Here is a 72,089-nt window from a genome sequence, read left to right as displayed (position 1 = left end):
AACCTATGGCACACATGCCACAGGTGGCACACGGAGCCATTTCTGCGGTCACATGAGCCATCCCCCTAGGTCAGATCCACCACACATGGGCGTGTGCCTCCTGCCAGCCAGCTGATTTTCAGGTCTCTGCCATGCATGCGGGAGATGCTCACGCATACCACCATACCACCATACCACTTCTCCCAGGAGTCTCCACATGGCCCGTTTTGGATGCCAGATAAATACAGGGCTTGCGTGGAGGGTCTGGGAGGGCGAAAAATGGGCCTACTGGAAATCTAAAAACGGGCCATTTCTGGCCTCTGGAGTGCCTCCGGAGGGCTGGGGGAGGCTGTTTTCTCCCTCTGGAGGCTCCAGGAAAGCCTCTGGAACCTCCAGAGCCTCTGGAGGGAGAAAAATGGGCCTACCAGAAGTCCGAAAAGGAGCCGTTTCCAGCATCTGGAGGCTTCAGGTTGGCCTGCTAGGCCCAAAACAGGGCATGAGGAGGTCACACACACATGTATGGGTATGGCGGGGTGGGCGGTGGGGCATTGCATTATGGGTGTGGGCATGCACGGGTGTGCTATTGCGCACGCGCACATGTTTTTGGCACCTGAGGAAAAAAAGGTTAGCCATCACTGAAATAGATGAAAGGATTTTTGTTTCCATCTCATTATCCACCTTTTTAAAGTCAACAGAAGTGAAGATCATCACAGATGACTTTGAAATGGTTTCTGAGTGTTTGGAGACAGACAACGGCAGCAGTAAGTAGAGTGGTTTGAATATGGCTGAGAATATGATAATAAAAGCAAAGGGTAATAAGAGGAATTTTTTTTCTCCCCCTGACTAATATTTATTTTGATAGAAGAATTTTATTAGATTTAGAGTCACTTGTCTTTGGGTAAATATTGCTTTATGATGTATAGGTACTTCAGAGATCTTTTCAGACTCCTGTAAGATATTCAAGTGTTCAATGTCAGTTCCTCCAACTGGTAGAAATATGGTACCATGTCTGGTTGAAAGTACTTACTTCACTTTCTGTAGGAAAAGAAGCAGCTGAGCTGGAAGGTGGAGTTAAACATGTCATCAGTTCAGAGTCACTGCATTGCCACAAGAGACTCAAATTCCAGCCCCATGAATTCCGCTAACCCTTATCGAGTGCCAATTTAGCTTTGACTGTTAGCTGACTAGATTCTTGTGTATAAGTAGCAATAATAAACACTTTGTGCTTTGAACTCAATGAATGTTCCTGGTTATTTGCACCTAATGCTTTCCCAACAATTATCCAACTGAACAATCACCTTTTAAATTTTATGTTTGTGTGTGTGCCTTCAAGTCACTGTTGATGACTAATATATGTCTGGATCAGTCAGTGAAGTTTTCTGTCATGAATTTTAGAAGTTATTGGCCTTCTAGAGAATGAATTTTTATGCAATGCCAGGTCCGTTGTAAATAAAGCCCCCCTCATCTCTGATCTTATACAGGAGGGGGGCACGGACCTGATTGGCATTTTGGAGACCTGGTTGGGCACGGAAGGGGCGGTTCCCCTGTAGAAATGTGCCCACCGGGTTTCCGTGCATTCCATTAGGCAAGGGCCCAGGGTAGGGGCGGGGGGGTGGCGGTTGTTATCAACGAGAGTCTAGAACCGAGGGAGACCACTGTGCCACAGATAGCCGGATGCGAGTCCCTCCTTGTGAAGTGGGGCCAGGGAATGCAGGTGGGTTTACTGATCACGTACCTGGCTCCTTGCTGCGTGACAGAAGCCGTGCCCGAGCTGCTGGATGTGATCGCCGGGACGGTGGTGGAGACCCCCAGACTTATGGTCATGGGGGACTTCAATCTACCGTCGGTGGGGGTGGCATCCACGTCAGCTCGGGAGTTCATGGCCTCCATGATGGCCTTGGACCTGACCCAGTTAGTTGGCGATCCCACTCACATCGAGGAAAACACTCTGGACTTGATTTTCATCTCTGGCCAGTGGTTGAATGATCTGGAGTTAGGGGAGTTAGTTATTAGACCCTTGTCATGGTCAGATCATTCGCTCCTTCAGCTGGACTTTCGAACCGCCGACCCCCGCCGCAGGGAGACGGAACCGACTCGTTGGTTCCGTCCCAGGTGCCTGATGGACACTGAGAGGTTCCAGATGGAGCTTGGGCCATTCCCTGAGGATTTGGCCCACGACTCAGCTGGGGATCTAGTTGCTGCCTGGGATCGGGCGGCGGCTGGTGCTCTAGACCGAGTTGTGCCTTTGCGGCCTCTGACCCGGTGCCGATCTCGTTTAGCCCCTTGGTACTCCGAGGGGCTGAGGGAGATGAAGTGCCGGAGAAGACGCCTAGAGAGTATCTGGAGGTCCAGCCGCTCCGAATCTGACCGGACACTAGTTAGGTCTTATATTCGGACCTATCTAGTGGCAACGAGGGTGGCGAAACGGGAATATTTTTCCACTCTCATTGCATCAGCAGATAACTGCCCAGCCGCCCTGTTTAGGGTGACCCACTCACTCCTTCAACAGGGAGCGGTGGATGATCCCTTACAGGGTCGAGCTGAAGAGTTTGGACAGTATCTGTTTGATAAAATCGCTCAGATTCGGGAAGGGTTGGATACTGATTGGGTAGATCCAGGCGGGGTGGGAGAGGCAGGTCTTGGGGTTACTATCTGGGACGAGTTTGATTCTGTGGCTCCTGAGGACATGGACAGGATACTGGGGGGACTGAATGCGACCACATGTTTACTGGACCCGTGTCCCTCCTGATTGGTACTGGCGGGAGGTGACACGAGGCTGGCTCCAGGGAATTGTGAAAGCTTCTTTGATGGAGGGTGTTTTCCCTACCGCCTTGAAAGAGGCGGTGGTGCGGCCCCTCCTCAAGAAGCCCTCCCTGGATCCAGCTATTTTAGGAAACTACCGTCCTGTCTCCAACCTTCGTTTTGTGGCGAAGGTTGTTGAGAGTGTGGTTGCACGTCAGTTGCCCCAGTACCTGGATGAAACTGTCTATCTAGATCCGTTCCAGTCCGGTTTCCGGCCTGGTTACAGCACGGAAAAGCCTTGGTCGCATTGGTTGATGATCTCTGGAGGGCTCGGGACAGAGATTGTTCCTCTGTTTTGGTCCTACTAGATCTCTCAGCGGCTTTTGATACCATCGATCATGGTATCCTGCTGTGCCAGCTCGGGGGACTTGGATTGGGAGGCACCGTTCATCAGTGGTTCTCCTCCTACCTCTCCGACCGGTCGCAGACGGTGTTGACAGGAGGGCAGAGATCGGCCCCGAGGCGCCTCTTATGTGGGGTGCTGCAAGGGTCGGTTCTCTCGCCTCTTCTGTTCAACATCTAATGAAGCCGCTGTGTGAGATCATCCGTGGTTTGGGGGTGAGTTGTCACCTATACGCTGACGATACTCAGCTGTATATTTCCACCCCTAACCACCCCAACTGTTGTGCTGTGTTGTGTTGAGGCTGTTGAAGTGATGTCCCAGTGCCTGGAGGCCATATGGATCTGGATGGGGAGAAACAGACTCAGACTCAATCCCACCAAGACCGAGTGGCTGTGGATGCCGGCGGCCCGGTACAGTCAGCTAGTTCCATCGCTGACCGTTGGGGGCGAGTCATTGGCTCCCACGGAAAGGGCTCGCAATCTGGGCGTCCTCCTGGATGCACGGCTGTCTTTAGAAGAACATATGACGGCCGTCGCCAGGGGGGCTTTTTATCAGGTTCGCCTGATACGCCAGTTGCGCCCCTTTCTGGATCGGGCTTCCTTATGCACAGTCACCCATGCCCTTGTTACATCCCGCCTGGACTACTGCAACGCTCTCTACATGGGGCTCCCCTTGAAGGGGACCTGGAGGCTTCAACTGGTCCAGAATGCGGCTGCGCGGGTGATAGAGGGAGCACCTCGTGGCTCCCGTGTGACACCTCTCCTGCGCAGTCTGCACTGGCTCCCAGTGATCTTCCGGGTCCAATTCAAGGTGCTTGTTATCACTTTCAAAGCACTCCATGGCTTAGGACCGGGGTATCTACGGGACCGCCTACTGCCACCAGTAGCCTCACACCGACCAGTGCGCTCTCACAGAGAGGGCCTCCTCCAGATACTGTCAGCCAAACAATGTCAGCTGGCGACCTCCAGGGAGAGGGCCTTCTCTGTGGAGGCTCCCGCCCTCTGGAATGAGCTGCCTCCGGGGCTTCGTCAACTCCCCGACCTCCGGACTTTCCGCCGCGAGCTGAAGATGCTGTTGTTTCGACGTGCAGGACTAGCTTGAACATAGTTTTAATTTCAGGGTTTTAATCAGGGTTTTAAACGGGGTTTTAAATTGTATTTAAATTTTTAAGCCGTTATTGAATCAGTTTTTTATATAGTGTTTTAAATTTGTATTGTATGTACTGTGTTTTTACTGGCTGTGAACCGCCCTGAGTCCTTCAGGAGAAGGGCGGTATACAAATATAATAAATAAATAAATAAATAAATAAATAAATAAATAAATAAATAAATAAATAAATAAATAAATAAATAAATAAATAAATAGTTCAGGGTCACACAGCTGGCTTCATGCTTAAGGTGGCACTAGAACTCATGGTATCCTGGTGTTGGGCCTGTGTCCAAACCAGTTCTTCAGTAAAATGCCCTCTTGGTTATATCTCCTTCAATATCACTCATCTCTGGGGACCAACAGAGCAGTGAAGATGACAGTAGGGAGTTCGTTTCTTAAATAAGTTTTTTTTATTTATAACACAACACAACACAACAACCACAAAACACATAACTTACATTCCCTTTTTACAACTGTTTCGTAGCGGTGATCTAATATTTTCATTTTCTCCCATTTCCTTTTATAATATTTATATCCTTCTTGTCCCATTATCCCTTATTAATCTATAATTCCTATCACTTATAACATAGATTTGTACATTTTATACCCTATCTTACATACATCTTGACAGTGGGGAGATTTTAATTGGGTGGGAAGCATCTGTTCCTCTTGCCACTATTAAAAGTAGAGAGTCCAAACCAGGGTGAAATCCAATTTTTTTTTACTACCGTTTCTGTGGGCGTGGCTTGGTGGGCATGGCAGGGGAAGGATATTGCAAAATCCCCATTCCCTTCCCACTCCAGGGGAAGGATACTGCAAAATCTCCATTCCCTCTCCATTCCTGGGAGAAGGATATTGCAAAATCTCCATTCCCACCACATTATGGGGCCAGCCAGAAGTGGTATTTGCTGGTTTTCTGAACTACTCAAAATTTCCACTACTGATTCTCCAGAACCTGTCAGAACCTGCTGGATTTCACCCCTGGTCCAAACTCCTTTCCCATGTCCTTCAAGTTGTTCTAAAAGCCATAGATCAGGGTTTATCATCTGCCCGATCCTAACCTACTTCATATGGGTTAGGGCCTCTGGTGGCTCAACAGACTAAGCAGTCTGTTATTAACACAATTACTGCAAGTTCAAGTCCCACCAGGCCCAAGGTTGACTCAGCCTTCCATCCTTTATAAGGTAGATAAAATGAGGACCCAGATTGTTGGGGGCAATAAAAGTTGACTTTGCATATAATATACAAATGGATGAAGACTATTGCTTAACACAATGTAAGCTGCCCTGAGTCTTCGGAGAAGGGCGGGATATAAATTAAAAAAAATAAAATCCTCCAACATGTGCTTTGTTCAGATGCTATGTCTACTCACAGCTTCATTTCATCTGTCAACCTGCCAAATGGGGCTTCTCCAGGGCTGGAAAAATGTCTATTGCTTCTTACCAATAAATGAGAATATTTGTAGCTCAGGGTTGAAATGCCGGTCACTGATGATGTTACCTGGTTTGGGTAATGAAACGTCGACGAGAAAAAAAACCAAGCTCAGAGAGCAGCAAGGGCCCCTATTTTTCTTGTCCCTTAGGCTGTATCCACGTTGGAGAATAAAATTAACCTGATTAGAGAAATATATAAGATCAGAGGATACACTGCAAATCAAAGGAAAGAAGGGGGCAGGGAAGAAGTAATTTAAGCATTCCACCTAATTAAATTGAATGAGTGCAATCCTCCAGGTGTCAGCAACCTGCGGCTCCAGAGCCGCATGAGGCTCTTTGGACCCTCTGCTGTGGCTCCCTGTTGGGTAATCCCATCACTGTTGGGTGATCCTACCACTGGCTGGCCCCGCCCCTCAACATCCCCTCCCAGTCACTCCTCGCCTGGCCTGAGAAGGTAAGGGCGACGGCAGGGGATGGAGAAGCGGCCAGGGCAGAGACAGAGATACAGAGAGAGTGGGGAGAGAGAGAGATGTCAAAAGGATTTTGTGGTTCCCAGTGTTTTTTAACAACCAGTTCTCTGCCCTAATGACCAGCTGGATAGGCGTGGCTAGGAGGGGTCATGTGACTGGTGGAAGTGAGTGACATTGAGTTGGCCACGCCCACCCAGGTTTTGTGGCTCCTGGTGTTTTCTTTTCTGTGGGAAATGGGTCCAAATGGCTCTTTTGAGCGTTTAAGGTTGCAGACCCCTGCTCTAGATGTTTATTCAGAAGTAAATACAGGTAATCCTCAACATGTGACCACAACTGAGCCCAGAGTTTATGTTGCTAAGTGAGACATTTGTTAAGTGAGTTTTGCCCCATTTGACAACTTTTCTTGCCACCGTTGTTAAGTGAATCCCTGCAGCTGTTAAATTAGTTACACGTTTGTTAAGTGAATCTGGCTTCCCCACAGACTTTGCTTGTCAGAAGCTCTCAGAAAATGAACACATGATCCCGGGACCCTGCAACCGTCGTAAATATGAACCAGCTGTCAAGCATCCGGATGTAAATCATGTGACCATGGGAATGCTGCAAAGGTCGTAAGTGTGAAAAATGGTCATAATAAGGGCCGGTGAATAGCGCAGGCTGGTAATGCCTGTTATTAAGAACACAAAGCCTGTTATTAAGAACACAAAGCCTGCAATTACTGCAGGTTCGAGCCCGGCCCAAGGTTGACTCAGCCTTCCATCCTTTATAAGGTAGGTAAAATGAGGACCCAGATTGTTGGGGGGGCAATAAGTTGACTTTGTAAAAATATACAAATAGAATGAGACTATTGCCTTATACACTGTAAGCCGCCCTGAGTCTTCGGAGAAGGGCGGGGTATAAATGTAAACCAAAAAAAAAAAAAAAGTCCCTTTTTTCTCCAGTGCCGTTGAAATGCCATTTGAATGGTCACTAAATGAACTGTTGTAAGTCAAGGACTACCTGTAAACAAACCAAACCAAACCAAACCAAAGCAAAGCAAAGCAAAAAAATAAAATAAAATAAAATAATAAAATAAAATAAAATAAAATAAAATAATAAAATAAAATAAAATAATAAAATAAAATAATAAAATAAAATAAAATAAAATAAAATAAAATAAAATAAAATAAAATAAAATAAAATAATAAAAAAAAATAAAATAAAATAAAATAAAATAAAATAAAATAAATAAGGAAGGAAGGAAGGAAAGAAAGAAGGGAGGGAAGGAAAGAAAGAGAGAGAGAGAGAGAAAGAAAGAAAGAAAGAAAGAAGGAAGGAAGGAAAGAAAGAAAGAAAGAAAGAAAGAAAAGAAAAGAAAAGAAAAGAAAAGAAAAGAAAAGAAAAGAAAGAAGGAGAGAAGCATTCGATTCCCATATCCTACACGCTGTATTTCAAGTTTGTGTACTTGTTCCTCAATGAATTTTGGACCAGCTTGGGGGGGCTGAAGACCCACTTCCTTGCCAAAGCCCATTCTTCCTCTTAATAGCCCCCTTTCTCCATTATCAACCCAGCTATTTTCTAACTTCCTGTCATCCTCTTATCTGGCTTTGCTTTCCTGATAGGGGCAAAATGCGGATATCCACACACTGCTTGGACACCAGCGGGATTTACGGCATGATAAAACAAGGTGGATTTATGGCGGGCAAAATTGTCTATCATTTGTGTCTCTGGCAAGAACTGGATGTTATGACCTCTTATTTATTCTCCGGGATGGGGAGGGGGCAAGGGCGGTGCGTGCTGGTGATTGGTGATTGTTTCCTTTCGATTCCTGACATTTATATATTTAAGTCATTTCTCTGTTTCTTTGCACTGCATTCACACACACACACACACACACACACACACACACACACACACACACCTCATTCCAATAAAATTTAGCCTATTTTTAGAACAGTGTGTGTTAGGGCACTATCTGGCTAGGAAACCCCAGCAGAGCAGATGAAGGTGGTAGACGAATAGAAACTTTATTCAGGATGCATTGATTCCGAATAAAAATTATATAGTTTGAAAAATGTCATAGCGGACATGAAGTTCAAACTCCCGCTTAGAGCAGGGATTTCAGCTGAGTTTTAGGGAATGATTAAGTTCTAACAAGAAGAACAAAAGTGCAAGAAATGTTAATGAGTGATCCAATCTAGGACTAAAGAACAACGAGAACAATTAATCAGGGGAATGGCTTCCCACCGGAAGTTGTGGGTGCTCAATCACTGGAGCTTTTTAAGAAGAGACTGGACAGCCACGTATGTCCAGAATGGTATTGAGTCTCCTGCTGGAGCAGGAGGTTGGACTGGAAGACCTCTAACCAACATGAAAGACACAGACTTCAGAGGATAATTAGAACTGCAGAAAAAACAATGGCTACCAACCTGCCTTCCATTGAGGACATGTATACTGCATGAGTCAAGAAGAGGGCCATGAAAATATTTACAGATCCCTCACATCCAGGACAAAAACTGTTTCAACTCCTACCCTCAAAATGATGCTATAGAGCACTGCACACCAGAACAACTAGACACAAGAACAGTTTTTTCCCGAAGGCCATCACTCTGCTAAACAAATAATTCCCTCAACACTGTCAAACTATTGACTAAATCTGCACTACTATTAATCTTCTCATCGTTTCCATCACAAATCTCTTTTCACTTATGACTGTGTGATTGTAACTTTGTTGCTGGCAATCCTTATGATTTATATTGATATATTGACCATCATTTGTTTTGTAAATGTTGTACCTTGATGAAGATATCTTTTCTTTTATGTACACTGAGAGCATATGCACCGAGACAAATTCCTTGTGTGTCCAATCACACTTGGCCAATAAAAAAATTCTATTCTATTCTATTCTATTCTATTCTAATCATGGGTGGGCTGCTGGGGATCCACAGGGGTTCAGGAGAACCTCTAGCTAAGATTCTGTGCAGTTCGGAGAACCCCCAAATCCCACACCTGGCTGGCTCCACCTATCCCACCCTGCTCCTCTCAGGAGTCCCCACACAGCCCGTTTTGGATGCAGGTAAGTGCAGGGTGTGCTCAGAGGCTCGGGCCTACTGGAAGTTCGGGAAGAGGGCCTTCAGAGCCTCGGGTGGCCGTTTTCACCCTCCCGGAGGCTGAGAAAAGCCTCCGGAGCCTGGGGAGGGCAAAAGCACACACCCACACCCACCATGGTGCAGGAGGCCAACTAGGCCACGCCCACCATGGCCACCCCCACTCAGCAACTGGTCAGAGAACCCCTTGCTAAATTTTTGCAGCCCACGCCCCTGCCTCTAATGTCACTTCCAGTCCTATTATTTTACATTCTAAGAACTCAATGAGAGTTGTAATGGAAAGACCTTGGGAGATGAAAGTTGAAGACGATCATCCCTAGGGAACAGTCAGATAAGTGACAACATAGCCCACAACTGCATAATGGGAGGAGAAAGAGGCTCGGAAGGGGACCCTCCCTAGGTGACATTATGTGAATTGTACTTTCAGGCTTGCAAGATTCTGTTAATATAACGTTGCAATGCAATACAATTAGTTTATCTAGTTGCGTCTCCTGTCTGGTCAACCTGGTAAGGCTGACAGCTTCAATGAGAGACCAAGGAGAAGGAAAAAAGATTCATTTTAGCATAGTTAAGGTTGTCCATAGCACTTTTTCTATTGGACAGAGAAAAACATGGGTTGTGAAGGTCTTGTCAGCTGATATTTTAAAGCCCCATCTGCTGGAGATGTTTGCGTCCATGATGACTTCTGACCTTCTATCTAGGTCAGAAAGTCTGGGGAATTGGCTTTGTTTTAATTTTATTTGTTTATTAGCTTTTGTATCCCATTTTTATTTATTTATAAGTAACTCAAGGCCGTGAATATACATAATATTCCTATCTCCTCTTTTTCCCCACAACAGGCTCTAAAAGTTGTAAACCTAATTTTGCGTAGCTTCTTTTCCAAAAACTCTACACCACTAACCAGAGCATACAAAACATTTGCTAGACCTATTCTTGAATACAACTCACCTGTCTGGAACCCATACCACATCTCTGACATTAATACAATTGAATGAGTCCAGAAATATTTTACAAGAAGAGTTCTCCACTCCTCTGTAAACAACAAAATACCTTGTGCCACCAGACTTGAAATCTTGGGTTTAGAAAACTTAGAACTCCGCCGACTCCGACAAGACCTGTGTTTAACACACAGAATCATCTATTGCAATGTCCTTCCTGTTAAAGACTATTTCAGCTTCAATCGCAATAATACAAGAGCAAACAATAGATTCAAACTTAATGTTAACCGCTTCAATCTTGATTGTAGAAAATATGACTTTTGTAACAGAGTTGTTAATGCTTGATATACACTACCTGACTCTGTGGTCTCTTCTCAAACTCCCAAAAGCTTCAACCAAAAACTGTCTACCATTGACCTCACCCCATTCCTAAGAGGACTATAAGGGGCGTGCATAAGTGCACAAAAGTGCCTACCGTTCCTGTCCTTTTGTTTTCTTTCATTGTATGTGTTTGTATATAATGTTGTGACAAATAATAAAAAAAACAATAAGTCTGTGAGGTGGTTTGAGCTGAGAGACAGTAAATACTCCAAGGTCACCTAGTCAGCTTTCATGCCTAAAGTGGGACTAGAACTCACTGTCCTTTGGTGATTAGCCCAAAGTCAACCAACAAGCTTTCATGCCTAAGGCAGGACTAGAACTCACTGTTCCTTGGTGATTGGCCCAAAGTCAACCAACAGGCTTTCATGTCTAAGGTGGTACTAGAACTCACTCTTCCTTGGTGATTGGCCCAAAGTCAACCAACAGGCTTTAATGTCTAAAGTGGGACTAGGACTCACGGTTCCTTGGTGATTGGCCCAGAGTCAACCAACAGGCTTTCATGTCTAAGGCGGGACTAGAACTCCCAGTCTCCTGGACTCTAGCCTACCCTGGACGTGTTTTTTGTTGTTGTTTTAAGATTGCTAAATTAAAGCTGGAGCTAAGGATATCTATCCTTAGAAATCTTATAGACACTGGAAATTCCCTCAACTACCTTTTTGTTTTTGTGAGCTTGCAATGTTTCACTGTGTCTGGGACAGGTGTCAGCAACCTGTGGCTCCGGAGTTTTATGCGGCTTTTTGAGCCCTGTGCTGTGGCTCCCTGTTGGGTGATTCCACCACTGGCTGGCCCCACCCCTTGCCCTCCCCTCCTAGTCATTCCTCGCCTGGCCTGAGAAGGTAAGAGCGACGGCAGGGGATGGAGAAGCAGGGCAGAGACAGAGATACAGAGAGAAGGGGGAGAGAGAGACATAGAGACATAGAGAAATACAGAGAGAGGGAGGGAGGGAGAGGGGGGAGAGAGAGATGTCAAAAGGATTTTGTGGTTCCTGTTTTTTTTAAACAAATGGTTCTCTGCCCTAATGACCAGCTGGGAAGGGGGTCTAGGGGGTCATGTGACTGGTGGAAGTGAGTGACATCGAGTTGGCCACGCCCACCCAGATTTTGTGGCTCCCGGTGTTTTCTTTTTTGTGGGAAATGGGTCCATATGGCTCTTTGAGTGTTTAAGGTTGCAGACCCCTGGTCTGGGAGCTGCCTTAGATATAGGGTGGTGGTGTAATGGTTAAGGCAATGTTGCTGCTTGTTTTTGGAATCTGCACAACTAGATTTTGGCAGCAAAGTCATGGACTCTTGCAAAAGTTCCAAAAAGGGGTGTCTGACTCCACTTAGAACTTTAGCCCTGCAGGTTGCGTAGATCCAGTCTGCAGATATTTTTTTGCCACAGCATCCAATCCAGATGGCTGTCCATCCATTGCCCCAAACAATTTCAGTCAAAATATATGCTATTGGCTTCCATAGGAGAAAGAAAACTTCCCCCTATTGCCAAGGAAGACGATTCTACCATCAAACAACTTGTATTTTTTGGAAACTGCCCTCTAAGGCTAAGCCAAATCCTTTTGACTGGATTAGAATTGGCTGGTTCAAGCTTTGCAACCAGAGAGAACAAATCTTCTTGTGCATCTCTGTGACAGACCTGTGATTTGAAATTTTATGTACCTTATATACTTGTGTATAAGCCCGTTCACAGATAAGCCAACCCTTCCAATGCTGAACTAAGATGCCATGAAAAATGCACCACCTGCGGATAAGCGAACCCACATTTTTCATGGTGTTTTTCTAAAAATTCAAAGGTCTGCTTATCGGCGGATGGGCTTAGATGTAAATATATACTGGAAATAGGGGTACTTTGAAAAAAAGTATTACCATATATACTTGTGGAGGAGCCCATCTGAAGATAATCTAAGACCAATATTTAGGGTGTGTTTTGGCTAAAATTCTTAGCTTATCTACAAGTATATAGGGAGTTAGTTAATTAGTTAGTTAGTTTTATATAGCCACCCATCTCACATATACCTTGATGAACGTATCTTTTCTTTTATGTACACTGAGAGCATATGCACCAAGACAAATTCCTTGTGTGTCCAATCACACTTGGCCAATAAAATTCTATTCTTCTATTCTATATATGACTCTGGGTAGCTTATAGAGTTTAAAACTCCCCCCCCCCTCTCTCTCCCTCTCCCTCCCTCCTTCCCTCTCTCTCTCAATGATAACAACAAAAGGCCATTAAAATAATAAAAATGTGGTGGTCCTGTCCTGAGTCCCGTAAATATTGGCTTAAAATTACAGATTGGCTACAAGAAATTACTAATGAACAAATAGACTTAGAACTGTGGGCCAAAGCCCACTGCAACTACATAGCAGAAAAAGCTCTAAGAGTTGTAAACCTAATCTTGCGTAGCTTCTTTTCCAAAAACACCACACTACTAACCAGAGCATATAAAACATTTGCTAGACCAATTCTAGAATACAGCTCGCCTGTTTGGAACCCTCACCACATCTCTGACATCAATACAATTGAATGTGTCCAGAAATATTTTACAAAAAGAGTTCTCCACTCCTCTGAATACAACAAAATTCCTTATCCCACCAGACTTGAAATCCTGGGCTTGGAAAACTTGGAACTCCGTCGCCTTTGACAAGACCTAAGCTTAACTCACAGAATCATCTACTGTAATGTCCTTCCGGTTAAAGACTGCTTCAGCTTTAATTGCAATAATACTAGAGCAACTAATAGATTTAAACTTAATGTCAACCGCTTTAATCTAGATTGCAGAAAATATGACTTCTGTAACAGAATCATCAGTGCTTGGAATACTTTACCTGACTCTGTGGTCTCTTCCCATAATCCTAAAAGTTTTATCCAAAAACTTTCTACTATTGACCTCACCCCATTCCTAAGAGGACCATAAGGGGCGTGCATAAGCGCACAAACGTGCCTACCGTTCCTGTCCTATTGTTTTTTTTCTTTTCTTCTTCCTATATATATGCTTATACCTCCTTATCTTTACTCATATATGTGTTTATATACTATATAATCTTTTGTATGATACCTACATATATTGTTGTGACAAAATAAAATAAATAAATAAAATAAACTGGAACTCTTGGTATTGGGGAATCTTCCAAAAAAAAAAATATGTGAAGAGCACAAAATACCTAATACTACACATATTAACTGCCGCCAGGATGGCCTTCGCTCAATGTTGGAAAAAGCCATGCATACCTACAGAGAAACTTGTTATACAAAAGGTCATGAACTTTGCAGAAATGGACAAATTAACACTGAGTTTAAAAGATAAAGAGACATCCATATTTTATTTTATTTTTTTTATTCAAAAAGTTTTACAAAAGCATATTTTATAATGTATGGGAACAGTGGCATAAATGAATAGAACAGAAACAGATTAAAAATAGTTAATTATTAAATATAAGCAAAAGATAAAACAAGAATGTAAAGAGACACAATTTGATTTTTGTAAATAATGCACGGAGTATTGTTATAAGAAAAACACCACAAATAGCTGTTAAGTGATACAATTTTTTATGTTTTTAATGTAATAAAAGTTCAATAAAGTATTAAAAAAAAAAAAAACTATTAAAACCATAACAACCATAATCTGCAGGAGAGCACTGTTCATTTTCCTAACAGTACAAACGCTTAGCAGGCTCTCCACCAATGTCATAGTTTTCCCAGGTCACATGGCAAAGCTATATCCTCAGCCTCTTCTGGAGGACCAACAAATTTGGGTCCCATCTAAACCTCAAGGGGGATGATTTTCCAGAAGGAGGACAGCAACATAGGTAGCTGACAGTTCAAAACGCCCCTTTATTGCTCCAACCTTCCCCCAAATGTTTTTTTTTTGTTTACATTTATATCCCGCCCTTCTCCAAAGACTCAGGGCGGCTTACAGTGTATAAGGCAATATAAGGCAAATGTTCCCATGTTTATGGCAAGTCCTGGAGCAAAATGCTCTCTCTCTCTCTCTCTGTCTCTCTCTCTCTCTCTCTCTCTCTCTCTCACACACACACACACACACATACACCCAGCAGCCTCTGGCTGCAAGTAGTCCAGCAAAACACTGTCAACAGAATGGCTTCAAAGCAAGAAGTCCAGCGGGGCAAGGGAATAAGTCAATGAGTCCAGGAAGCAAAGGAACAAGGCAAGATGTCCAGCAAACTTCAAACATTGGCAACGGCACAGAAAACTCCAAGAATTCAGCGTTTGTTCCCAGTAAATGCCCCTCCCCACAGCATGTACTTAAGTCTCAGTCCCCAGGTATGCCTTCTGAAGGGCGCTCTCCTCCTGAGTCGTTGGGTCACCTGCGTTGTTCCCGCTTCCTCTCTACTCTCCGTGCTCGGGGATCAGGAGTGGGCGGTCTTTGCTTATCACCTGAGCTCTGTCGCTCTTCAGCTCCACTGCCTGCTCAAGCAGGAGGCTCTATATCAGTGGTTCTCAACCTTTATAGTGCTGCGACTCCTTTAATACAATTCCCCATGATGGGCGACCCCCAACCGTAAAATTATTTTTGTTTTGAATTTATCGCGCCTGAAGCCGTATTAGCTAGCGATCTGAACTGCTTGTGATTGCCTTGAGGACGGAGGCATTAAAGCGGAGATTCCTCCCCTATTAAGTTTATCGCGCCTGAAGCCAGAATTAGGCTAGCGATTGGGAGTGATTGCAGCTGGCTTGAGAGGGAGACATCAGAGCAAAGATTTCTCTCTTTTTTAATTGATCACGCCTGAAGCCGAATTCGGCTAGCGATTTGAAGAGCCTGCAGCTGGCTTGTGAAGTCAACCATTGGAGCGTGATTCTTCAACTCGCAAGTATACTTCCCATATTTCTGATGGTCTTAGGTGACCCCTGGCAAATCGTCATTCGACCCCAATGGGGTCCCAACCCACAGGTTGAGAACCGCTGCTCTATATGATTCCAAACATATGGCTGTCCAATCTCATCTTAAAAGCCTTCAGAGATGGAGCACCTGCAACTTCTGAAGGCAAGCCGTTTCACTGATTGATTGTTCTCACTGTCAGGAAATTCCTCCTTAGTTCTAGGTTGCTTCTCTCCTTGATTAGTTTCCATCCATTGCTTCTTGTCCTGCCTTCAGGTTCTCTGGAAAGCACACTGACCCCTTCTTCTTTATGGCAACCCCTGAGATATTGAAAGACCGATGTATGACATTCCTTAGTGGATAAGATCTACAATATGACTTTCCTGCTGGACCGGATAAGACAAGTAGATGCGATTGAGGAGTCTTTCAGATAACTTGGTCACATGCCACTGAATTACTTCAGAGTACCCTTGAGTCTTTCATTTGTACCCAAGATCATCAAGACAACTAAAGTATTCGCCACTCCTCTGCTCGCAACAAAATATCTTATGCCACCAGACTCCAAATTTTGGGCTTAGACAACTTAGAACTTTGCCGTCTTCAGTCTGACCTAAGCATAGCACATAAAATAATCTGCTACAATGTCCTACCAGCCAACCAGAACAACACAAGAGCACACAATAAATACAAACTCACGGTAAACCGATCCAAACTAGACTGCAGAAAATACGACTTCAGTAACAGAATTGTCAACGCCTGGAATGCACTACCTGACTCTGTGGTTTCTTTCCCAAATCCCCAAAACTTTAACCTTAGACTGTCTACTGTTGACCTCACCCCATTCCTAAGAGGTCTGTAAGGGGCGTGCATAAGCGCACCAGCGCGCCTACCATCCCTGTCCGAATGTTTTCTTTTATTCGTACCCTTTTCATGTATTTATAATTATGTTTACACTTGTATCTGTCATAAAATACATGCTTGATGAAAATAAAATAATAAATTAATTAATTAATTAATTAAAAAAAATAAAGAATCCATCATCAGATTAGCAGAATTTAAGACTTGAAAAAGTCCTTTCCATCACAAAGACATGTTCCTAAAATGCTCTCACTCCAGGCTGTTTTCCTTGTACCAACTTTCTTTAGTTTTGGGCCTCCGCAACACATTTTTGTTGTTGTTTATACTGGTTAATACCTAAGTAATTGATGTATCTGTGTTTGTTCTTCTGAAAAAGAATCACAGGGTTTTGTTTGATTTTGCTTTGAAAGCTTCCTCGTTCAGTAGTTGCAGAACAATTGAAAGCTTTGATGGATATTCTATAGACTTTCGCATTCCAGCAAGTTGATTTCTCAATTTGCTAGCAAAAGGCAGGAAGTTAATAATAGCAAAAACTTCATGACACTAACCAGATTGGCTTCTATGCTACCTGTCCAAGCGTTGTGTGGAAAATACCTTTTAGAATACTCATCAGCTGAGTTTCTCATAAGCAAAAGTTCTTCAATTTTAAAGATAATTTTTCAAGGCTGATGAGGTGAAGTTTGAATTTGGACAAGATTCAGATTCATCTCGTCTGGGGGGCTACAAGTCATCAAGATGGAGGAGATTTGTCTTTTTGAATATTCAGTCACCAATTGCTTTACCATTACACCATTATCTCAGGAAATATTTTAGTGATTGCTCTGCTATCGATTTTTTTGTTGTTTTATGGAGGAGGAAGAGGAGGAGGAGGAGGAGGAGGAGGAGGAGGAGGAGGAGGAGGAGGAGGAGAAGAAGGGGAAGGGGAAGAAGAAGAAGAAGAAGAAGAAGAAGAAGAAGAAGAAGAAGAAGAAGAAGAAGAAGAAGAAGAAGAAGAAGAAGAAGAAGAGATAAAAGTTGCCACCTTTTAAAATTCTCAAATTTATCTTTGTTTGGATAAAAAATTAAAATAGGTTTCAATCCATATTCTCTTACCCTGCTCTGATATCCTAATATTGAAACTATTCTTCATACTGGTTTTCCATCTAATCAACGCTTGTTTATTCTTGTCTTCTCCAGCCTGGTCCCTTCCAGATGTCTTGGCCTTCAGCTTTCATGGTCTTCCAACTAGCATGACCAAAGGCTAGGTGGATGGGGGATTCTGGAAAATAAAGGTCACTCCACTAGGAGACACAAGATGGAGAAGTCTTTTCTAAGTCCTACTGCTATCATCATTTTAATTGGATGCTCCGCCTTCTGTAGCATCTCTCTTTTCCCTCTAACTTGACTATCTTGATGTTTGAATTGTTATCTGTCTATCATTGTTGCTCAAGTTCCCCCAAGATATCTAGGAAGTGATTTATCTCTCAATTCTTTGAGACAATCTCCTCTCCCCCTTGTCCCTTCCCCTCTTCCCTCTCCTTATGGCATACCATGCCATGCCATGCCATCCCCTCTTCTCTCCTCTCCTCCCTCTCCCTTCCCCTCTTCCCTCTCCTTATGCCATGCCATCCTCTCCTCTCCTTCCCTCCTCTCCTCTCCTCCCTCTCCCTTCCCCTCTTCTCTCTCCTTATACCATGCCATCCTCTCCTTCTCTCCTCTCCTCCCTCTCCCTTCCCCTCTTCCCTCTCCTTATGCCATGTATTCCTCTCCTCTCCTTCTCTCCTCTCCTCCCTCTCCCTTCCCCTCTTCCCTCTCCTTATGCCGTGTCATCCTCTCTTCTCTCCTCTCCTCCCTCTCCCCTCCCCTCTTCCCTCTCCTTATGCGATGTATTCCACTCCTCTCCTTCTCTCCTCTCCTCCCTCTCCCTCTCCCTTCCCCTCTTCCCTCTCCTTATGCCATGTATTCCTCTCCTCTCCTTCTCTCCTCTCCTCCCTCTCCCTCTCCCTCTCCCTTCCCCTCTTCCCTCTCCTTATGCCATGCCTTCCTCTCCTCTCCTTCTCTCCTCTCCTCCCTCTCCCTTCCCCTCTTCCCTCTCATTATGCCATGCCATGCCATGCCATGCCATGCCATGCCATCCTCTCCTCTCCTCTCCTGATTTGTTGAAGTTGATGTGAACTATCTCCTTCTTTTGCTTTGTACATTAAGGAGGTCGTGCAAGCACTCCATTTAATGGACACCAGCAATTCTGAAGCATGCTGCTCCTTTAAGAATTAAAAACAGAGTAATAGCCTAACAGAAGTTCTGAGCACCAAGCTCAGAAGGGAAAGCAGAAACATCACAATGACCTTTCCTGGCTTAATTTTGCTGACTAGCACACACAGTGATAGCTAGTGTTGCCTTGCTAATTAAGCCCTGAACCGTCTGGAATTTTTTTCTTTTTAGAACATAACAATGGTTTAAACCAGGAAGGCTTTTCTCTGAGGGTTTATGAGTCACTTCTGAGATTGGTATGAAAGATGACAAGGAACATTTTTGGTACCTTAAAGACTAATACATTCATTAGAGCAAAAGCTTTTGCAGACAGCACTCTATAGAAGATGTGGGAAGTGTTATTTTCAGAGAAGAACATATACAGGTAGTCCTTGACTTACAGCCATTTGTTTAATGACCGTTTGAAGTTACAATGGCACTGAAAAAAGTGGCTTAGTTGCGACCGTTTCTCACACTTATGACCATTGCAGCATCCCCATGGTCACGTGATCAAAATTCAGATGCTTGGCAACTGGTTCTTATTCATGGCAGTTGCAGTGTCTCGGGGCCATGTATATGTATACATCTGAACTAGACTGTGTCATATAGTATGTGTGGGTATATGCATAATTTAGTATTTATTTATTTACCGTATTTATTTATTCATTTATTTATTTATTTTGTCATATTTATGTAGTATACATTGTATGCCGATTAGTGTACATTCAAAATGACAATAAAGTTATTCTAAGCTTAAGTCTAAGCCTAAACCAAGTCTAAGTCTAAGTCTAAATCTAGGTTTAGGTCTAGGTCTGTCTGTCTGTCCATCCATCTGTCCATCCATCCATCCATCCATCCATCCATCAATCCATTCATTCATTTTGTCATGTTCACATAGTGTATATTGGAGGTGGTGACCCTTTGACAGCTGCATGCAACGAAATTTCATTTTAATGTATGCTGATCAGTGTAGGTTCACAGTGACAATAAAGTTAGCCTAAGTCAGAATTATTAGAATTAAAATTGAGCTGGAAGGGACCTTGGAGGTCTTCTAGTCCATCCCCCTGCTCAAGCAGGAGAACCTATACAATCTCAGAGTCATATGATAGTCATATGATCATCTTTTTTTTTTTTGACCTTCTGACAAACAAAACCAATGGGGAAACCAAATTCACTTAACAATCATGCCACTCACTTAGCAACTCCAGAAATTCCCCTAACAGCTGTGGGCAAGAAAGGTCACCAAATGGGATAAAACTCACTTAACAACTGTCTCACTCAGCCATAGAAACGTTGCTCTCATTTGTAGTCAACATCGAGAACTACCTGCACACGCTCATGTTTGCAAGAAGGAGATGAACCATAAGATATCAAAGCAACAACACTCACTACCCAGGCCAAACCATTCATCAGTTCTGCGAGATCTGTGTTGAAACGTCGCAATTGTTTTGTAAATGGTGGCTGTCAAGGAAACACGGTTGGAATGTTTTGTCTTTGTTTAATCCATGGGGGAGAGACCTAAAGGTCTTCATGACCTCCCCATCAGCTGTTTTGCAATGGCTGGGTGCCCTTCCTTTGCTCAAAGACAGCCACTGAAGTTAGTTTCATGGCTTAAGGATCAATTAGTCATCACCGGTTAGCCAAGTGCAGAAGAAAAAATAGCTCAGAACATCAAAAGGTGGAGACATCCGAGAAGATAAAGAGTTGGATACATTTAGTTGTGGAAACTGAGGAGCATCAGATTAAGAGAGTCGGAAGGTACCTTGTAGATCATCTAGTCCAATCCCCCAACCCCCCAAGCAGGAGACCGTACACCATTTTTGACAGATGGCAGTCCAGTCTCTTCTTGAAAGTCTCCAGTGATGAAGCTCCCACAACCACTGAAGGCAAGGTGCTCCATTGGTTGACTGTTCTCACTACCAGAAAATTTCTCCTTATTTCAGCTTCAGTATCTATCCTTCCAAAGAGCAGCCAGGATTGATTTCCTTTAGGAATGACTGATTGGATCTCCTTACAGTCCAAGGAACTCTCAAGGCTCTTCTTTAATACCACAACCCAAAAGCATCCATTCTTCAGCACTCAACCTTGCTTATGGTCCAACCCTCATAACCATACATTACTGCTGGGAAAACCCTAGCTTTGATTATACAGAGAATAGAATAGAATAGAATAGAATAGAATAGAATAGAATAGAATAGAATAGAATAGAATAGAATAGAATAGAATAGGAAAGTCCTTGTAGATCATCTAGTCCAACCCACCCACCACCCAAGCAAGAGATCCTGCACCATTTCTGAGTTGGAAGGCACCTTGGAGGTCTTCTAGTCCAATCCCCTGCTTAGGCAGGAAACCCTACACTGCTTCAGACAAATGGTCTCTTTTTAAAAACTTCCAGTGTTGGAGCATTTACAACTTCTGGAGGCAAGTTGTTCCACTGATTAATTGTTCTAACTGTCAGAATTTTCTTCTTAGTTCTAATTGCTTCTCTCCTTGATTAGTTTCCACCCATTGCTTCTTGTCCTACCCTCAGGTGCTTTGGAGAATAGCTTGACTACTTCTTCTTTGTGGCAGCCCCTTAAATACTGAAACACTGCTATCATGTCTCCCCTAGTCTTTCTTTTCATTAAACTAGACATACCCAGTTCCTGCAACCGTTCTTCATATGTTTTATTCTCCAGTCCCCTAATTATCTTTGCTGCTCTTCTCTGCACTCTTTCTAGAGTCTCCACATCTTTTTTACATCATGGCGACCAAAACTGGATGCACCTTTGTTGGCAAGGTGATGTCTAGGTTTGCCATTGCTAGGGACGGGATGGGTAAGCAAAATTACAAACATAGTCCATGCTGTTGACTGCCATGTGTTTTGTGTCCTGGTTTGCATGCAGTGCATGAACCTCTTTGGTGCAGGATTATTATGGGATGGTTGATGATTACGCTATCAGTGCAGAAATCCAATACACTTGGAAGGAGCTAGGTTAAGAGGCTGGGCTTTATAGGAAGCTGTTTTCCTAGGTCAAACTGTTTGCCTGTCTAACAATTCTATGTTTCCTTGTATTGGCCCCCCATAGGGTAAAAGAAATTGCAAGCTGACTGTGGCACACCATTAGCTGTAAAGGAAAAACTCTGCTAGTTCCTGCAGGCTATCATTTAATTCCTTCATTTATTGTTCTAGCAGCAAATTGGTGTTCAATAATTGGCTTAACCATAAATGGTCCCAGGTCAGAGTCTGGCCTTTTCTGAGCAACTGAATCATTTGGTATTATCCATCTGTCTTCCTAAACTCTGCCTTCTTCCCATCTGCCACTGCAAATATCCCTCTTATAGTTATTCTCTCCCAGCAGTTCACTCCTTCAGAGAAACATTTTGGATTAGTCTCTGCTGAGTGAATGATTTTGTTTGGAGAACAAAGACCTTTTTTAAAATAAAAAAAGTTCCCACCAATCTATCTGGAGTTCCCTGGCATTGCCATCTTTTGATCCCTGCAGATTCTCAAATGTGGTCACAGCTTGAATTCTGGATCTCAATTAGATTGCCAACATTGTGCACAAAGTGGGCTGTAGATGTTAATAGGACTGAGCTGCATGAATTCGGACCAGACCAGAATACAGCAGCAAATGTCTGCTCCTTATCAAGGAGTTCAACAGAGTCAGAATTAAGCATGCTGATTTGATATCTCCATCTAAGGTATGGGAAATCAGACTGGATATGTCTCTGTCTAGTTCTTAAATTGATGAAATCTGATTTAATCTCTAATCGTCCCATGTCTAGCTTGATGCAGTGACTACATTTATGCAGAGGAGTCATTCGAACTGCATACAGTAGTTGGAAACATCTCAGATTGGAGATGGTCTGTAGCTCAACGATGCAACTTCTGCTTTATGGGTAGAAGGTCTGTCTTCTCAGCATCTCCAGATAAATGGGCTGAAACTATGGGATTTTTTTTGTGGGGGAAATGATAGGATTGTTTAAAAGCTTGGGACAGCTATTTTCTGGCAGAGTAGCCTCAACTATGACAAATCCAGGAAGTTCTTTGAAGCCTCCACAGAACCTGCTGCCACAAATTTGAAGCAAGTTGTAGCTCCAAGCAAAGCATCTGATCCTGAGAGGAGATCTGTGCTCTCTACTTATAGTAGTATTGAGCAAACCAACTAAAACAGATTAGAAGCACCTCTAGTCATAACAATTTCAATGTCTCCAATGACCAATCAAATGTAGGAACATTTCCAAACACTGTAGCTGCCCTTTTAGAAAGAATGCAACAGAATCAAGACCAACTGAATACTACCAAACAGACTGGTAGATTTCCTAATTCCAATTTGCTACAGTACATGTCCATGGATGTTTATTTTTATCCATTCAAACCATCACGAATCCTTTCAACTCCTTTGTCTCAAAGATGTGTTTTCAAAAAGCAACTGGACTTTCTTTGTTTTGTTTGAAGACATTTTGCTTCTTGTTGTGGCCTGCCAGCGTCCAGCGGAGCTGGCAGCAGATTCGGACAGTGAGGAGGTTGGGAAGGAACATGGGCCAGTCCTAGAATCTGGAGAAGGCTCTGATGAGTGCATTGGAGGCAGAGTGGGGGGCCAGGGCCAGATGCCAGTTATCAGCTGCCTTTCAGAGCCAGACATCCAGGAGGATCCAGTGAGGCAGATGAACAGCTGGAGTCTGTTCCCAGTGTGCGCATGCACAGAGTTGCCAGACGAAAGGAACAGCTAAAGAACAAGGGTCGACTTGGGAGTAAGGCCACAGGTTGACAATGAATGGCCCTTCCCAGAGGAAATAAAAGAAGAGCAAAAGAGGAGTGGAGTTTTCAGGAGACAATTAGTTCACTTAATTGGTTTGTGACTCTCTGAGACTTTTTGCCAAGTTTTGAAGGTATCGGCCTGGCAGCTCTCCAAGCTAGATAAGGTTGTGACTGTAAATTCTTCCTTGAAAGAATTTGCTGAAGGTGAATGAGAGGAATTCACAGTTTGTTTAATAAAAGGGGTTTTGTTGGGACCAGAATTCTGTTTCATGTTTTTTGAAGAAGCCTAGGTCAGAACACTTCTCATCCAAGAAGCTCCTTGAAAAAGCATCTTTGGGACAACCATGACCTGGATGACTGAGAAACTCCACAGACACTTTCAACTCCTTTGGAACTTTTACTCAGTAACAATAAACTTTAGAAAAACCCAATCAACTTGCTCAAATTTGGGCTGTTTCTGCCCACTGATTTGAAGTTTGATTTTTTTTTTTAAAGAAGGACAAGATGCAGCCCTGAGCCATCTCAAAGGCAATGACAAAGAAAGGGAATTATAGTTTTCTAATCCTTGCATTTCCATGTAGATACTTTGTCTTCAAACCACAAGCTAGAGAGAAAACTACCCAAAAATCTCATGGTTGTTGGTACTAGAAGCTACTAAGGATTTAACAGAACAACAGGATTGGAAGTGATCTTGACAGGAGTGGTATTCAGCCAGTTCATATCAATTCGGGCAAAGTGTTAGTGGAGATCGTGGGTGGGCCTGTCCACCTGCCCATCCGCCCTGGCACTATGCTGTCCTGTTTAGCCACGTTTTCGAGGGCCGGTGCATGTGTGGAAGGCACCCGTGTGAACAAAGCGCATGCACAGAAGGCCGGGCACATGCACGGAAGGTGCATGCATGCACAAAGCGAGTGTGCAAGCATGCAGTGAACCGGTGGTAAAAATATGCGAAACCTACCTCTGGACTTTGGAAGTCTTCTAGTCCAGCCCATTGTTCAACAGGAGACCCTATACCAGTGATGGCTAACCTTTTTGCCATTGCGTGCCAGGATGGGGTGGGGGTGGGGGTTAGGTTCGCGCACACGCATGCCCACACCCATAATTCGCCCATGCATGCGCAACCGCCCTCCCGCCCCACCGCTCCTGCCCCCGGGATGGCCCGGTAGGCCCGTTTTTCTTTCTCACCTGGCTCCAGGTCCTCTCTATGCATCTGGGGAGGGTGAAAACAGCCTTCCCCACCCCCTTGGAGGCCCTCTGTAGGCCCAAAATGGCCCATTTCCCAACTTCCGGTTGGACAGGAGGTGAAGTTTTTTGCTGCCCCAGCCTCCAGAGCCTCTCTAGGAGTCTCTGGAGGCTGGGGACAGCAAAAAACGTACTTCCTGTCCAACCGAAAGTTGGGAAAAGGGCCGTTTTGGGCCTCCAGAGGGCCTGGGGAAGGCTATTTTCGCCCTCCCTAGATGCATAGAGAGGATCTGGAGCCATGTGAGAAAGAAAAACGGGTGTTTCCCACCCCCCGCAGGCCTCCAGAAGCAGGAAACAGCCTGTTTCCCTACTTCTGGTGGGCCCAGAAGGCCCGAAAATCAACTGGCTGGCATACACATGCACACTGGAGCTGAGCTGGCATGCCCACTGATATAGCTACGCGTGCCATCTGTGGCACATGTGCCATAGGTTCGTCATCACGGCCCTATACCATCTCAGACAAATGATTGTCCAATCTCTTTTTAAAAACCTCCAATGTTGGAGCATCCACAACATCTGGAAGCACGTTGTTCCACTGATTAATTGTTCTCACTGACAGTATTTATAATTGTTCTGTCAGGATTTATAAGAGGGGCAGTGCAAAGAAGACACTTTAAAAGCCCCTCCTTTTTCACCAAACCAGATGAGAATTGGTAGAAATCTACAAATCCGTTATTTAACACAATTGAGAATAGTCATCTACCCAAAGTTATTGAATCATAAAATGGTTGGCTTTCATGATGCTACAACGAGGGAATTTAATGAATTAGCTGAAGAAGGAATCGTGAAAGAACACATTTTTTTTTAAATTTGCATTTATATCCTGCCCTTCTCCGGAGACTCAGGGCGGCTTACACTATGTTAGCAATAGTCTTCATCCTATTTGTATATTTATATACAAAGTCAACTTATTGCCCCCAACAATCTGGGTCCTCATTTTACCTACCTTATAAAGGATGGAAGGCTGAGTCAACCTTGGGCATGGTGTCTTGTTTTGTGATTCTTTGGAGCAGAAAATACAGGCAGTCCTTGACTTACGACCACAATTGAGCCCAAATTTTCTGTTTTTAAGCAAGACAGTTGTTAAGTGACTTTCACCCCATTTTATGACCTTTCCTGCCACAGCAGTTAAGTGAATCATTGCAGTTGTTAAGCTACTAACACGGTTATTAAGTGAATCTGGCTTCCCCATTGATTTTGCTTGTCAGAAGTTTGCTAAAGTTGATCACATGTCGCCAGGACACTGCAACCAACCATTATAAATATGAGTCACCTGCCAAACGTGACTGTGGGAATTTTGCATGGTAAGTGTGAAAAAGTCACTTTTTTCAGAGCTTCGTATTTTGTACTTCTTACTTTTTTCTTTAATTCGGAACGGTCACTAAACAAAGTTCTGTAAGTCAAGGACCACCTGTATGCAGACTGACATAACAGATCTCACATGGAAGAGTAGGGCATCCAGAGGGATCTATTTCATAACTTGTGCATGTGGTGAGAGCTGCGGTGGCGCAGTGATTAGAGTGCAGGCTACTTCTGCTGACTGCCGGCTGCCTGCAATTTGGCAGTTCGAATCTCACCAGGCTCAAGGTTGACTCAGCCTTTCATCCTTCTGAGGTCGGTAAAATGAGGAGCCAGATTGTTGGGGACAATAAGTTGACTCTGTAAACAACTTACAGAGGGCTGTAAAAGGACCGTGAAGTGATATATAAGTCTAAGTGCTATTGCTATTGTGTGTTGAACCTGTGCTCTTCAGAATGGGGCTGGGGCCATAAGAGGAGTTGAATCTGAGCAAATCATTTCAAGGGAAGGGAAAAATGTTTTGTCATTCTGACTAAGCCAGTGGCTCTCAGAAAAAACAAACAAAAAAAACCTGTCATCCATGGAGACAGGTTCCAAAAGAAGATGTGTGTTAATTTGTTCTCCTGTCACGAGAGGCCTGAGGTAAATATGATGAAAGAAGACAAAAACCAGCTGGAACGCATCGCTGAGGGAGAGCAGATGGGTTTAATATAAACACAAAAATAGTGAAAGCAAGGCAAGTGACTGATTTCTGCTTCCCATATTGAGCACAGACCACACACGATAAATAGTAAACAGTAAACAAATAGATGTGAGTCATGCAGGAGGAAAGAGCTCAGAGTTGTCCTATCCACTATCCACTTTGTCTCCTAAACCAGGGGTCTCCAATCTTGGCAACTTTAAGCCTGGTGGACTTCAACTGCCAGAATTCCCCAGCCAGCAAAGCTGGCTGGGCAATTCTGGGAGTTGAAGTCCTCCAGGGTTAAAGTTGTCAAGGTTGGAGACCCCTGTCCTAAACAATGAAGCAGGAAAACACCCTGACTAGATGGCTCAGTGGCTAAGAAACTGAGCTTGTGGATCGGAAAGGTCGGCAGTTCGTTGGTTCAAATCCCTAGTACAGGTCTCCTGCGTGAGCAAGGGGTTGGACTAGATGACCTCCAAGGTACCTTCCAACTGTGTTACTGTTAGGATGGGATTTGCCTAGGTCCACATTTTATTTTATTTTAAAAAAATATTCTGGAGAAGAATGGCTGTTCAGAAACAGAACCATGAAAGTTTCTTGTCTCCTTGGAAGTAGCAATCTATCCAGGGTGGGCTGCTCTAGGTTTGCCTGGGTTTGGGCGATCCTCTAGCAAAGATTCTGCACAGTTTGGCGAACCCCCAAATCCCCCACTGCTGGCTAGGCTTGCCCACTTCCAGGAGTCTCCACCTGGCCCATTTTGGATGCCAGGTAAGTGCAGGGCCTGTGCGGAGGCTCGGGGAGGGTGAAAAATGGGTTTCCCGCAGGCTCCAGAAGGCCAGAAACAGGCCCATTTCTGGCTTCTGGAGGGCCTCCGGAGGGCCTCAGGGAGGGTGAAAATACCCCCCCTGTGGTGCAGGAGGCCGACTAGGCCACGCCCACCATGGCCACACCCACCCATCAATCAGGCAGAGAACCCATTGCTAAAATTTTTGAAGCCCACCCCTGAATCTATCCTCTGGTATCTGGCTGGTGACAAGGGACAATCTATAGGCTTGCTCTCCAAATATTCAGGCTGTTTGCTGGAGTCTCAGTACTCCAGAAGGAAAGCCCATTACGGGGACCAATGGTGAGTGGGGAGGGGACATTATTCTCTGCAAAGGATTTTCCCATAGCTTGAATTGACCCTGGTTCCTGGTTCCTGAATTCCCAACCAGTAACCAAAGCCAAAGTGAGGTTTGTCATCTTTCTGCGTGAAGTCTTCTGCAACGTCTGGCCATAGCGACTTCTTCCAAGGTATATTGGGGTTCTCTTATTTATTTTATTTATTTATTTATTTGATTTTTATACCGCCCTTCTCCCGAAGGACTCAGGGCGGTGTACAGGCAAAAATAAAACAGATAGTACAATATACAATTTAAAATGCAATTAAAAAACTTATTTTAAAATTGGCCTGAAAAGTATACAATGAACTAAAAACCCCATTTAAAATTAGTTAATAAAATTTAAAATTTAATAAAATTCAATTTAAGCCAGCCCCGCGCGAATAAAAAGATGTGTCTTCAGTTCGCGACGGAATGTCCGAAGGTCAGGTATTTGGCGTAAACCCGGGGGAAGTTTGTTCCAGAGTGTGGGAGCCCCCACAGAGAAGGACCTTCCCCTGGGGGCCACCAGCCGACATTGCTTGGCGGACGGCACCCTGAGAAGTCCCTCTCTGTGAGAGCGTATGGGTCGGTGGGAGGCATGTGGTAACAGCAGGCGGTCCCGTAAGTAGACTCTTAATAGACTTGAACACTGGGCCCTATCTAACAAAACGAAAGTCAGTGTAGATGAAAAGTAAGGTTGTACACTTAGGCAAGAAAAACCAATTGTATAGGTACAGATTAGGTGAAACGTGGCTTAATGCCAGTAACTGTGAGAGGGATCTTGGAGTCCTCACTTAAATATTTATTTGTTTGTTTGTTTGTTTGTTTGTTTGTTTGTTTGTTTGTTCATTCATTTACCGACAAGTATAAGGAAACAAGTAATGGTATAGACATAGACATGGACACCTGAAAAAAAAATTGGCACAAAAAAAGGGATAGAAATAGGCAAAACAAAGCCATAAACACATAGAATGATTACATGTAAATGGGGACAATAGGACAGGGACGGTAGGCATGCTGGTGTGCTTATGCACACCCCCTTAGGGGCTTCTTCAGAAACACGAAAGGTCCACGGTAGAGAGTTTAAGGTGAAAGGTATGGGGATTAGAGAGACAAACAACAGGATCAGGTAGAGTGTTCCAGACATTTACTACTCTATATTGCAGAAGTCAAATATGAGCCAACAGTGTGCAGCAGCAGCCCAAAGAGCCAAGGCAATCCTAGGCTGCATTAATAGATGGATAGAATCAAGATCACGTGATGTTCTAGCACCACTTTACAAAGCCTTAGTGCAGCCACACTTGCAATACTGCATCCAGGTCTGGTCACCACCATATGAAAAAGATGTTGAGATCTCTGGAAAGAGTGCAGAGAAGACCGACAAGAATGATTAAGGGGCTGGAGGCTAAAACATATGAAGACACTTACAGGAATTGGGTATGTCTAGTTTGATGAAAAGCAGGACTAGAGGAAACTTGATAGTAGTGTTCAATATATGAGAGGCTTCTATAAAGATGATGGGGTTAAACTATTTTCCAAAGTACCTGAAGACAAGACAAGAAACAATGGAAGGAAACTAACCAAGGAGAGATCCAACCTAGAACTAAAGAGAAATTTCCTAATGGTGAGAGTAATTAACCAATTGTCTGTCATCTGCACCTCTATAACTGTCTGGTTTGGTTCTGCAACCCAACAAGAGACAGACAGACTTCAGAGGATAATTAGAACTGCAGAAAAAAACAATGGCTACCAACCTGCCTTCCATTGAAGACCTGTATACTGCATGAATCAAGAAGAGGGCCTTGAAAATATTTACAGATCCCTCACATCCAGGACATAAACTGTTGCAACTCCTACCCTCAAAACGACGCTATAGAGCACTGCACACCAGAACAACTAGACACAAGAACAGTTTTTTCCTGGACGCCATCATTCTGCTAAACAAATAATTCCCTCAACACTATCAAACTATTTACTAAATCTGCACTACTATTAATCTTCTCATTGTTCCTATCACCCATCACCCATCTCCTCCCAATTATGACTGTATGACTGTAACCTTGTTGCTGGTATCCTTAAGATTTATATTGTTTCCCTATGACTATCATTAAATGTTGTACCTTATGATTCTTGACAAATGTATCTTTTTTTTAATGTACACTGAGACCGTATGCACCAAGAAAAATTCCTTGCGTGTCCAATCACACTTAGCCAATAAAGAATTCTATTCTATTATTCTATTCTATTCTATTCTATTCTATTCTATTCTATTCTATTCTATTCTATTCTATTCTATTCTATGGAATGCTGTCAGCAGTTGTGGATGCTCCATCATTAGAGGGTTTCAACAAGAGACTGGACAACCATTTATCTGATATGGTAGAGGGTCTCCTGCTCAAGCCGGGTGGTGGTGGACTAGATGACCTCCAAGGTCCCTTCCAGTTCTATTCTATGTTTTAAGAAAGGCATAAAAGAAAAGAGAAAGTGGTTCTATCTACTTTTGGCTCTGGCCTTCCTTACTGTTTGTTTCAACTTCATCTACAACATTGTAATCTATGGGAAATTAATCTTAAGGAAATGAGAACTCTCTTTAAAAAGAAAAGGAAGGAAGGAAGGAAGGAAGGAAGGAAGGATGGAAGGAAGGAAGGAAGGAAGGAAGGAAGGAAGGAAGGAAGGAAGGAAGGAAGGAAGGAAGGAAGGAAGGAAAGCTTGCAGTACATGGTTTCTGGAACTTTTTCCAGGCACTAAATAAATCTATTATAATTGGATTGCTTTTTCTCTGGAGATCCCAGCCAGATCCAGCCCATTTTCTAACTTGCTATTTCTTTCACATTGTTCTCTACTACACATCAACTCTGAGATATTGTGCTGATGGCCAGACTTACAGAACCTCAATCTTCTTCAGATAATTGGCTGAATTAAATTAAATTGGGCTGGAAGGAATAACGAGGTAGACCGAATGTCAATGAAGATTCTCAGTCATCGAGGTAGAGTTGTTTGGCGGTTGAGTCATGGCAACTGAACCTCTTTTCTTTTTTTCAGTTTGAAAGGTTTCACTGCTTACCCATGTAGATAAGGCTGAAGAAGCTACTCGGATAAGCAGTGGAATGTTTCGAACCAAAAAAGAAGAGAAAACAGTTGCCCTGACTCCACTGCTGGGCAAGGTAGACAAAGTTTGCAGTAATTCTGGAATTCTATCCAACCCCTTTACCAGCAATGAAGGACATAACGGAGTTACTGTCATTCATTGCAAAGATGCAATGAAATAGCATCTTTGTGTATCTTTCTCTTCTCCCTTCTGTATGTGTTTGTATGTATATGTATATGTGCAGTACGAAGTTGTGGGTCACAAGCTTCCTAACAAACAGGAAGCAGCAGGTGAAGCTAAGCAAGATCACACCAAATACCTGTACAATTAGCACAGGGCCCCCCAGGGCTGTGTGCTCTCCCCACTTCTCTCTGTATACCAATGACTGCATCTCCAACGATCCGTCTGTCAAGCTATTGAAGTTCGCAGATGACACAACAGTGATTGGTCTCATTCGAGACAATGACGAATCCGCATATAGACGAGAGGTCGAACGACTAGCCTTGTGGTGCAGCCAAAACAATCTGGAACTGAACACACTCAAAACCGTAGAAATGGTGGTAGACTTTAGGAGAAACCCTTCCATACTTCCACCTCTCACAATACTAGACAACACAGTATCAACAGAAGAAACCTTTCAATTTCTAGGTTATATCATATCGCAAGATCTAAAATGGACAGCTAACATCAAAACATCATCAAAAAAGGACAACAAAGAATGTTCTTTCTGCGCCAACTCAGTAATTGGCGGTTTTATTAATAATAATTATTCAATAATTCAGAGGAATTATTGAGTCTGTCATTTGCACCTCTATAACTGTCTGGTTCGGTTCTGCAACCCAACAAGAAAGACACAGACTTCAGAGGGTAATTAGAACTGCAGAAAAAATAATTGCTACCAACCTGCCTTCCATTGAGGACCTGTATACTGCACGAATCAAGAAGAGAGCCGTGAAAATATTTACAGATCCCTCACATCCAGGACATAAACTGTTTCAACTCCTACCCTCAAAATGATGCTATAGAGCACTGCACACCAGAACAACTAGACACAAGAACAGTTTTTTCCCGAAGGCCATCACTCTGCCAAACAAATAATACCCTCAACACTGTCAAACTATTTACTAAATCTGCACTACTATTAATCTTCTCATTGTTCCCATCACCAATCTCTTTCCACTTATGACTGTATGACTGTAACTTTGTTGCTGGCAATCCTTATGATTTATATTGATATATTGACCATCAATTGTGTTGTAAATGTTGTACCTTGATGGACGTATCTTTTCTTTTATGTAAACTGAGAGCATATGCACCAAGGCAAATTCCTTGTGTGTCCAATCACAATTGGCCAATAAAAAATTCTGTTCTGTTCTATTCTATTCTATTCTATTCTATTCTATTCTATTCTATTCTATTCTATTCTATTCTATTCTATTCTACATGATCTGGAGATAAGGAAGCTCAGAATGGTGCAGTCACTAAGATTCTGAGCAGGGGTAGGCTTCAAAAATTTTAGCAAGGGGTTCTCTGCTCGGTTGCTGGGTGGGTGTGGCTTACTCAGCCTCCTACACCATGGCGAGGGGCACGTTTTTGCTCTCCCCGGGCTCTGGAGGCTTCCTCGAGCCTCCAGAAGGAAGAAAACAGTCTCCCCAGTCTCCAGAGGCCCTCTGGAGGCTGGAAATGGGCCCATTTCTGGCCTTCTCGAACTTCCAGTAGGCCTGTTTTTTTGCCTTCCCCAAGCCTCCGCAGGCACCCTGCACTTACCTGCATCCAAAATGGGCCGTGTGGGGACTCCTGAGAGGGGCGGGATGGGCGGGGCCAGCCAAAAGTGGGATTTGGGGGGTTCAAAGAACTGGTAACAAAAAAACCTGCCCCCTCCCCCACCCATGCCCAGCTGAGGCACATGATTATCAGAGCCTTTTTTTAACTTTTAAAAGCCTTTTTTATAACCTATTCAGCCGAAGAGGTTGTAAAAAATGCTTTTAAAAGGCTCTGGCAATCCCAGCTGAGTTGCCTGATCGTCAGAGGCTATTAAAAGCATTTTTTTACAACCTCTTCAGCTGAAGAGGTTATAGAAAAAATGCTTTTAAAAGTTTTTTTAAAAAAGTTGGCCATAGCCACCCAGTCACATTACCCCACCCACCCACCCACCAAGCCACGCCCACAGAACCAGTAGTAACAAATTCTACATTTCACCACTGTGTTATTCTGCTCTGTTCTGAAAAGTGCAGAGGGGAAAACTCTCTGCAATAAAAAGAGGTTCGATCCCCACTGCATTTAAGAAAGATCTCTTTTGGGAGTGAGAAATAAAATTCCCACCATGTGACCAATTTGTTCACACATATAATAAATAAAGCAAGCCGGTTGCCTAGATTGCACATGCACATGTACATGTGGATTGATTGATGGATCATGAGCCATAAAGTCATTGTCAACCATTAGATAACACTTAATACTCTCTCAGCTTGGTTGTTTGCTTAGAAACATTTATGGTGTTGTGACCCAGGCCCAAGTAGGAAGTAATAAACTTAGTCCATGGAAAAACAAACTTTATTGGAACAGCCGGGAATTACTTCATTCCCAGCATCGTTCAACTCAAAGTAAAACAAATGCCTCCCAACACAAATTCCTCAGTTATCTCACAAACCTTAGTCCAATTAGGCAAACTGCCAAAGGCCCTTCCCGGGAAACGTCCAGAAGCCACAAAAACAAAGATGTACACTGTTGTGGCTCCCGCCCCTGAACCTGGCCCCATGCCCGAAAGTGCCTTGGAGCCGGGCCTGCTGCCAGAAAGTGACTTGGACAGTGAGGGGGAAGGGCCATCAGGACTTACCTCGGAAGCACCGGCCTCCCTGGATCAGCTCCAGGAGCCAGAAGCAGCCCAAGCGAAAGAGATAACGAGGCCTCCTTCTCCTAACTCTTTCCCCCCCACCCCAGGCCATGCCTGCAGACCCAGCTGACAGCAATCAGGCTTGGCTCAATCCCAGGTTTCATAGGCAGGAGAGAAGAGAACAACAGAAGCAGGGGAGGGGCAGGCCTAGGAAGTGCTGAGTCATGGAGCCACACCCCACAGGATATAAAAGGCAGCAAGAGCTGGTGTGTCTCTTTGTATCAAGCAAATCCACGGATTGACTAAAGCTGAAGGTTGTGACTCACCAGCGTCTTGGCAGACGCTGGCTCTTTTGCTGCCAGAGCTGATAAGAGCCGGCTAATTAAGCCATCGTTCGGACAGAGGTGAGGAGGACATAACATACACAAAGCAGAGGACGAAGCAGAAGACGCAGCTACAACGTTGTTTTCCAGCAAAGCTCAAATGCCATTGCTGGTCTGTTTTAAGCCTTATGGGAGGGGCCAGTCATCTCTTGACCTTACTCCCAAGTTGTCCTCTCTGCTTGAGCTGCTCTTGCCTTCTGGCAGCTCTTCTCATGCATGCATTAGGAACAGGTTCTCTTGTTCCTCTGCCTCACTACTATCAGTCCCTGGAGGCTCTGGAGTCCGCACCTCACTTCCCAATGGCCCTGGCCTCACCTCAGCCTCATCGCTGTCTGACTCTGTTGCCAGCTCCGTAGGCTGCTGACGGACCACAACATCTAGTCCCCGACTTACAACCATTCATCTAGTGAATTTTCTAGTACTGAAAAAAAGTGGCTTACAACCAGTTCTTGACTTTGGAACCATTGCAGCCTCCCCATGGTCATGTGGTCAAAATTCAGGGGTTTGGTGACTGATATGTTGCCCTTTATGACATTGGCAGCATCCTGGGGTCATGTGATTGTTATTTGTTACCTTCCCAGCTGGTTACCGGCAAGCCAAGTCAAAGGGGAAGCCAGATTCGCTTAATGGCCACATGATTCACTTCAAATTCTGAATCCCAGTTGTGATTGTAAGTGGACAACTACCTGTAATATCATCATGCAAGTGAGTGTGAGGTTTGGTGCCTGTTTATCCTGTAGCTTGCCCTTCCAGTTATGGTGGGGGTGTGGTTTTTCTCCTTGGTAGTTCCTTCACTAAGGTATTGCTTTCTGCTTGCTTACCTAGTGTTAATCCCTACTTATCTGTTGGCTGCTGGAGAGGATGTGTTCTGGTTTTTTTGTTTCCTTCTTTTTTTTGAATGACATGTAACTGTGTTGTTTTCCCATGCATTTATTGATGGCATATTTGCCAAACTTCCAGGAATTCCCTGGTGTTTTGGATTTAGCTTGGTTTAGGAAACTCCCAGTTCCCCAGCGGTGGTTAAGTCTATCCATGTGTTGTGAGATTAAAGAGTTTTTATCCCATCCTCTGACTGCTTGTTGGTGTTCATGGATAAACTCAGCTAGTTTTCTACTTGTTTGTACTCCATAGTGGCTGTAGCAGTCCTTATTCTGATGCTGCAGATGACTCCACAGTGGCCTTTCTATGAAGCAGCTAAACAGACGTTAATCCAAAGCAGAAGATTCATGAAAGAAAAAGTACTTTTACAGAATAAAGAACAACAGATCAACAGATAACAGATTAACAGAGTTGGAAGGGATTTATAGGTCATCTAATCCAACACCCACCCACCCCGCTCAAGCAGGAGACCCTACACCATTTCTGACAAATGGCTGTCCAATCTTTTCTTGAAAGTCTCAAGTGATGAAGCTCCCACAACTTGAGAAGGCAACTTCTGTTCCATCAGTTGATTGCTCTCACTGTCAGAAAGTTCCTCCTTATTTCTAGGTTGACTCTCTCCTTGGTCTGTTTTCATCCATTATTCCAGACAAGGTGCTTTGGAAAACAGCTTGACCCCTCCTCTCTGTGGCAGCCCCTCAAGTATTGAAAGACTGCTATCACGTCTTCCCTGGTCCTTCTCTTCACTAGACTAGCCATGCCCCGTTCCTGCAACAGTTCTTCATATGTTTTAGTCTTCAGTCTCCTAATCATCCTGGTTTTGTTCTCCTCTGCACTTTTTCTAGAGTCCCAACAGGGAGGGTGACTAGAAGACCAAGGGACCTTGGAGGTCTTCTAGTCCAACCCTCTGCTCAAGCAAAAGACCCTGTACCATTCTTAACAAATGGCTGTCCAATCTCTTAAAATCTTCTAGTGACAGAGCAGTCACAACTTCTGGAAATCAACCATTCCATTGATTAATTGTTCTCACTGTCATTTAGACTTAAATTGTTTCTCCTGAACTACTTTTGTCCCTCTAAAAATGAGAGCAATAACCTCTGAATTTCACAGCTGTGATCCCATCTGATAGCAGTAAGCAAGATGTTTTGTTTTCCCAGCTCCAGAGGCAAAATAATGCTTATCATCATGTATATAGAAATCTGCTATCTAAACCATGATGATAATGACAGCATCTCAGGAATGTCCTCAGGGAGGTTAAAATTGCCACCAGAGCTACACAATTGAAACCTGAGTCCCCTTTCTATGACTAGGAACCAGGCTTTGATTGAGGCCTGCCATCTTGACTAATTTGTCCCTGAAGAGATTGGACAGTCATTTGTCCAGATTGGTATAGATCAGTGATGGCTAACCTTTTTGCCATTGCGTGCCAGGACCAGGAGGGATGAGGGGTCACGCGCATACGTGCCCACAGCCATAATTCTATGCGCCCTGCACATGAGTGTGCGACCCCCCACTGCCCCCCCACTCCTGGCACATGATGGCCCGGTGGGCCCGGTGGACCTGTTTTTCTCTTTCTCCAGAGCCTTTCTAGGATCTTGGGGAGGGCAAAAACAGCCTTCCCCACCTCCTGAGGCCCTCCAGAGGCAGGAAACAGCCTGTTTCCCTACTTCTGGTGGGCCCAGCTCGCGTGCCCACTGATATGGCTACACGTGCCACCTGTGGCACACATGCCATAGGTTCGCCATCACGGGTATAGATCCTGCAGAATATTTTGAAAAAGAAGATTAAGTTTACCCCGCAGTTCTTTCTACTAGGAATAATTATGGATTGTACAGCTATAGAGACTAAATTGATTTTGAACTTAATAACAGCCGCAAGACTTTTGATTGCTCAATATTGGAAGAAAGAAGAATTATCTACAATTGAAGAATGGACACTCAAAGTATCAAATCTGGCAGAAATGGCAAAAATCTCTGCTTACTTGAAAGACTATACACAAGAAAAATATATTTTAGAATGGAAAATGTGGATTGATTATATTCAAAATAAGTATCAGATAAAAAAATATCGAATAGCATATGAGTAAATTTAGGAAATATTTTGTATTAGATATATTTCTGAAGGAGAGGGGAATTGAGAGTGTGATTAAGTGTGAAGTGACTAGAGATTATAATTTAGGAATTATTTTAGATTATGATTGTTAGTTTTGATACCCTGCATTTTGTTCTGGGAAGTCGGGGTGGGGGGGTGGGGGGTAAGGGGGAGGAGAATTGTGGGGTTGAGGCTAGAGATGGAGTGATGGTTAATGTACAGGGATTATTGAAGATGTATAAATATAATTAATGTAGGGTCGGGTCTGCCCAGTTACCATTTTAGAATGGTGGGGAGGAAGAAAAGAGAGAGTAGGAGGTAGGAAAGAGGAGAAGAGGAAGGAAGAGGGGTAGAAGAGGGAGAAGGTAGGTGGAGGGTGGAGGGAGGAGAGGATGTAGATAAGAGAAGGAGAGGAAGGTTAGGAAAGTAAAAGAAGGTGGAAGAAGGAAGAGTGTTAAAAAGGGGGGGGGTGACAAGGCAAGCCCGACTAATTGTATATAACTGTACATTGAATGAGTTGTTTGACATGATTGTAAAAATAAAACTTTTTTATGAAAAAAAAAAGAGAGAGGGAAAGGAGTAGAGAGAGAGAGGGAGAGAGAAGAGAAGCAAGGAAAGGAGATGGAGAGATAGAAGAGAGGGAAAAGGAGAGGGAAAAAAGGGAGGAGAAAGCGGAGTAGGGGAGAGGGTTAGAAAGAGAGGAAGAAGAGAGGAGTGAGGGAAGGGAAGGGGAAGTAGCAAAGAGAAGGAGAGGAAGAATGAAGAAAGTAGGAAGAGATGGAGGAAGGAAGAGAAGGGGAGGAGAAGAGGATAGGTTATTGTAAAATAAAGGGGGGTAAATGGTAAAAGAGCAGCCCCGAACAACTAAAAATGAAAGTTAAAATGATGGATAAAAGATTGTACATTAAATATGTTTATGAGAAATAAAAATAAAAACTCTTTGGAAGAAAAACAAAAAAGCCAATGCGATCCTAGGCTGCATTAACAGACGGATAGAATCAAGATCAAGGGACGTGGTGGCTCAGGACTAAGATGCTGAGCTTGTCAATCAAAAGGTTGGCAGTGTAGCGGTTCGAATCCCTAGTGCTGTGTAATGGGGTGAGCTCCCATTACTTGTCCCAGCTTCTGCTAACCTAGCAGTTTGAAAGCACATAAAAAATGCAAGTAGAAAAATAGGAACCACCTTTGGTGGGAAGGTAACAGCGTTCCGTGCACCTTTGGCGTTTAGTCATGCTGGCCACGTGACCATGGAGACATCTTCGGACAGCGCTGGCTATTTCAGCTTTGAAACAGAGATGAGCACCGCCCCCTAGAGTCGGGAACAACCAGCACATATGTGCGAGGGGAACCTTTACCTTTAGAATCAAGATCGCCTGAAGTACAAATACCTCTTTATAAAGCCTTAGTAAGACCACACTTAGAATTCTGCATTGAGTTTTGGTCACCATATTACAAAAAAGATGCTAAGACTCTGGAAAGGGTGCAGAGAAGAGCAACAAGAATAATTAGGGGGCTGGAGGCTAAAATTGCAGGAATTGGGTATATCTGGTCTAGAGAAAAATAGGACTAGGTTGACATGATAGTGGTGTTCCAGTAGTTGAGCAGTTGCCACAAAGAAGAGGAGAGAAGCAACCTAGGCCTAAGAAGAAATTTCCTAACAGTGAGAACAATTAATCAATGGAATGGCTTTCCCTCAGAAGTTGTGGGTGCTCCATCACTGGAGGCTTTTAGAAAAAGACTAGACAGCCACTTGAAGACCTCCAGAATCCCTTCCAACTTTCTTATTCTGTTATTCATTCATTTACCTGCCCAACACTTTTTTTTAGAATTTTAGAATTTTATTGGCCAAGTGTGATTGGACACACAAGGAATTTGTCTTGGTGCATATGCTCTCAGTGTACATAAAAGAAAATATACCTTCATCAAGGTACGACATTTATAACACAATTGATGGTCAATATATCAATATAAATCATAAGGATTCCAGCAACAAGTTACAGTCATACAGTCATAAGTGGAAAGAGATTGGTGATGGGAACTATGAAACGATTAATAGTAGTGCAGATTCAGTAAATAGTCTGACAGTGTTGATGGAATTATTTGTTTAGCAGAGTGATGGCCTTCGGGAAAAAACTGTTCTTGTGTCTAGTTGTTCTGATGTGCAGTGTTCTATAGCGTTGTTTTGAGGGTAGGGGTTGAAACAGTTTATGTCCAGGATGTGAGGGATCTGTAAATATTTTCACGGCCCTCTTCTTGATTCGTGCTGTATACAGGTCCTCAATGGAAGGCAGGTTGGTAGCAATTGTTTTTTCTGCAGTTCTAATTATCCTCTGAAGTCTGTGTTTTTCTTGTTGGGTTGCAGAACCGAACCAGACAGTTCTAGAGGTACAAATGACAGAACTTTGGTCTAATGCTGCATCCATCACTTTTTGGGGAAAACGAAAGCCATAAGCCACTAAGAGAGAAACCTACAGTTGCTCCCACTTAGCATATTAGTAGAACCATATTAAAATAGACCAGGGGTCTCCAACCTTGGCAACTTTAAGCCTGGAGGACTTCAACTCCCAGCTGGCTGGGGAACTCTGGGAGTTGAAGTCCGCCAGGCTTAAAGTTGCCAAGGTTGGAGTTTCCTGAAATAGACCATCTCAAAATAGACTATTAGCCCTGCTGGATGTAAACCTTACCCAACTGGCAGTGAATGCCTTAGATCAGAGGTGAAAAAAAATGCGATTTATCTTCCTTCCTGCTTGCCTGCATACATGGAGATATTCACATGAATATTCATTGCTGGCATTCTAATTTATTTTATTTATTTATTTATTTTGTCACAACAATATATATAGGAATCATACAAAAGATTATATAGTATATAAACATATATGGGTAAATATAAGGAGGTATAAGCATATATATAGAAAGAAGAAAAGAAAAACAATAGGACAGGAACGGTAGGCACGTTTGTGCGCTTATGCACACCCCTTATGGTCCTCTTAGGAATGGGGTGAGGTCAATAGTAGAAAGTTTTTGGATAAAACTTTTAGGATTATGGGAAGAGACCACAGAGTCAGGTAAAGTGTTCCAAGCACTGATGATTCTGTTACAGAAGTCATATTTTCTGCAATCTAGATTAAAGCAGTTGACATTAAGTTTAAATCTATTAGTTGCTCTAGTATTATTGCAATTAAAGCTGAAGTAGTCTTTGACAGGAAGGACATTACAATAGATGATTCTGTGAGTTAAACTTAGGTCTTGTTGAAGGCGACGGAGTTCCAAGTTTTCTAAGCCTAGGATTTCAAGTCTGGTGGGATAGGGTATTCTATTGTTTTCAGAGGAATGGAGAACTCTTCTTGTAAAATATTTCTGGACACGTTCAATTGTATTGATGTAATTATGAACATTTTTGGCTGATTGCCATCCGCACACACATTTCAAGTTATGATTAATATTTCAGGTCAACATGCCCAGTTTATTTCTGAAAAGACATATGTCCATAAACCGAAGCGTTTGCGTTCCTTTATAGGAGTGGTAAACTATTCACCTGACGATTAGTAGTAGGCTATTAAGAGCAGTCTACTAATAGCAGAATATTTTCTCCAGCGGAGGAGAAGAGTATGGTTTCCTCAAACAAAGGTTATCTTTTAATCAAGTCCCTTCTCCTGCTCCATTGACTTGGAGGAATTAAGAACAGGTGAAGGAAGGACTGAAAGATTACTGATAATATCAAAACACACCAACAAATGCAAAAAAATATATTTAGTTGTCGGTTTCTTTAACAACAGCTCTGTTTCCATTTAATTTGGTCAGAGAGTCAAAACACAGGACTTGCCAAGTGTAGCAACCTGCCCCAGTTCAAACAGTCATTAAAATGACTCTGTTTGAATTGCAAACTGGAACGTGGAGAGACGACGGTGCCCTAGAATTATCTCTTTATCAATTTCGGCTTGTCCCCTGTCATGGTATTTTAACAGCATACAGTAAAATCTCTGTAGTCAATTTACTGTATGAAATTTGATCCCCATTTTTGGACTGCTCCGGAGATCTCTGTAAATGGCATTCTGCAGCTTCTGCAAATGGTTGGAGATGGGACACATGGAAGGGTATACGTAGAAAAAAAATATTGCTCTTGTTAGTTTAGTGCCGTTGTTACAGTCTTTGCATTCATCTTCACTCGGGACCAGGGGTGGGTTCTACTTACCTTTACTACAGGTTCGCATTGTGCTCGCGCATGTTCTTCTGCGCATGCACAGAAGAATTTTGATGACGTTTGGGTCAATGGGCGGAGCCTCTCGCCGGTTTTACTACCGCTTCTATAGAACCGGTCCGAACCAGGGGAAACCCATCACTGCTCGGGACACTGATGGTATGAAGTAGAATAGAATGACTAATATTCAACAACATTTGGGAAAAAAATGGGTTTACCAGCAGAAGCACGCAAAGACATTTTGGTATCGTGGTTAAAGCATCAGGTTAGAAGTTAAGCGATCCTGAGTTTTGATCCTACTTTAGTCCCAAAGATGTTTTTTTCAGGAGGCAACTGGACTTTCTTGGTTTTTCTTTTGAAGCTTCTCATCCAAGAAGCTTCTTCAGCATTGAAAGGATAGTGGGGGAATGGAAGGATTTATATTCCTTGCAGACAGCTGGTCATTTGCATCCTTTTTAGAGGGTCGTTGAAGCACTTGGAGGTTCGTCTGTCTCCTCAGGGTCATCTGAGTAGTACTAATGGTTCCTGTAGTCTGCATTTTTCCCCCCTGGTATCCTTATTCCCATACCGTTCAAAGGGTGTTCATCCCAAACTGTATAGTTAAAAGTCTGTAGAGATTCTCAGTCATCCAGGTTGTCCCAAAGGTGCTTTTTCAGGAGGTAACTGGACTTTCTTGGTTTTTTTTTTCTTTTGAAGATGTGTCGCTTCTCATCCAAGAAGCTTCTTTGGGACAACCATTTATTTATTTATTTATAATTACATTTTTATACCGCACCATCTCCCGAAGGACTCAGGGCGGTGTACAGCCAATATTAAAATACACATAACACTATGATATAAATATAATAAATAAACACTATTTAAAAAACAATTTAAAAACAAATATTTAGTGGCCGAATCACTAAAACGGTCGAAGACCGATTAAAAACCCATTAAAATTTCGTTAAAATACATTCTTAGGCTAGTCCCGCTCGGTGAAATAACCATGACCTGGATGACTGAGATCCCACCTTAGACACAAAGCCAGTTGGCTGACCTTGGGCTACTCACTGTTCCTCTCAGTCTTAGGAAGATGGTAATGGCAAAACACTTCCAAAATTATGAAATGTTTTCTTGTACATTGTAAACCTTATTGGAATGCTGTTGCTGTTGTTACAGTGACTTCTTGTCTCCTGATCGTTTCCTGATCTTGATGACAGTAATTCTAATCACCGTATCTAGAATTTGGCAGGCCGATTATTACAGGAAACTCTTGAAGTTTATAGCATGCATTGCTTTACCAAAGTGTTCCTCAAACTTGGCATTTTAAAGATGCATGGACTTCAAAAAGAATTCCCCAACCAGCACGCTGCCTCTTAAAATTGCCAAGGTTGGGAAACACTGTTTTACCAAATAGTAATCTTGACTTATATGGTAATGCTTAAATATTATAGCCTGTTTTTTTTCTGGAGGACTAGCAGGATATTTATTTATGTAATTTACAAGATGTTTAATTTGGAAAGGCTAGTATCAGCTACCTGTATCATATTATGGCTGTTGAGTTAACTACTTGCATCTTAGTAAAAAAACAATAAATAAATCTTACAGGTAAAATCCATTCATCATGGAATTAATCCCTATTTGACAGCGGCATTAAACAGAGGCTAGACTATCATCTATTGGGCATGTAATATTGGGCATGTACTTGACAGACTTGAACATTGGGCGGTAACTAACAAAATGAAATTCAACAGTGAAAAAAGTAAGGCAAAAAAAACAAAAAAAAATGCACAGGTACCGTATATGTGGTACCTTGCTCAATAGTAGTAACTGTGAGAGGGAACTTGGAGTCCTAGTGGACAACCATTTAGATATGAGCCAGCAGTGTGCAGCAGCTGCCAAAAAAGCCAACACAGTTCTGGGCTGCATAAACAGAGGGACAGAATCAAGATAATGTGAAGTGTTAATACCACTTTATAATGCCTTGGTAAGGCCACACTTGGAATATTGCATTCAGTTTTGGTTGCCACGATGTAAAAAGATGTTGAGACTCTAGAAAGAGTGCAGAGAAGAGCAACAAAGATGATTAGGGGACTGGAGGCTAAAACATATGAAGAACGGTTGCAGGAACTGGGTCTGCCTAGTTTAATGAAAGGAAGGACTAGGGGACTAGGGGAGACATGATAGCAGTGTTCTAATATCTCAGGGGTTGCCACAAAGAAGAGGGAGTCAAACTATTCTCCAAAGCACCTGAGGGTAGAACAAGAAGCAATGGGTGGAAGCTAATCAAGGAGAGAAACAACTTAGAACTAAGGAGAAATTTCCTGACAGTTAGAATACTTAATCAGTGGAACAACTTGCCTGCAGAAGTTGTGAATGCACCAACACTGGAAATTTTTAAGAAATGTTGGATAGCCATTTGTCTGAAGCGGTGTAGGGTTTCCTGCCTCAGCAGGGGGTTGGACTAGAAGACCTCCAAGGTCCCTTTTAATTCTGTTATTATGCTATGTTAATACGATAGTATTGATTTCCTGTGTTGGGCAGGAGTTAGACTAGAAGATGCCTACAATTCCTTCCATTCTATGAAGTTTCCATTGATTGGATAACAATAATTTTACAATTTTATAATTTATTGTATTGCAATAATTGAACCTCTGTGTTACCAAGACGTGCACCACAGTTCTATGGAAAGTCATCCGGCAGAAAAATCACTGGAAATGTTGAATCTGTCCGAATAACACACATACATGAATAATTTCTCTCTAAATTTCTCTTTTCAAAGGCCATTATTAAAAACCAATATAAAATGGCAGCCAGTACAATAGAGAACAATATTTTCTTTGGAATAGCGGGGTGGGGGGGAGATGGCTAAAGGCAACACCAGCTATTAAGAAAATTCTGATCAGTTTCAGAAATCATCCAAAATTCAGAGCGCCTGCCTCCCAAAATGACTTTCTCGTAAACCCTAATTTCTATCAGTATTTTTAGACCTTTTACAGTGACTCAATCTTTACAAACTGACACAAATGAAGATTTCGGGGAAGGTCATAACTGGCTTAATATTACTTAATTCATATATTTACTTTTAGAAATAAAACTGGGAGGAACCTCGCTGCGGATGAGGAAAACAGAGGAAATAGCTTGAATGATATCCTGCCTTATCTTAAGTACATGATTGCTAAAACCAGGAAATACTTCTTGTTCCACAGCTTCAGTTTTTTTTATATAGAGTCTGTCCACTCATTAAGGGGTCATTTATTGTCTTCTTGAGGACAGAGTTTAATTTTTAAAATAATAGTAAAAACTTTGGCAATGAAATCCGGTTTACTGTGCTATACAATGTGCTGCAGTGAACATAGAATAATAATAGAGTTGGAATTAACCAGTGGAACGGCTTGCCTTCAGACCTTGTGGGTGCTCCAACATTGGAGGCTTTTAAGAAAAGACTGGACAGCTACTTGTATGTTGACCAAGCTGAGGCATGGAGAATGATACAGGGTCTCCTCCCTGAGCAGGAGGTTGGACTAGAAGATCTCTAAGGACCCTTCCAACGTGGTTATTCTGTTAATATATTTTTATATATATATACATTGCAAAAGTCAACTTTGGAATGTGTGCTACCATGAGATATGATGCCTGTGGCCGTCTTGACTGGCTTCAAAAAGGGGTTGGAACAATTCATGGAAGTCAAGGGGATTAATGGCTATTAGCCTTGATGGTGAGGTCATTGCCTCTGTGGCCATCTGTTGGAAGACTAGTGGGCTTCTTTGTGAAGATGGTTGGGCATTGTGAGAATGACTGCTGGACTAGATGTGCCAGGAATCCAATCCAGCAAGACAGTGCTTATATTTTTATTAGAGAACCTTGGAAAGCATTGGTCTATACTCCCTTAATGGCATACCACATCGGGATATATGCAGTGGTAGGATTCAGCCGGTTCGGACCAGTTCGGACAAACCGGTTGTTAAATTGCTGGCTGGCCCTGCCCCTCCCACCCTTCCATGCCCCATTTTGGCTCCCAGTTAAGTGCAGAGAGGACTATTATGCCCAAAACAGGGTGCAGGAGGGTGTGGCACGGGCCCCCCGCAGCCCGTTTTTGCTCCCAGGAGGCTGCAGGGAGGCCTACTAGGCCCAAAAAAAGGTGTGGTGCAGGCCCCCTGCAGCCTGTTTTTGCTCCCAGGGGGGTGCAGGAGGCCAAGTGCTGCTGTCACACACCCCTGGCCATGCCCACCACTTTACTGAGAAATGGTAATAGATGAATTTAGGACTTTCCACCCAAACTTTATTTATTTATCAAACTTGTATGCCACCTATCATGCCAAAGTCAGCTCTTATTAATGAGGTGCAGTTCTACTCACTATGCCCGTGATGACGAACCTATGGAATGCATGCCACAGATGGCACACATAGTCATATCAGTGGGCACGCAAGCTTAGCTCCACCAGCTGATTTTCAGGCCTTCTGGGCCCACTAGAAGTAGGGAAACAGGCTGTTTCCTGCCTCCGAGGGCCTGGGGGGTGGTGGGGAAGGCCTGTTTTTCTATCTCACCTGGCTCCAGAGCCTCTCTTTGAATCTCTGGAGGCTGGGGACAGCAACAAATGTCACTTCCTGTCCAACCAGAAGTTGGCAAATGGGCAGTTTCTGGTCTCCGGAGGGCGGGGAGGCTGTTTTTGCCCTCCCCAGACTCATAGAGATGCTCTGGAGCCAGGTGAGAGAGAAAAATGATGACCCCCACCCAGTTAAAGACCTTGGAGTTTTTCTATCTAACAATCTAAGTGCCAAAGCCCACTGTCACTATATAGCAAAAAAGGCTCTAAAAGTTGTTAACTTAATTCTACGTAGCTTCTTTTCCAAAAACACCACGCTACTGACCAGAGCACATAGAACTTTTGCTAGGCCAATTCTTGATTACTGCTCGCCTGTCTGGAACCCATACCATATATCTGATATCAATACAGTTGAGCGTGTCCAAAGGTATTTTACGAGAAGAGTTCTTCACTCCTCCGAAACCAATAAAATACCTTATTCCACCAGACTTGATATCCTGGATCTAGAAAACTTGGAACTTCGTCGCCTTCGACAGGACCTGAGTTTAGCTTATAGAATCATCCGTTGTAATGTCCTTCCTGCCAATGACTACTTCAGTTTCAACTACAACAACACAAGAGCTACCAACAGATTTAAACTTAATGTCAACCGCACCAGTTTAGATTGCAGAAAACACGATTTCTGTAACAGAATTATCTATGCTTGGAATGCATTACTTGACTTTATGGTCTCTTCTCAGAACCCCAAAAGTTTTATTAAAAATCTATCTACTGTTGACCTCACCACATTTCTAAGAGGACTCTAAGGGGCGTGCATAAGAGCACAAATGTGCCTACCGTTCCTGTCCTATTGTTTCTTCCCCTATATATATATATATATATATATGCTTATACTACCTTGTTTCTCCCCATATATATGTTTATATATTATATAATCTTTTGTGTTATGCTTGTCATCCTTGTGTATATTGTTATGACAAAATTAAATTAAATAAAAATAAAAATAAATAAAAAAATAAAAAAACCCGCCCTACTGGGCCATCATGTGCCAGGAGCAGGGAGGGGAGGGGGGTTCGCATGTGCATACGTGGAGGTGGGGCACATAGAATTATGGGTGTGGTCATGCACACGTGTGACACACACACCCCTGCCTCCTGGCACTCAGTGGCAAAAAGATTAGCCATCACTGCACTATGCGCTCTCTCCTAATCAAAAATGACTTCACCAAACTAAATACCTCATGGATATTCTCACCCATGATGAAAGAAGCGATGGAAGAAACAAGAAACATTGGATGGAAACTAATCAAGGAGAGAAGCAACCTGGAATTAAAGAGAAACTCCCCAACAGTGATAACAATCAACCTGTAGAACAGCTTTGCTTTCAGAAGTTGTGGATGCTTTATCACTGGTGGGGTTTTAAGAAGAGACTGGACAGCCATTTGTCCTATTCTATTCTATTCTATTCTATTCTATTCTATTCTATTCCATTCCATTCCATTCCATTCCATTCCATTCCATTCCATTCCATTCTATTCTATTCTATTCTATTCTATTCCGTATGATGGATATATAAATATGATGGATTATAAGGTATACTGAGGAATAATTTTTGATATTACAACATTGGAAGATGAGATATTGTTTATTACAGAAGATTGGACTTTAAATTTAATGGACTTAGATGAGAAGGTAGAATTATCACCATAATTGAAAGATTATTTTTGAAAGATATATATAATGGAGATTGAAATAACAAATACTAAATAGCTTTTAAATGAATAGAAGGTAATTGTATTAGTATTAATATTTTTTTTTCTTCCTTTTTTATGGAAAAGGGGAGTTGAGATTCAAGAAGAGGGATGGGAGTTTATGTTAATTAGCATATTTTAGTTTATGATTGTTAGATACAATACCCTGTATTTGCTCTGGGAAATCAGGGGAGGATGGGAAGGAGGGAGGAGGGAGGGAAGGGTTAGGGTTGGGGGAGGGGATGTATGGGGGAAAAAATCTTGTAAAACTTTTTCAATAAAAAAAAAAGAAGAGACTAGACAGCCATTTGTCTATTCTATTCTGTTCTGTTCTGTTCTGTTCTATTCTATTCTATTCTATTCTCAAATCTAGCATATGGGATAAGTAACATGGGCCCTTGGTCTAATCATCCAGGAATTGTTCTTTTATGCTTAAATTGACTGTTCTGCTCAATTGAATGGTTATGTAGATATATTCAAGGCAGTATGGAAGAACTGATGATTTAACACTGCTGTAGATAAATAGATGTCAACCTTTCTATCAGCAGAAAGGTTGATTTTTAATATATGCTGAAGACAGCTGACATTGTATAGGCAACATTTCTCGGATCATAGTCATCACATTGATTGAGAAGCCTAGTAAAATGTTATACATCACTGGGTTATGAGAATGTGCATTAAACAGATATAAAAAAAACCACACACACACACAATGAAGCCCCACAATTTCCACATGTCAGAAAAGTGTGCGGACCGGTTATTATTCTTTCTATCTACAGTTTCAAACAAAAGGAGGATAAATTAGTGTTGAAAGAAAATGCAATGGATGCAGTTCTACTTTGGGTCAAAAGTATGATAGCACTAAGGTGTAAAATTCTCTCCTTCCAACCTATTGTATGTACTCAAAGTACATAAATATTTAAGGGGCTGCTGCAAAGAAGAGGGAGTGAAACTATTCTCCAAAGCACCTGAAGGCAGAACAAGAAGCAATGGGTGGAAACTAATCAAGGAGAGAAGCAACCTAGAACTAAGGAGAAATTTCCTGAAAGTTACAACAATTAATCAGTGGAACAACTTGTACCCAGAAGTTGTGAATGCTCCAGTACTGGAAGTTTTTGAGAAGAGATTGGACAGCTATTTGTCTGAAATGGTATATGAGCAGGGGGTTGGACTAGAAGACCTCCAATGTCCCTTCTAACTCTGTTATTTTGTAATTTTAATGCTACTCTGTTGGTCTGTTATTAGATATTCATGTATATGGACAAAACATCTTTCGTGTGCTCCTTTTAAAATAATTGATAAATAATAATAATAATAATATTAAAAAATAAATTCTCCAATAGTCCTAAACAAAACAATGAGGAATTGGCTTTGATCTTTGCACAGAGCACAATTCAGATTAAAGATCTTCCAAACCAGTCTCCTATATAAAATGTTTCAAATCCAGTTTAGAGATCCCTCAGGTAAGACGTGATCTGTTTAGCATATAAATAAACTGTCTAGCCTGGGAATGACAAACATGAAATTTTAACAAGTGTATAAAAGCCAAATATCTATGGTGGATCTTGAAGTGTGTGCTTTGAAGTGTGTACATGCACAATCACACACGCACACACAGGCACACTAACACACACAAGTGATTTGGAGAAAGAGAAAAGAGAACAAACTTTGGGAAGGAATCAAAGCGAAGGAATGTTTTTTATGGACCAAAAGCAGGAAGTTCCTATCCAGACTTTTAATTACTTACGAGCCCCTTTACAAGCATGAATGGATTTTATGGTCTTTGAAATATAACAGACAGAGGGGGGGGGGGAAATAAAAATCTGTTGGTGTTAAATAGCTGTTGCGTCAAATATCTGAAAAGCATGTTTGCCGTGGTTACTTGCTCAGCCCCAATTTCTCTCGAAATATAATTCATATCACAGCAAGAAGAAGTTTTTTCTTCAGATGTAACTTTCAAGTAATTCCATGGGATTGCCAAAAGCTTAGACAGAATTATCAACGTTTCCTTTATACCTATACTTTAAAGAGGACAAATATCTGGGGGAGGGGATTATCAAGCAGGGTGAAATGCGTGAGGAACTTGGGGAAGCTGAAAGGGACAAGATAGGAAGATGGTAATAGAATAGGCTTAAATGGAGCCCCGATGGGAGAAAACTCAGTTGATGGCTGGGATCCTTGGAACATTTCTCAGACGAAGAAACCCTGGCATTTCCTTCACTGGTTTTTGACGTTTCTGTTCCCCCCCCCCTCTTTTTGTTTCTTATTTTTATTTTATCCTTTCATTTATTCTATTTTCTTCTCAATTGCTTTGTCCCTTTTCTCTTTTTTATGGTCACTTTTTTTAAAGTCATGCTATCCATTTCTCTTTCTCTTCCCCTTCCCCTTTTCATATATTTTCCTTCCTTCCTCCCTCCCTCCCTCCCTCCCTCCCTCCCCTCCTCCCTCCCTCCCTCCCCCTCCTCCCTCTTTTCCTTCCTTCCTTCCTTCCTTCCTTCCTTCCTTCCTCCCTCCTCCCTCCCTCCCTCCTGCCCTCCTTCTTTCCTTCCTCCCTCCCTCACCCTCCTCCCTCTTTTTTTCTCTCCCTCCCTCCCCTCCTTCCTTCTTCCGTCCCTCCCCCTCCTCCCTCTTTTTCTTCCTCCCTCCCTCCCTCCCTCCCTGCCCTCCTCCCTCCACTCCTTCCTTCCTCCCTCCCCCTCCTCCCTCTTTTCCTTCCTTCCTTCCTTCCTCCCTCCCTGCTCCCCTCCCCTCCCCTTCCCAAGCATCTGAATTTTGATCACATGACCATGGGTGTGTTGCAACAGTTGTATGAAAAACAGTTATAAGTCACTATTTTCAGTGCCATTGTCATCACTAAATGAACTCTCGAGGACTACTTTTAAATGCCTATTTTCGTACCTTAAGTTATTCACGGAGACACCTAGTTTCTGGAGATGCTTTCTAGAGGTTGCAGACCACAGTGGAGATGAAAAATATCTACTTGGGGACCTTTTTTTTTTAAAGATGTCCAAGCCCACAAACATAGCACACCCTTCAATATATTTTAAACCAAAGTACTTTAAAAGGTCGGCAGCTCAGCGGTTCGAATCCCTGGTGCTGCTTTGTAACGGAGTGAGCTCCCATTACTTGTCCCAGCTTCTGCCAACCTAGCAGTTTCAAAAGCACGTAAAAATGCAAGTAGAAAAAATAGGGACCACCTTTGGTGGGAAGGTAACAGCGTTCCGTGCACCTTTGGCATTGAGTCATGCTGGCCACATGACCACGGAGACGTCTTCGGACAGCGCTGTCTCTTTGGCTTTGAAACGGAGATGAGCACCTCCCCCTAGAGTCGAGAATGACTAGCACGTATGTGCGACGGGAAACTTTACCTTTACCTTTACTTTAAAAGGAGAGTTCGACCTAAGAAGAAAGATCACCACCCAAATACCTTCAAACATGCCGATTAAATGGGTTTGACACTTTGCTTAAGTCAACTCAGCTATCTTTCCTTTCGTTTCTTTTCCAAAGTCTGCTGATAATAATATAAACAGATAATAAAGAATGTTAAAATGTGGCTAAACTTTATCGGGCTTAGAACTAGACTACACACATACTTCCTCCGATCTATTGCAGATACTATCTCTATTACACTCCCCCTCCTCCCCAAATCCTAATTTTTTATTTATTTATTTATTTTTTATCAAAGGAATCTGAAGTTATCAGGCAACAAGCAAATGATTTTAGGTGAGTTTGAGCATTCTCCTAAATATGAGGGCGTGGAACCGATCGATCCAGTTTCCAAACTGGTTCTTCTGCTTATCGGCAGGGTTTGAAATAAAAACCCAAAATGGCAAACTCTCCTGCCCGCTATCACTCCCACAAAATAAATAAATAAAAGGCAAATCCTGACATTTTGGAACAGCACACATTTTTTCTGTTCTACTAAAGATAACAGACCAGACACCGTCAGAATGTTTCTGTTTATTATATGGCAGAACCTGGCTTGGTTGAGCCTATAGTAAACAAATTACTTCAGCAAGCGAAGGTTTCTTTGTTTGTTGTAGTAGTGAATCTGGTTTTATTATTGCTCAGTGACGTATTGCTGAACTCTGGAAAACTACAGTTCTCTGTACTGTTATTTGTTTTAATGTACTTAATGATGTTTGTGGACAGCAAACTGTAACGTTTAAACCCAAAACAGTGGAACTTGTTTTTAAAAATAAAAATGTACTATATCTCTTCACCCCTCCCTGAGGTTAACTCATTTTTGGTAATCTCCTGACCTAAACCACATTTCGCCCTAGGGAATAAATCTACTCAGCTCATCCTTGTATGCACATTTACCCAGGGGTGAAATGCTCCCGGTTCTGACCGGATCGCACGAGCTGGTAGTGATGGGGGTGGGTAGTTCGGAGAACCAGTAGCAAAAATTCCTGCCCCCCCACCGCCCACACCTCGCTGTTCCTGTTCTCTGTCCCTGAAGTGCTCGGTGGTGATATAGCTGCAAACGGTCTTAAATGATTGCTGCGGCTCTTCAAAGGGTCGCACTACAGCTGATCAGCGCTGTAGGCAGCTAGTAGACTGGTGCCTCTATTTTTAAAGAAGGTAGACCGGTGCCTGCCAAAAAAAGGCACTTGGTAGACTGGGGCCTCTCAGTAAAACGCAATTGGTAGACCGGGGCCTCTATTTTTAAAGAAGGTAGACTGGGGCCTCCCAAGTTTTGTATACTTTATTATTTTTATTATTTATTATTATTGACCATGCCCATTCAGTCACCTGACCACCAAGCCACACCCACCAATTAAGCCATGCCCACAGAACCGGTAGGGAAATTTTTTAGATTTCACCCCTGCACTTACCCATGGTTAACCTAATCATAGTTAAGTTAATCATAGTTAGGTTAACTGCTATCATGTCATGAGGGGTGACATGATAGCAGTGTTCCAATATCTCAGGGGCTGCCACAAAGAAGAGGGAGTCAAGCTATTCTCCAAAGCACCTGAAGGCAGGACAAGAAGCAATGGATGGAAACTAATCAAGGAGAGAAGCAACTTAGAACTAAGGAGAAATTTCCTGACAGTGAGAACAATTAATCAGTGGAAAGATTTGCTTTCAGAAGTTGTGAGTGCTCCAACACTGGAGGCTTTTAAGATGAGACAGGACAACTATTTGTCTAGAATAGAATATGGTCTCCTGCTTGAGCAGGGGGTTGGGCTAGAAGACCTCCAAGGTCCCTTCCAGTTCTGTTATTCTGTAGTCTGTATAGTTTAGGTCAATCTACTTTTCTGGGTTTATGTAGCACATTACACCCCAATGAACAACAAAAGGTTATTTGGTGGCAGATCCTATACAATCTCAGAGACTATAAATATAACACTCTATCTTTAATTGCCATTTCAATCAATAAATTGCAACTGAGAAACCTGTAATTGGAGTTATGTTTTATTGAATGATCATTTATTATATTAACACAGTTGGCAGAATTGTAGAGGATGGGTTGAATGTCAGGCACCCAGGAGTCAGAACAGTGGTGGGTTGCTACCGGTTCGCCCCGCCTGCGCAGAACCATCGTGTATGCGCGCCCATGAGTGAACCAGTAGCAACGGGTTTTGAAACCCGCCCCTGTGTCAGAAAGCCCAAAGGCTGGGAAGACAACACACCAAGTCAAAACCAAGCTAAACATCTTTAAATAACAACAAAAGATAATCTACAGCATCTGAATCTATTTTCCAGAGAACTAGAAGTCAAGACAAGAAAAAAATGAATGGAAACTAATCATGGAGAGAAGTAACCTGGAATTAAGGAGAAATTTCCTGACATTTCCTATGAGAACCAGTGCCTCCAGAAGTTGTGAGTGCACCATTACTGGAGGTTTTAAAGAAGAGATTGGATAACCATTTGTCTGAAATGGTACAGGTTCTCCTGCTTGAGCAGGGGGTTGGGCTAGAAGACCTCCAAGGTCCCTTCCAACCCTGTTATTCTGTGAAGCGCTTAAGGAAATATGTAACATGCTCCATCTATCCTGGTGTGGGTAAATTATTGTATTAAACAGGATTAAATAGGCATGCCTTTTCAATCTTGCCGTTTATTTGAGCTGTGAACACAAATCACTCACATTAGTTATTAATTGCTTTAGAATATTTATTAGATATATAATCAGAACCATTTGCTAGTGGTGGTATAGATGTTCAAGGCACTGAGAACTATGCTTCTTGGAAATGGAAGCTGGACCACATAGTATGAATATTGTGGAAAACAGTGTAGGTATACAAGTGAAACCTAGTTACCATATCTGTTAGTAAAGAAGGCTTATTTAACTTAAATCTGGGAAATGAGGAATTTTGCAAAAGTGAGTTTCTTATACAACAAGTCTATTAAGAAGACCATTAAACCAACTTCATATATTGATGAGCAGCTTTCTGTCAGGTTCAATGTACTAGATACTATAATATACTAGATACTAAATTCGGCTGAGCTGAACGTTTGCTAGCACTCTGAGAGTTGAGTGCTATACAAACTCAGCTTATTTGTTTAGTAATGAGTAAATGCAGAACACAAGTTAATTCAGAAACTGAGTTAAGCTTGATTGGGCAGCTAATAAATTCAGAATAACAAATAGTAATAACATTCAACAATTTTCAGAACAAAGTTGAGTGCTTATGGAAAGAGAAATCCACAGTTATATCAATCGTGATTGGAATTCTTGGAACTGAGCTCTTGATCTGGCCCTCAAAGAAATCCAGTTTGACAACCCTGCAGTACAGTATCCAGATCTTACGTTGCGTAGGGTTTTATATTCCCTTACAAATACCAGTATTACAGCAATGCTATATGGATCATTACATTCTAAACCCCAATTAGATAAGACATCAGAACTTTCTAAAGGGATCAAATGAAATCACCTTTTTAACATAACATAACATAACATAACATAACATAACATAACATAACATAACATAACATAACATAACATAACATAACATAACATAACATAACATAACATAACATAACATAATAACAGAGTTGGAAGGGACCTTGGAGGTCTTCTAGTCCAACCCCCTGCTAAGGCAGGAAACCCTACACCATTTCAGACAAATGGCTATCCAACATTTTCTTAAAAATTTCCAGTGTTGGAACATTCACAACTTCTGCAGGCAAGTTGCTCCACTGATTAATTCTTCTAACTGTCAGGAAATTTCTCCTTAGTTCTAAGTTGCTTCTCTCCTTGTTTAGTTTCCACCCATTGCTTCTTGTTCTACCCTTTTTATCGAGCTCAGCCTCCTACAGAGTCAAGATATCATCTAATGAAGCCACTCAAACTTGCAGCAGCTCAGCTGTCATTTTCAGAGCCTCCTTCTCATCCTCAAGTTGCTGAAACCAAAAGAAAAATGGTGCCCAGGTAATCCTCAACTCTACAAGCCTTCGTTTAGTGACCATTCAAAGTTACAATGAAGACATGACTTTTGACCAATTTTCACATGCAACCACTGGCATGGAATTCAAGGAGAATTATGACTATTAGCTTTAATGGCAGTGAGGCCATCTGCTGGTTGACTAATGGGTTTCCTAATGGAGCTGGTCGAAAGAGCAGACCGCTAGATTGGATGGGTCAGAGGGCCAAACTAGTAGCCCTGCTTATTGTTGTCTTCCTCCATCTTTCCCTTAATACGTGGAAAATTCAAATTTATTGATCTTGAATGCCTTAATTTTACACACACACACACACACCAAAAAAAAATTGCTTGGAAACTGCCTATATCTAAGATGTTATCTTAATTATTCTTAGGTTCTTGGTGAGGACTTGAATTATTAAACTTTTAGCAGTCTTTGACTATGAATTTAACAGTAGGTTACCCATACAATAATAAATGATGTTACACCTAGACAATTTTGCCTTGCTAGTCCTCCAGGAAAAAGAGTTGATGAGAGAGAACAGCTAAAAAGTCAACCCTCTCCATTTTAGATCATTGCCAGCTTTGGGAGATTAGAATATGGATCCTAGACATTGATTGTCCTAACCAATGCTCCCAAGAAGCAACGGACGGAAGCTAATCAAGGAGAGAAGCAACCTAGAACTAAGGAGAAATTTCCTGTCAGTGAGAACAATTAATCTATGGAATGGCTTGCCTCCAGAAGATAGAAACTTTCATCACTGGAAGTTCTTTTTAGAGGAGACTGGGCAACCATTTGCCTGAAATGGTGTAGGGTCTCCTGCTTGAGCAGGAGGTTAGACTAGACAGACTCAAATCTGTCATTCTGTAATTCTAATGCTATCATGACATCTTGTCATTGCTTGGTACGACGGCTAATGCAGTACTAGATGATTTTCATTTCATGAGAGTGAATATGTGTTGCCAGAATGATTGGTAAATTCTGCATGATTAGCAGATGACAAAGCTAAGCATCTTGTAAGGACAGAGTCTGTTACTACAGCTTGAAGCATACTCCCGATGATTGCAGGAGGATTTACTCTTTGGTAAGCTACGAATTGCATGATTTCTAAGTCAACAACAATAATAGTAATAATAAAAAACCTCAGGACTGCCTCTTTTTTAATCCATTGGAAAATTGATTTCAATCCCTAACCCTTTCATCATACCTCTCTTGTGTTCCCAGTGTGTCTCTTGTAAATCCAGCCCTTTATAACCTCTGTGGCTAAGCTATGTACTAATTCTGGTTTAATTGCACTGAACTCGCAAGGAAGCCATAAAGAAGCTACCGCACATTTCCTAACGGAGCAAAAGAATTTTTAAAAAAAAATGACAAGAAGCTACACAAATCATGCCACCACAAAGGATATTTCCCTTGCTACTTGTAACATGCACACTTGCTAGCAAGCTTATTTGATTCTGGAGCAGAAAAAGCAATGAGCGTCTAATTGTCCCAACTCCATGGACTAATTTCTACAGGCAGAAGAAAGGAATTTCTCCATGACATCCGTTCAACAAATTAAATGAGAAATTTAACCTTTCTGCATGTGTTGCAAAGTTGTACCTAGATGTCTGAGGGTTGGTTATGTGTATTTTAGTCTTCTGTGGTGTCTTCCAGAGATGGGTTTCAGCAGGTTCTGACCAGTTCTGGAGAACCAGTAGCAGAAATTTGGAGTAGTTCGGGGAACCGGTAGTAAAAATTCTGACTGGCCCCGCCCCCATTTATTCTTTGCCTCCCAAGTTCCAGCTGATCAGAAGGAAATGGGGATTTTGCAGTAACCTTCCCCTGCCACGTCCACCAAGCCACGCCCACCAAGCCATGACATGCCCACCAAGCCACGCCCACAGAACAGGTAGTAAATTTTTTTGAAACCCACCACTGGTGTCTTCTCAATGTTATCTTGCTAACTAGGATAGCTTGGAATTATAGTAATAAATTCAGGTCATAGAGAGATGGTCTGTTATCGTAAAGCTTGACTAAAAAGGATGCTATGCTCCCAAATCATGAGCCATTATTATAGCTCATTCTACTTCAACAGTGGAGCTGTCTATCTATAAAATGAGATACAACCTAGAAGTAAGAAGAAATTTTCTAACAGTGAGAACAATTTATCAATGGAATAGCTTGACTCCCAGAGTTGTGGGTGTTCCATCACTGGAGGTTTTCAAAAATAGACTGGACAGCCATTTGACTGGAATGGAATAAGGTATGGTATAAGGTATACAGTTGGGGTGTTAAACTTGCATTGTCATGACATCATCACATAATGTATCGCAACTTTTTTTCCCTTTTGCTAAACAGGGCGTGGGTGTGGCCAGCACGTGACGCATCCAGACTGCAGGCCGCGAGTTTGAGAGCCCTGGTATATGGTATAAATAGCATGATATAATTCAAGCAGACTTCCAGCTCTATGATTCTAGCTCAGGGTCTGCAATCTTAAACACTCAAAGAGCCATTTGGACCCGTTTCCCACAGAAAAGAAAACACCGGGAGCCACAAAACCCTTCCCAAGCCTGACTATTTCCTGAGCAGCCACAAAACTAACATATGTAGTTGAATTAAACGCTCTGTTTTCTTCTGAAACTTTTCTTTTCCATGGTTAGCCTACCTGGGTTGAAAAGCTCAATAAATCGCGTGCTGGCAGGTGTCACACATTGGTAGTTGTGACTAGGTTGTGACCATTTATTTATTTATTTATTTATTTATTTATTTATTTATTTATTTATTTATTTTGTCACTACAGTATATATAAGCATAAGCATGAAATAACTATATAATATATAAGCATATATATAAGGATAAGTATGTAATAACTATATTAATTGGATATAATGAAAGGAAAAATAGGACAGGAACGGTAGGCACGTTTGTGCTCTTATGCACGCCCCTTACAGACCTCTTAGGAATGGGGTGAGGTCAATAGTAGACAGTTTTTGGTTAAAGCTTTGGGGATTTTGGGAAGAGACCACAGAGTCAGGTAGTGTGTTCCAAGTATTAACAACTCTGTTTCTGAAGTCATATTTTCTGCAATCAAGATTGGAGCGGTTAACATTAAATTTAAATCTATTGTGTGCTCGTGTATTGTTGCAATTGAAGCTGAAGTAGTCTTCAAAAGGAAGAACATTGTAATAGATGATTCTATGAGTTAAACTCGGGTCATGTCGAAGGCGTCAGAGTTCTAAGTTTTCTAAACCTAGGATTTCTAGTCTGGTGGCATAAGGTATTTTGTTGTATTCAGAGGAGTGGAGAACTCTTCTTGTAAAATATTTCTGGACACGTTCAATTGTGTTGATGTCTCAAATGTGGTATGGGTTCCAGACAGGCGAGCTGTATTCAAGAATTGGTCTAGCAAATGTTTTATATGCTCTGGTTAGTAGTGTAGTGTTTCTGGAGAAGAAGCTACATAAGATTAGGTTTACAACTCTTAAAACCTTCTTTACGATCTAGTTGCAGTGGGCTTTGGCACTTAGATCATTTGATATGAATCTACTTACCTTCTACTTACTTACCTTCCTTACTGGTTCAGAAGTGCGCATGCCATGTGCGTGCACTCGCTTTGCTCATGTGTGCACATGCATTACATTCACCTGCAGACCTTCTGCGTATGCACAAAACCTTCTGCACATACGCAGAAAGTAAAAAACACATTACTTCCTGGTTAAAACCAGGAAGTAACGACACCTGGATGGGTGGGTGGAGCTTCACTCCACACCATTGTTACCAGACTGCCGAACCACCAACCACGCGCTAACAGATCTCCAGATCCGGGAAGCATTTCACCCCTGGTTGTGACGCATATTTTGAGTGACAAGGAGCCGCAGCAGAGGGATAAAAGAGACACATGCGGCTCCAGAGCTTTGGGTTGCTGACCCCTATTCTTGTTACTCTGTTCTATGGAGGTTGTGGTTCTCCATCTCCGGAGGCTTTTAAGAAGAGGCTGGACAACCACACCTAATGGATTTCTCTTTAAGCTCTTAACATTGCATGATTTCTCTGTCCTCTCCTCTTTGGCTCAGTCCACACAACTGGAGAATAGATGCAGCTGACCATACAGTTACACCAAAGAGATAGCAACAGCAGATCTATAAATCTAGAGATCAACAGTGGGCTTGTTCAAGTATCCATGGATACTAACCCGGTTCATAACATGAAGAGTGCCTGGTGGTCTCTGAGCTTGCTTGTTTTCTTCCAGATGTTTCATTTCCCAAATTAGGTAACTTCATGAGTGCTAGTTTGGGTAATGAAATGTCTGCAAGAAAACAAGCAAGCTCAGAGACCACCAAGGACTTTTCATGTCAGTCCTGAGCTACAAATATTCTCCTTTCCTAGGTTCATAACAGTCTTAAGTTTCCAATGTAAAAGAATTGAGAAATAAAGATAATCTTAACTTGGTTCTATAGCAGAGGTGAAATGCTCCCGGTTCAGACTGGATCTGTTGTGTCTGCGCCCCCCGAGCCGGGCCCCCTGCCAGAAAGTGACTTGGAAAGTGAGGGGGAAGGGCCATCAGGACTTACCTCAGGAGCACCGGCTTCCCTGGCCCAGCTCCAGGAGCCAGAGGCAGGCCAGGTGGAGGAGATAACGAGGCCTCCATCCCCTGACTCTTTCCCCCCCCCAGGCCATGCCTCCAGACCCAGCTGATGGCAATCAGGCCTGGCTGGACCCTAGGTTTCGTAGGCAGGAGAGGCGGGAACAACAGAAGCAGGGGTGGGGCAGGCCTAGGAAGTGTTGAGTCATGGAGCCACACCCCACAGAATATAAAAGCAGCGAGAGCTGCTATGCCTCTTCGTAGCAGGCAAATCAACTGCTTAACTAAGAGCTGAAGTACTGTTTGTTGACTCATCAGCATCAAGGGAGATAACAGAGACACTTGGCAGATGCTCACTAATTTGCTGCCAGAGCTGATAGTGCCGGCTAATTAAGTCATCGCTTGGATGGAGGCGAGGGGGGACAGAACAGGATCCCCCAAACCAGTAGCAATGGCAGCGGGTGATTCGGGGAACTGGTAGCAAAAATCCCTGCCACCTACCATGCCTAGCTGAGCCGCACGATCATAAGAGGTTGTTGTTGTTTTTTTACTTTTAAAAGTAAAAAAAAAAGCCTCTGATGATCGCACAGCTCAGCTGGAATCGTCAGAACCCTTTAAAAGCATTTTTTAAAGCCGAAGAGGTTGTAGAAAAAATGCTTTTAAAAGTAAAAAAACAAAGTTGACCATGCCCACCAAGTCACTTTACACCTCCCCCCGCGCCCCACCAAGCACGCCCACAGAACCGGTAGTAACAAATTTTACATTTCACCACTGATCTACAGTATTCAGAAAACCTGGAAAAGAGCACTTGTGGGAAAATTGAAACAACAGCCAAAAGAGTCCAAAAAAAATCTGCATTGTATCCGCTTCTTTAATTAGAAAGCATTTTACTGAAATTTGCTTTCCATTTTTTTAGCTCTGTTAACAAAGTCTTTCATAACCTTCAGCTAAACAAATGTCTTTCAGAGTAGAATTATTTAATGTGAAAGTTTAATTTATGTATTTCTGTTGCTCAGATCGTGTTTGCGTTTTCCAGTTGTTTCCATTTTGTTTCTTGTTTCTCCCCCCCCTTCTTTTTATTACGTATTTTTTCATTTTCAGTGTTATGCTAATGTTCTGTTTGTTTCAATAAAGAGGCAATTATCCACGCAGGCACACACACAAACTCTTCCTTGAAGTGTTCGGATTTCAAATAGATTGGAGGATTTCAACCATGAAACCTTTTGCACACCTCTCAACATCTGTATCTTTTGAATCTTTACTTCCTTGGGGTAACTTTATTTCTGCTATCAGGGAAGAAAGACTGCCAAATCCTTCCTTGACTAAACCGCAATCCTCAACATGTATCCTTGAGGATATGCCGCAAGATCAAAATCTTCCTGCTATATATTGGATATTTCCAATCAGAAATCTAATGATTAAAGAATGTGTTCTGACCCAGCTCCCCAAACACGACAAGCTTTCTGAAGTTAAATCAATGACTCCTTTATTAGGAGTGCCAGCAGCTCCAGCAAAAAGCTTCTCTCTCACTATCAAGTCTGTCCAACAGGGAGCTGAATAGTTGTCTGCCACATCTATTCATCTCCGCCTCCTGTCTTTGATCCCCAGAGCTAGGGTGGGGCTTCAGTAGCAGCGATGGCTCTTCTGTCCCAAGGATCAGCCCACAGATTTCCACTGCTCTCCTCTCCTCTGCCTTCTGTGCATCCCCACTTCAGGCACTGAACCCAGCTGTTCCTCCACTTCTTCATCAGCCACCCTGAGGGCTGTTGGCTTTCTATCTGAGGACTGAGGGATGGCCCAGGCTCTGCCTCTCTCTCTCCCTCTCTCTCTCTCCCTCTCTCTCTGCCAGCTCCATTCCCTCTTGCCCCTCAGCGCTCTCAGGTTGCCTTGAGGCTGGCTCCCACGCCTCCTCCTCCTCCTCCTCTGATTCGGCTGTTGGAGAGGCCGACAGGCCACAACAGAATGTCTTTTACCTGATCTATATGGAAGTGGGGAATATATTAAAAGATAGATCTCCATATACAGTCATTCATTCAGCAACCATTCAACATTATAACGGCACTGAAAAAATATGATTTACCACTGCTCCTCATACTTATGACCATTGCGGCACCCCCTATGATCATATGATCAAAATTTGGGCACTTGGTAACCAGCATTTATTTATAGTGGTTGCAGCATCCCAGGATCATGTGATCTTCATTTGCTGCCTTCTCAGCCGGCTTCTCAAAAGCAAAGTCAATGGGGAAAGATCAGGGGTGAAATCTAAAAATTTTCCCTACCGGTTCTGTGGGCGTGGTTTAATTGGTGGGCGTGGCTTGGTGATCAGGTGACTGAATGGGCATGGCCAATAATAATAACTAATAAAAATAATAAAGTATACAAAACTTGAGAGCGCACCAGTCTAACTTCTTTAAAAAGTAGAAGCACTGGTCTACCAATTGCCCTTTTTTGGGAGGCACCGGTCTACCTTCTTTAAAAATAGAGGCACCGGTCTACCAATTGCCTTTTTTTGTGAGGCACCGGTCTACCTTCTTTAAAAATAGAGGCATGGGTCTACTAGCTGCCTACAGTGCTGATCAGCTGTAGTGCAGCCCTTTGAAGCACCATGGCAGTCTTTTAAGGCTGTTTGCAGCTATATCACCACCTAGAGCTTCAGGGACAGAGAAGAGGAACAGCGAGGCATGGATGGTGGGGGAGGGCAGGGATTTTTGCTACCAGGTCTCCAGACTACCCGCTCCCATCACTACCGATCGCACGATCTGGTCTGAACCGGGAGCATTTCACCCCTGGGAAAGATGGGTTCACTTAAGACCACCTGATTCCCTTAACTGGCAAAAAAAAAAAGATTATAAAAGGATGGGCGTGGCTCTCTCAACATCTCACTTAGCAATGAAAATTCTATTCCCAATGGTGAGGAAAACTTGAGAATTGCCTGCAATTGTGATCTTGAGATCACAGATTAGGAGAAAAATTGTCTACTAAAAGTCCCAAGGGAAGTATTACACAGGACCACAAACATGGTTTCTGTAAATATCAAATCCATCAAATTTGTGCTTCTGCAGATATTGAATTTATGATGATGGTATTTTATGATTACGATCATGATTTATCACTTGTTGCTTGTACTGTGTTTCTCCAAAAAGATGATCCACTTTGAAAAGAAGCCCTATCACATTCTTGAGCACATGCAATCAAATTAAGCCCCACCCACAACATTAGTCCTAATTAAGACCCCGCCCACCCCAGAGTGCAGGGGGTGGGGCGAGGCACACAGGTTAAAAAATAAGCTAGGGTGGGGATGATGGGGTGGAGCTGCCCTACTTACCAGGCCTCGCACAATCTGACACCTGCCTCGCCTTCTTCTGCAACCACTTGCCTTCTTCTGCAACCTCACACATCGCCCTGGTCTCCGTTTCGCCTTCAGATGCCTGCTGACATCTGTTATCTGCAGCTGATAACAGAGATCTGGATCGGTCTGGAGCTCTATTATCAGCTACAGATGCCTGCCAGAAGGTAAAATGGAGGCCGGGGCAATTTGTGCGAGTGGCGGCAAGAGGCTGCAGAAGAAGAGGGCCAGCAATGGGGTCCTGCTGGGCGGGGCTGTTGGTGCCACCACTGCGAGGCGAGTCAATAATTAGAACCCTCCAAAAAAAAGACCTAGCTGGGTCAAAAGAAAATAGGACCCAGCCTTCATTTTGGAGAAACATGATATGTACACTGAGAGCTTATGCACCGGAGACAAAATTCCTTGTGTGTCCAATCTCACTTGGCCAATAAAGAGTAAAGAATTCTATTCTACTCTAGAACGATTTGCTTTTCCCTCTCTTTCTTTCCCAGTGCCGGCACTTATGAATCAGCACCAAACAGGTCACAGCAGTTCTCCTGCCGCCAACCTTCAGTTTGTCCTCCTTGCTACCTGGCAACACTTTTGTCAAAAGCTCATGGCAGCAAAACCAGCCTCACCGACGTCAAACCCAGGTGTTAAAAGATTAAATCCTCTGTAGGCGTCTGAATGCCCTTTAGCTACCAAAGCCTGGGAAACAGACTGTTCTTTGGGATACCGATTTCAAGTCTGCACAGCTTCAGGTCATTACATAACGTGAACTTATGGGAACCAAATGTAAATTGGAAAGGGGAGGAGAGAAGGGAGGAGGGGGAGAGGAAAGTTTGGGATGTTCCCGCTAAGAACTGCAGGGGGAATAATCTCAATTCCATCCTGCCGAACGTAAATATCAGCTTTGTTTCTCAAGAGCACTCCGTCATTCTGAATTGATTTTGGAAGAGTTGTTTTGGGTTCTTCTTTTAAAATAGGTTTAAGTCTCTCTATAACTCTTGGTTAAAGAAGTCAACAAGCCTAACTGTACAACTTCTATTCAGAAGACCCTCTTCGGGTGACAAAAGATGGTGACATCAGGGTATGACGTGAGCATAGTAAAGAAAGATTCTTAGGAAAATCCTTCTTCTCGCTATAATTCCTAGAAATAGTCAAGTCCAACATGAAAAGATGTTATCTTTGGACATGGGATGATGCCTTCAGTCCAGCATGGATCCATTGTCAAGCTGTCCAGGTCCTCAGCTAGTTGTTGCTATTATTGGTACTTTACTTGTCATCTCGGAGCAATCAAGCTGCGTGACAGAAGAGAGAAGTTTTTCTCTCTGAATATTCTCTCTTTTGATACCTGTGGACAAAGAATATGCCAGGGAAAAAACAGTGAATACAAATGGAGATCAGGGCAATAGCAAGGAAGATGGTGAAGTAATGAAGATGGTCCCTTGGTGGAATACATAAAGAGAACTTTTTTGAAAGAGGTATAAAAACCTACATTTTCCACAGGAAGATGACACATGCATTATAGAAGACCATTGAAGTCCTTAAATGGTGGTAATAATAGTAATAACAGAGTTGGAAGGGACCTTGGATGTCTTCTAGTCCAACCCCATGCCCAAGCAGGAAACCCTACACCACTTCAATCAAATGGTTATCCAACATCTTCTTAAAAATTTCCAGTGTTGGAGCATTTACAACTTCTGAAGGCAAGTTGTTCCACTGATTAATTGTTCTAACTGTCAGGAAATTTCTCCTTAGTTCTAAGTGGTCTTCTTCTTCTTCTTCTTCTTCTTCTTCTTCTTCTTCTTCTTCTTCTTCTTCTTCTTCTTCTTCTTCTTCTTCTTCTTCTTCTTCTTCTTCTTCTCCTCCTCCTCCTCCTCCTCCTCCTCCTCCTTCTCCTTCTCCTTCTCCTTCTTCTCCTCCTCCTCCTCCTCTTCCTCCTCCTCCTCCTCTTCCTCCTCCTCTTCCTCCTCCTCCTCTTCTTCTTCTTCCTCCTCCTCCTCTTCTTCTTCTTCCTCCTCCTCCTCCAGTGCTGCCCAAACACTAATGAAATCCTAGATTGCATCAACAGAGGAATTGGGCAGACTGGACAACCATTTGCCTGGAATGATATGGTTGGAGTAGAAGACCTCTAAGGTCTCTTCCAACCCTATTATTTTATGTTCTAATAGCTCTGCTAAGGATATATTTGGATTGTGGCTTTCCCTCAGAGGCAATCTCTTGATTGGTTCCTTCTGGCTTTATTCTTTGAAAAGGCACTATGTAGACTAAAACCATCTCTATCTATTGGACCTGATGGACTATGTGCTTACTTCTTAAAAAAGCTTTCCACTGCTATAGCAAAACCCCTAAGCATAATCTTTGAAAAAATTTTCAGGACCAGCTTCCTACCCAATCTATGGTCACTAGCCATGGTCATCCCTACCTTCAAAAAGGGAGAGCCCAGCCTAGTTGAAAATTACAGATCAATTTCTTTATGCTGTATCACCTGCAAAGTAATGGAATCAATCATCAACCAATCCATCACCCTCCACCTAGAAACAAACAACCTACTCTCTAATAAACAATTTGGTTTCAGAAAAAAAATATCCTGTAATTTACAACTTCTTCACTGCAAAAACATATGGACTACAAATCTTGATCAGGGCGAAGCAATAGATGCAATTTACATAGACTTCTGTAAAGCCTTTGATTCAGTGGTACATGACAAACTACTTCTAAAACTAAAATCCTATGACATCTCTGGACCCCTCCATAATTGGATAATCGCGTTCATGTCAAACAGACAAGTCAAAATAGGGAGTGCCCTATCAAATCCTGCACCTGTTAATAGTAGTGTCCCCAAGGCAGCGTTTTTGGACCAACACTCTTCATACTATACATAAATGACCTTTGTGATCGTATTATAAGTAACTGTGTTCTCTTTGCCAATGATGTAAAACTATTTAACACCAACAACAATGCTACTACCCTTCAAAAAGACTTTGACTTTGTGTCGGGATGGTCAAAAAATTGGCAACTTCAAATCTCAACCAACAAATGCTCTGTCTTTCACATTGGCAAAAGGAATCAGAACACAAAATACAAACTGAGTGGACATGACCTTGTAGATGACCCTCACCCTGTCAAGGACCTTGGAGTACTCATATCAAATGATCTTAGTGCCAAAGCCCGCTATAACAACATCACCAAAACGGCATTAAGAGTTGTAAACTCTTGACTATAACTTGTTGCTGGCAATTCTTATGATTTATATTGATATATTGACCATCAATTGTGTTGTAAATGTTGTACCTTGATGAACGTATCTTTTCTTTTATGTACACTGAGAGCATATGCACCAAGACAAATTCCTTGTGTGTCCAATCACACTTGGCCAATAAAATTCTATTCTATTCTATTCTATTCTAAACCTAATTTTGCATAGCTTCTTCTTCGGTAATATTACACTACTAACCAGAGCATACAAAACATTTGCTAGACCAATTCTTGAATACAGCTCGTCTGTCTGGAATCCTCACTGCATATCGGATATTAATATAGTTGAATGTGTCCAGAAATATTTCACAAGAAGAGTCCTCCACTCCTCCATTTGCAATAAAATACCTTATGCCACCAGACTTGAAATTTTGGGCTTAGAAAATTTAGAACTACGCCGCCTACGGTATGACCTAAGCATAGCTCATAAAATCATCTGCTACAATGTCCTCCCTGTCAATGACTACTTCAGCTTCAACCACAACAATACACGAGCACACAATAGGTACAAACTTAAGGTAAACTACACCAAACTCGACTGCAGAAAATATGTCTTCAGCAACAGAATGGTCAATGCCTGGAATGCACTACCTGACTCTGTGGTTTCATCCCAAATTTTAACCTAAGACTGTCTACTGTTGACCTCACCCCATTCCTAAGAGGTCTGTAAGGTCTGCATAAGAGCACCACCATGCCTACCATCCCTGTCCTAATGTTCCATTTAATTGTATTCATTTTATGTATTCAATTCATGCTTATACTTACATATGTTATCTAATATGTACTTGACAAATAAAATAAATAAATAAATTCTTACCAAAGACATACACGCTTCTGATTACTAAGTCACCACACCCTTGGATTGAAGCTGCTTGCTGAGTTGCTGGAGGCAACAGAGAAGCTAAGCTTTCTCTCCCCCCCTCCACACCTCCTGCCCCCCATTTCAAAAGAAGCATTTCCCGTAAGGTTCAAGTTGCCAATGTGCGCTGGAAACCAACCAAATTGGTTACCTGCTTCAAATGATTTGCGTGTTAAAAGTTGGAACACTGGAAAAGACAGAGTAATTTTATTTTCTTTATTTTTTCTTTTTTTTTTTCTTTTTTTTTTTGCTGAGTGACACAAGATCTTCTCCCCTTCTTCCAGCACTTAACCAGATAGCAAATTCTTAGGAATCAGCAAAAAAAATTGGCCTCTGTTGAGATGCTTCTTTAGGGATATGCAAGTTGGTGGTTTCCCTTTGAAATAGGTTGTCTCCTGTAGGAGGAAAAAAACTAGCCCGTGACTCAGGAGCATGTAACGTGGAAAAGGAACAAGAGCTTTGATAATTAAAATTTAATCTCAAAGATAATTAGATGTGCCATAACAAGAATACCAAACAAAAGGGATCCCAAATGTTATGCAGTTTCGCCATCGAATTCCTGTTTTTCGCTACAATCTGATTTTATGTTAAAACAGTAGCGTGTCGTTGGGATCTTTGCAAAGAATATGCAGGTAGTTTTCCACTTACAAGCATTCCTTTGGTGACGGTTCAACGTTACCACGGCACTGAAAAAAAAACCTGACTTATGACCAGTGGTGGGATTCAAATAATTTAACAACCGGTTTTCTGCCCTAATGACTGGCTGGATGGGTGTGGCCATGTTGGGCGTGGCCAGGGGATGTGACACGTAGCACTCGGCCTCCTGCACCCCGCTGGGAGCAAAAATGGGCTGTGGGGAGAGATGTACCACTCCCCATGCCCCATTTTGGGCCCAGGAGGCCTCTCTGCAGAGGTGGGTTTCAGCAGGTTCTGACCAGTTCTAGAGAACCAGTAGCGAAAATTTTGAGTAGTTCAGAGAACCGGTAAAAATCCTGACTGGCCCCGCCCCCATCTATTCTCTGCCTCCCGAGTTCCAGCTGTTCAGGAAGAAATGGGGATTTTGCAGTAACCTTCCCCTGGATTGGGGTGGGAATGGAGATTTTACAGTATCCTTCCCCTGCCACGCCCACCAAGCCATGCCACGCCCACCAAGCCATGCCCACAGAACCGGTAGTAAAAAAATTTGAAACCCACCACTGCCTCTCTGCATTTACTGGGAGCCAAAATGGGGTGGGTGGGGACTCCTGGAAGGGGCAGGGCAGGGAGGGCCAGGGGAGTGAGGGGAGGGGCCAGTCAACAATTTAACTACCAGTTCGGGCGAACCGGCTCAAACCGGCTGAATCCCACCACTGCTTATCACTGTTTCTCACACTTACAACCACTGCAGCCTCCCTGTGGTCAGGTAATCTAATTTTAGATGCTTGGCACTTGGCATGTATTACCAGTTGCATGGACTGCAACGTCCCCAGGGTCACGTGGCCACCTTTTGCGACCTTCCGGCAAGCAAAGTCGATGGGGAAGCCAGGTTCACTTAACAATTGTGTTAGTAACTTGACAAGTGCAGTGATTCTCCGAACAACTGTGGCAAGAAAAGTGGTAAAATAGAGCAAAACTCACTTGGCAACGATCTTGCTTAGCATCAGAAATCCATTATGGTGATAATTCAAGGACTCCCTTTGCTGGCTGAGGGACTCTGGGAGTTGAAGTACACAAGTCTTGGTGGCCTCTGGTGGCTCAGACTGGTAAGACAGTCTGTTATTAACAGCAACTGCTTGCAATTACTGCAGGTTCAAGTCCCAGCAGGCCCAAGGTTGACTCAGCCTTCCATCCTTTATAAGGTAGGTAAAATGAGGACCCAGATTGTTGGGGGCAATAAAAGTTGACTTTGTATATAATATACAAATGGATGAAGACTATTGCTTAACATAGTGTAAGCTGCCCTGAGTCTTCGGAGAAGGGCGGGATATAAATGCAAATTAAAAAAAAAAAGTCTTAAAGGGACCAAGGTTGGAGACCCCTGTCTTAAAGCCTTTAAGCCCATTAAGAAAATTGTAGCAATTTCTCATATATTTGGATGATTTCTTCTTGCCTTGCCAGCTTCTATAAATACCCTAAAATCATTATTTGTCACTAGGATCTTTGCTTCCTAACCAAAATCCAGAAAGGGAAGACCTGAGAAGAATGTATTTTACTTCGAGTTATATCCACCTGTTTTTTAAAGGAATGAGGCTTTGGAGAAAGTAAGAAAGAATGAAAGAAAGTAAGAAAGGGCTGCATAAACAGAGGGATAGAATCAAGATCACGTGAAGTGTTAGTGCCACTTTATAATGCCTTGGTAATAATGCCTTTGGTCGCCACGATGTAAGAAAGATGCTGAGACTCTAGAAAGAGTGCAGAGAAGAGCAACAAAGATGATTAAGGGACTGGAGGCTAAAACATAGGAAGAACGGTTGCAGGAACTGGGTATGTCTAGTCGGATGAAAAGAAGGACTAGGGGAGACATGATAGCAGTGTTCCAATATTTCAAAGGCTGCCACAAAGAAGAGGGAGTCGGGCTGTTCTCCAGAGCACTTGAGGGTAGAACAAGAAGCAATGGGTGGAAACTGATCAAAGAAAGAAGCAACTTAGAACTAAGGAGAAATTTCCTGACAGTTAGAACAATTAATAAGTGGAACGACTTGCCTTCAGAAGTTGTGAATGCTCCACCACTGCTTATCACTGTTTCTCACACTTACAACCACTGCAGCCTCCCTGTGGTCAGGTAATCTAATTTTAGATGCTTGGCACTTGGCATGTATTACCAGTTGCATGGACTGCAACGTCCCCAGGGTCACGTGGCCGCCTTTTGCAACCTTCCGGCAAGCAAAGTCGATGGGGAAGCCAGGTTCACTTAACAATTGTGTTAGTAACTTGACAAGTGCAGTGATTCTCCGAACAACTGTGGCAAGAAAAGTGGTAAAATAGAGCAAAACTCACTTGGCAACGATCTTGCTTAGCCTCAGAAATTTTGGGCTCCATTATGGTGATAATTCAAGGACTCCCTTTGCTGGCTGAGGGACTCTGGGAGTTGAAGTACACAAGTCTTGGTGGCCTCTGGTGGCTCAGACTGGTAAGACAGTCTGTTATTAACAGCAGCTGCTTGCAATTACTGCAGGTTCAAGTCCCACCAGGCCCAAGATTGACTCAGCCTTCCATCCTTTATAAGGTAGGTAAAATGAGGACCCAGATTGTTGGGGGCAATAAAAGTTGACTTTGTATATAATATACAAATGGATGAAGACTATTGCTTAACATAGTGTAAGCCGCCCTGAGTCTTCGGAGAAGGGCGGGCTATAAATGCAAATTAACCCTCCTGGTGGAGGGTGGTGCTATTTGCACGGTATGGGGGAGGGGCAGATTTGGCGGAAGCGGGGGCTCGGATCGTGTTAAGGGGTGCGCGTTCGATGCTTGCAGGCGATCACGCGCCCCGAGCCCCCAGACTTCTCCCGTTCCCCGGATGGTCAAGACCCTCAGAGCCTGGGCCTTCGGCTGATGTTGTGTAATGCACGGTCCGTGGCCAATAAGGCCCCCCTAATCCACGATCTTATTCAGGGGGGTGCCGCGGACTTTATAGGCATTACGGAGACCTGGTTGCGCGCAGAAGGGGGCGTGCCCCTGGTACAGATGTGCCCACCAGGTTTCCGTGCATTCCATCAGCCGAGAGCCCAGGGTAGGGGTGGGGGGTGGCGGTTGTGATTAGAGAGTCTGGGCGAGGGAGACCACTGTACCTCAGATTGCGGTGTGAATCCCTCCTTGTGAAGTGGGGCCATAGATGTCAGATGGGCTTGCTGGTGGCGTACCTGGCTCCTTGCTACGTGACAGCTGCCCTGCCCGAGCTCCTGGAGGTGCTTGCTGGGTGGTAGTTGAGACCCCAGACTTTTAGTCATGGGGACTTTAACTTGCCATCTTCCGCTCGCCATCGACAGCAGCTCGGGAGTTCACGGCTTCCATGACGGCCTTGGACCTGACTCAAGTAGTTGATGGCCCTACCCACATTGGGGTGGTACACTGATCTGATTTTTGTCTCTGGTCAGTGGTCGAGAGATCTGGACTTAAAGGAAATAGTCATCGAACCTTTGTCATGGTCAGATCACTCTCTCCTTCGCCTGGACTTTCTGACCGCCATTCAACACCGCAGGGAGACGGAGCCGATGCGTTGGTTCCGTCCCAGGCGCCTGATGGACCCAGAGATGTTCCGGACGGAGCTTGGGCCATTCCCTGAGGGTCTGGCTCACGGCATGTCTGAGGAACTTGTTGCGGCCTGGGAATGGGCCGCGGCGGGGGCCTTAGATCGTGTCGTGCCTTTGCGGCCTCTGACCCGGCGCAGGTCCCAACCGGCTCCTTGGTTCTCCGAGGAGCTGAGGGGGATGAAGCGCCGGAGAAGACGCCTAGAGAGCTCCTGGAGGTCTAGCCGTTCAGAGGCTGATCGGACACTAGTGAAGTCCTATACTAGGACTTACCTAGTGGCATTGAGGAAGCGAGGCGAGCTACGCCTCCCTCATTGCATCGGCAGATAACCGCCCAGCCGCCTCTGTTTCGGTGACCCGCCCTCCTTCACCAGGGGAGCGGGATGACCCGCTGCAGGACGTGCTGAGGAGTTTAACGTTATCTATACGATAAAATCGCTCAGCTCGGATGGTTGGACCAAAATTGCGGTGACTCAGGTGAGACGCTGAGGGTGGTCTTGGTGACATTGTATGGGATGAGTTTGACCCTGTGGCTCCCCGAGGACATGGACAGGTTGTTGGGAGGTTGAATGCCACCACGTGTTTATTGGACCTGCGGCCCTCCTGGCTGGTGCTGGCCACCAGGAGGTGACACGAGGCTGGCTCCAGGCGATTACGATCGCTTCTTTGGTGGAGGGTGTCTTCCGCCGCCTTGAAAGAGGCGGTGGTGAGGCCCTCCTCAAGAAGCCTTCCTGACCCGCTGTTTTAGGTAATTATCGTCTGTCTCCAACCCGCTCGCGCTAAGGTTGTAGAGAGTATGGTGGCATATCAGTTTCCTGCACCTGGATGAAACTGTCTATCTAGACCTGCTCCAGTCCGGTTTCCGCCCGGTTACAGCACGGAGACGGCTTTGGTCAAGCAGGATGATCTCTGGAGGGCCAGGGATGAGGTTGTTCCTCTGCCCTGGTCCTATTAGACCTCTCAGCGGCTTTCGATACCATCGACCATGGTATCCTGCTGCGCCGGTTGGAGGGATTGGGAGTTGAAGTACACAAGTCTTGGTGGCCTCTGGTGGCTCAGACTGGTAAGACAGTCTGTTATTAACAGCAGCTGCTTGCAATTACTGCAGGTTCAAGTCCCAGCAG

The sequence above is a fragment of the Ahaetulla prasina genome, chromosome 3 (genome assembly GCF_028640845.1).
Source record: "Ahaetulla prasina isolate Xishuangbanna chromosome 3, ASM2864084v1, whole genome shotgun sequence".
Classification (NCBI taxonomy): domain Eukaryota; kingdom Metazoa; phylum Chordata; class Lepidosauria; order Squamata; family Colubridae; genus Ahaetulla; species Ahaetulla prasina.
The sequence above is the reverse complement of the archived record's forward strand: the minus strand, read 5'-3'. Positions refer to the sequence as shown.